Below are 72,089 nucleotides of genomic sequence, written 5' to 3' on the forward strand. Positions count from 1 at the left end.
GAAAATATATTTTTGAAAATGAGTGAATGCACATATTAAATAGGGAATTATTTTAAAAGAATTCAGAAAGTGGTTTCACTGGATTTGGATTGGGATGATTTTCCTATGATTTACCCAAGATGAGATAAATGGGAAATTGGGTATTGATCTAGCGAGAATATAGCATAGGAAAAATGTTCACCGTGGCTTGATAGATAGGTTGAGGTTTTATAGTCATATAGGAATTTGAATCACACCATTTGGAGTTAATTTAAACTTATAGGCATTTTGCAAGTTGGTCTTACATAGTTTAAATTTATATTTAAATTTGAACGATACAAAAACTTGTGATGGAAAAATATGAAAGTTGCACCAAATAATAGGTCGAATTTATGAGTTTGAATTATTGATATTGGGCAAGTATTTATTCGTGTGGAATTTTTGGAAGCTTTGTGGATAATGGAATAATAAAAATGACAGTCTTGCTTTGGGTTGGAACTGAGCACAATGCCTTGGCCTAGGAGCTTTTAAGCCCGGGCAGGCCGCCGACGCCGGAGGCATATTCCTCAAATACGCTTTCCTTTAATATTGTGAATCGATACACGTGGCGGCCCATTTTTGAACCTAACAGATGGGACCCACCCGTCAGTGGGACAAACAGAAGGGAGGCGATGATACATGGGGGCCATCTGTGATCACTAACCTCTGGCCAAAACACGAGGCGATAGGGGCACGGTCATGCTCGGGGAGAGATCGCCAGTAGGATGGTGCTCTAGTTCGACACCGAATGGGTCGGAGGTTACGTCGGCGTTGATTCCATGCGGTGGTGCTCGGGACCAGGGTTGCTCTGCTCAAATTTGACAGGGATCACACAAATCGGAAGGGGGAAATGGATCAGGGGCTTCCCAAAGTAACAACATACAAGGAAGGGGAGGCGGAGGTACTCCATACCTTGCACACGTCACGGATCCGAGGTTGTGGCACTTCTGGTCCAAAGCAAGCACACAAGAGAGAAAGTAAGCACAGATTGATACTGGGGTGGAAGAGGAGCTCGGGGTGGAATTGGAGCTCTGGATCGTTCTTTATAGTGGAGGTGTGATGCACCAGGGATAGCATCCTTGGCGAGCTCAGGCTGCTCGATTCAGCACGCGAGGGGAGTGGACCAGGGGAGTCCATAAACAAATAAAAAGGAAGAGAGCTATGGTTGGGTTGTCCAGAGAAGCAATTCTGGGGTATAACCCCTTCCAATAATTTTCTCGAGGCCTTGGGGGAATTACATGAGGTGGAAGATGGTCTAGGAATGCTCTGCTAAAAATTTGGGTCCAAGGGGAACTCATTTGATGCTCCATTCCTTGATCTTGGAGAAGGTGTTTGATGTAGGTTTGAGCAAGTAAAAATATTCTACAGGCCATGATATTTACCATGATTAAATGGTATATACAAATGAGGTCAATTACCAATTTCAAGCTTAGTTGATGAAAGTTGCCAATGCAGACTTTAGAAACCCTAGAAATGGTCATATATGGATTCCTTAGATCTAGTTATTAAGATTTATTCTCCTTAAGGCAACACTTGGGGTGGTGGCATCATTTGGGGATTTTAGCTTGCCCACAAAGTTTGGGATCAAATGGAGAAACTTTACAATGTAAAGTTGTTCAAATTTGGCTCTAGACAGTGAGGCTTTTGGGCATTTTGGTGAACTAAAACTATTTGTATTTGTATGAAACTTGATAAGATCACCACATATCTTATATATGACATCCTAGAATTTTCCTGTATTTATTTGAGAATATTTCTTATAGAAATACTTCAAATACTTGAAATACTTAGAAAGTATTTTTGAGGGTTTTGTCCAATATTTTGAACATGACCATGTGTTGAAACTCTAATATATGAAAAATACATGCCCATGGAGTTTGTCGGATTTCGTGCTCCGCAAAACCCTCAAGGTTCGAACACATGGGCTTGTAGGAAGTTCTCTCTCGGCTCTACCTCACTTAGCTCACTACTCGAAGAACAACACAGGAAACTCGCTCGATGGTGAGAAAGACACATAACACGGCAGTTTACCCAGGTTCGGGTCGCAGTGAAGCGTAAAACCCTACTCCTGCTTTGGTGGATTGCCTCTCGCACAGGTTTGTGAATGAACTAGTACAGTGCTTGGGCGCCTCCTGAGTCTGGGTCACCTTGCGTGGTGCTAGCAGGTGAATGAATGGTTCTGTCCCCCTCGGGTCCCCTTCTACGAAGCAACCTATTCTCTATCTATAGTGGTGGCACGGGTCCTCTTCACTTATCATTTTGGCGGGAAGGGATCTCATAGCGGCCAACTTCGAAGGAGGACAGGGGGACATGCTTCCCCTGTCCAAAAGTGGTCTTTGCCTGCAACGTAGCTGCCAACGATGCAGGGGCTGGCTCAGGGATGACGCACGTCCTGCCGGCGGGAGGTCGGGGTCTTGTTGCACGAGAATGGAAACCTTTTGGAGATGCTTTGGGAACCTACGTTCGTCCTTGCTCCCTTTGCACCAAAGGGGAAACTGTTCCGTCCTGCTGTTCACTGCTCGCTTGTCCTTCCCTTGCGTCGGCCTGGACTCCTAAGGCCGGGCCTTGCCTTGGAATATTCGTCGCTCCGGAGGGGTCCTGAGGAGGCCCCCCTGCAGGTCTCGATGTCGTTCCTCCTCGTGAGGCATGGCCCCTCACGAGGGCCTTGCCTCGAGCGATGTCGGGCCCGTCAGCTTGCTTGATGAGGTGGGCCAGCCCTGGGCCGCAGGCAGGCACGCTTGGGTACCCCCATTCCCAGAACATCGACAGGAGACCCCGGGCCCAAGGCGCGCTTGGGTTGCCTTCTCGGCGAATCCTAGCGGGTGGCCTGAAGCATCGCGGGCCCTATTTTCCTGCGGGCCAGGCGACACACATGTCTAGGAGCCATGTGGTGACACTCTCGCTCCTTGAGGCGTCCAGGGTGTGCCAGGACACGACGGCATGATCTCCAAGAACTGTGCAGGCCATCATTGCTCTCATTGAATGGCACAGGCGCGGCTTGACCACACCCAACAGCCCTCGCGAACGTGACCGCCTGATGGACAGGTGAGGCGACGTGGGCGGCAGAGCTCCCGTCAGCCCACCTCGCAACCCTCGTGCAGCGTGCGACGCTCGCGCTCCCACAATGATTGGTGGCCGCGGTGTTCCTATAAATATACCCCGCCCCCACCAGGGGAGAGGCACTTCAATGTTGAGCTTCCTCTCTGTTTCCTCTGCTCGCCACAAAAAAAACTCTTCTCCCCTTCGTTCCTTGTCTTCATGGCGTCTCCCAGAGACGGTCTCGGCCGGGGGAAGCGCGCGGCGCCTCCTGCACCTTCTTCCGCCCCAGGAGGCAGCGGCGGAGGGCCCTCAGGGCATTCACGTGTCCGTCATCGCTGGGCTATGGCCGGCGAGTAAGCCCCTCATTTGTATCTCTTTTACTTGTCGCCTCATCTGCTGCTCGGTGGTTGATTTCCGTTCTTCTCCAGTGCGCCCTCCTCCAAGAAGCCCAAGCTTGGCGAGCTTCAAGAGGAGGTGGAGGGGCTGCAGGCCCAGCTAGATAGCGCCGGGGCCACCCTCGAGGCTGCCCACGAGGGCGGGGCGGAGACCAAGTAGGAGCTGGCGTCGCTGAAGCAGCAAGTGAAGGAGGCGGCCAACGCTGTCCAGGCCACCCAGGACGAGGCGTCGTACGACCGACTGATGGCATCACAGTGCGCCAAGCAGTTCGCGGACATTGCTGGCCGGGCGGCCCCCGCGACACACCGATTTGCGAGAGAGGCCTCGACGCTGCCCAATGTGAGGAGCAACAGGGGTTACCTCACCTTCTTCGAGAAAGTGGTGGAGGCGCTGGAGGCTGGCGTCTCCCGGGTAGAGGAGAAGAGCGCGTCCAGCGCGCGCGAGCTTCTGGGCCTGGCCTTGACGCTTGTCTTCTCCAACCTGCGTCAGCTCACTCCTGAGCTCGATCTCTAGAGCATCGTCAAGCCAATGCCTGCTGCGTTCTGGCGTTCTCTCTGGGACGAAGTCCGCCCGCATGTGGATGCCCTGGTGGAGAGGTACGTCCATGTGCCCGCCTCGAGTGAGGAGGAAGGCCCTGACGCCGAGCCTGCAGGCGCCGTGGGTGACACCCGCAGCCCCTCCCCTTAGGCGTCCTCAGCTTCCATCTCCTTCTCCTATAACGTCAGACAGAGAACTCTGCCCTGCTCTGCGCTAAAATTTTGCGTTATTACCTTTGTCGTTCTCCTTTTCCCTCTTGCTCCTCGATTGATGGCTTGCTCATTGGTGGTCGTCGTGGCTTGGCTTCCAGGTTTAGGATCCGTCATTGCCCCAGCCATCGCTCGGGGATGACAAGGGTCGAGACCCTCAGGAGGTTTTGTCCTCCTCAGGCACCGCTTGTGTCACCGCATGCTCGGTCGATGGCCTCCTTACGTGTCGCAGCTGAACCCTTAGGCTCTGCATCCCTTCGTTAGTACGCACATTCTTAATTCATCATTAGTCCGATGTGAAATGAGATGGTCCCAGTCTGGGCATGCGGGGTACTTAGCTCGGGGGTTTGTGTCGGTCCCTTCCGTAGCTCCTCATGAGTGGCTCCTGCTCCGTAGGCGTGATGAGGTGGATAACCTTTCGGCCCTCCCTGTTTGTGGGTCTTGGCCCCGCTCCTTCGACCAACAAGGCTCCGGAGGCCCGATGCTCAGGAGCCCCCTTTGGTGCTTGAGCGATTCTTCTCCCCGTTCCTTTGGTCATCGCGTCACGACGCCCTGAGGCCTCCCGAGACTCTTCGTAGTGATACTATGCTTTGATCCGGACCCCCGAGAGGGGTCGATCGCAGAAAATGTCCGCCCCTAGGGCGGGAAGTCCTTGTTTTCGCTCCTTGGCCCCTAGGCGCGGTGCGGAGCATTTAGCTCCTCAAAGAGTGTTATCCAGAAAAGGGGCTTCGAAACCACTGAATACGAGAGAGTGCAAGAACAAGGTTCCCCCTTTTGTTTTCCAAATATCAACTTTTAAAATTGGCAGATGTAAGTCCGGTAGAAGATAGTTCGAAGCCCAGGAAAAACAAGCAAACGCCGCGTCCGGCACTTAGGCTGGCATAGTCATTGGTGGACTATATGGGTTTCTCTGCCAGCTGTGGGCATAGTCATTGGCGGACTATATTGATTGTCTCCGTCTGTACCTAGTGTGGAGCATAGGTCTTCGACTAGGCGTGTGGTGGACCCCTTCCGCGTCCTCGGGGGGGCCTGGGCGTATACAACCTCAGCTCGTTCTTACATGAGAGTGTCACTGTGAGGGTGTATATGGGAGGACGCGAGGATGTGTTGGCCTCGTGGGTGTCCCTACCCTGAGGCATAGGCGCATGATGCCGCTGCACTAAAGAATGGGGTCTCAAGTACCCCCGGACTAGTGCGCGGACACCGGCAGCCCCCTCCACGGCGGCAAGGCGCATGCTAGAGCATAGAGTGGAAGCAAGGCTCGTAAGCCCACCAAGCGCAGACTACAAGCCCCCGTCAAGCGCCCGCTTGCTTGGAATGAAGAAGAGGCCCCGGCAGGGAGCTCCTCGTCGGGAAGGTAGACACTGCCAAGGCGGGACCCTCTGGCCAAGGAACAAGGACTGAGCCCCGGCAAGCCATGCTTGCCGGGAAGATTGACAAGGCCTCGGCAGGCCATCACCTCCCCGACGAGAGGTACAAGAAGAGCCCCCGACAAGGTAACCCTGCCAGGGAGGAAAAGAAGGCTCGAAAAGAGGCGCGGGCCGAGGGCGCCTACGCATCCTATCATCGCCTCCACCGACGAACACGCCACCGCTGATGCATGGACCACGCATCCGCCCACATACCAGCACAACATGCCAACGTTGCCACGTGTGGGTACGTGTCCAACTCCCCCTGACAAGGACAGGAGCTTGTCAAAGCATTTAATGCACCAAAGTAACACAGTGGCAGGGAGTCACCGCTGTTCCACTCGTGAACCCACCTTTCACCCTCTGAGCCACTGTGGTGACCCCTTCGCCTATAAAAGGAGGCCCGAGGCTCAGTAGAAAGGACTTTTGGCTTTTTGACCAATCGAAAGGTCGTAAGAAGGACGGATCTACAGTAAACTATAACAAATAACAAAACATATGCAGGAGTATGGTTTTACGCACAACGCAGCCCGAACCTAGGTAAACACGATCTTCCCGGGGCCTGGCTGTTGGTTCTGCTCTTACCGCGACCCCTCTCCCCGCCAAACCAGAAAAAGGGGACCGTTGAGGGCCCCATAGGTGTCGATCCTTTCGCCGACATCTTTCGCGCGCGAGGTAGGGGAAGTCGCTGGAAGCAGGCCGGCGTCAGCGCCCTCCCAATCCGACGAGCCGTACGAAGCCTCCACAGATCTCAGTTCGCCGCAGCATCCCCCCGGAGCTGGAGGAGGCGGTGGTTTCTCTGTCCGCGCGTGAGAGCACATAACACCTACATAGGTGCTATGCGAGCGCAGGTGGAAGGAGCGGAAGCCCCAAGCTCTGCATCACCGAGCCGACACACCTCCTTGGAACGCCCGTGCTGCTGTCGAGGGCGTTATAGGGGGCTTCGGCCAGGCCTCTGACGCTTACTCTGGCAATCACACATCTCGGGAGTGTTGCATGGTCGTCGAGGATGCGTCCGAGGCACCGAACCGCAGCTTTACGCGCCCTCCGCCTTGCATTTCTCCTTGGAGCGTTGTGACGCCGGAAAGATGCTCTGGGGAGCTCCGCCAGCAAGCCTCTTGCAAAAGAGGTGAGAGAGTGTTGCGCCATGGCGTGCCTCTTTCCTTCAGTGTGGCCAAGAGCCACCGACGAAAACTTCATCGGCAAGGAGGCCGCTGGGGGCAACGTCAGCTTGCCGGGGGTGCAAGATATTCCTCCCCGACAGCACCTTCATATGTTGTGGCTAAGAATTCCGTGACGCGTAAGATATGTAGAGAGGCAAACCTCTTGCTAGACTCCGGGTAGACTAGTTGTATCCTTTTGAAGTTCCGACTTTTGTATGAAAATCTCGCTTGAAGATGGACCTCGCTAAGATCAATGCACTCCGACTTCATTTCGAGCCTGTTCAACGACTTGAGTGGCCACAGAATGCCCTCATCTTGTTTAGAACTCGTTCAACGTTTCAGACGGCTATGTAGCATCCTACTTCGCCTCGAGCCGCGCTCGACGATTTACATGGTTGCACTGAGTGCGGCAAGGAGTCTTGCCGGTGACGACCTCCTCTATTGAGTTTTCTGAGGATCCGCTCCTGGAAGTACTCGTGGCAGGATAAATCAAGCCGGCAAGCATCCGAAAAGCACAACCATACAAAATGAGAGTCGAATAAAGGATGCATCTATTCATTCATTCGTCTGGATACATTTGATTCCATTTACTATGCGTTGTTGTCCTAACCTAAAACTTTGTCTTTTAAAAACGAGGATCGACCTGCACGAAGGAGTGAAGTTCAAAAAGACAAAAAGGCGAAGCCCGCGGCACGGCCAGTGCTGGCTCCCCGAGACTAGCACTATGCCGACGAGGACGATATCGGCCCCGGCAAGCGGCACCTGGCCCCCCTCGGACCCAAGCAGAGGGCAGGGCACAGGAAGGGGCGAAGGATCCAGAGGCCGCGAGTGCGCCTCCTCCTCGAGCCGGGAGGCCAACACCCGCTCCGATGAGGTGGCCCAACCATAGGGCATGGAGAAGTCAGAGCTCGTGGAGGTGCCTCCTCCTCGAACACGAGGCACCGACACCAGGTCCGGTAAGGGGCCCCCGCTAGGCGGGGGCAGGGCGTGAGCGCATCCCGGCGGCAGGGCCAGCGGTCAATCGAAGCTCGGGAGTCGTACTCCGACTTCACCCCACGGGATCCCTACCTGCCGAGGGCACCACTGCCGCCGCTCTCCCCCTCATTGCTATCGCTAGAGGAGGGACACTCGGCGTCGCTCGAGCCCTCTTCACAGCAGCCGAGACGCACGCCTGTGCGCCCGTAAAACTTGACGGATAGCATATTAACCTCCGCTAGCTTAAAGCGTAGGATATGCCCATCCTCGAGGCTATGGGCGCAGGCGAAGGCTTTCCAGCCCCACCCAAGCAGCATGGAGTGGCGCTTTGGATACTCCACGCACGCCTGCATGGCGTCGTGGCAGCAGCCATGCACCCGCAACCACAAGACTGGGGGCTTGGCGGCCTCCATCGCCCTAGCGAAAGGGTGGGGGAGGTGCAGGTGACCCCGCAGAGCACCATGCAGCTCCACGACGAATTCCAGCGTCGTTCTGTCCGAGTGCCCGACAAGCCCAAGGGAAGGCTGAGACGCTGGAGTGGCAGGGCTCCGCCTCCCTCGACCACGTCCCCGGCGTCCTCGGCCCCTCGAGCCTCTCCCGCCACGGTTGACGGGGCTACCGCTGGCTGCGGCCTTAGAAGATGTGGCATGATCCGAGCGGGATCCCCTTGCCACCCTGGCGGCCAACAGAGGCCGGCCCGTCCCCTAACCATAGTTAGGGACGGGTGCCACCGTTAAAGTTGAGAAGAAGCAAAAGGGACAAGGCGACATGCGTTGAAGGTTTCGAGAGTGAGATGGATGGGAAAAACCTCCGCGCAAACACCCCAATTTATAGGGCAATGTTCGGAGGCCACCCTCCTCGCTCCAGAGGCCGCCGCCCCTCTCGCCCAATCGCCATCAAGTTACGAGCGGAACATGGAACCGCCCTGATGCACCAATGCTTGCAGGGGTGGGCCCGTCCATGCCCACAGCTTTTGAGGCCACGATCGCCACTTGCCCGACCGCCACTGCGCATGCTCTACGCATGGCACAAGCGTTTAAAGGGAATAAAGGGGTCATCACGCGCACGCCGTGCACCCTCCCACTTCGCGCGTTCAATGCGTGACGATTGGAAAGAAAACTTGCAACGGCTCGATTCCGATAAGCCCGGCGTCTGCGTGTCCGTGCACCGCTTTGGGCCTGGCCCAACAACGCCTCGCATGCGTGTATCGCCCAGGCCCGAGGGCTCCTGTCCGTGCACTAAAGACTGGGGTCTCCAGTACCCCGGACTAGTGCGCGGACACCGGCATCCCCCTCAATGGTGGCAAGGCGCATCGCTGGAGCATAGAGTGGAAGCAAGGCTCGGAAGCCCACCAATTGAAGACTACAAGCCCCCAGCAAGCGCCCGCTTGCTGGGATTGAAGAAGAGGCCCCGACAGGGAGCTACCCATCGGGAAGGAAGACACTACCAAGGCGAGACCCTCCCGCCAAGGAAGAAGGACTGAGTCCCGGCAAGCCATGCTTGCTGGGAAGATTGACAAGGCCTCGGCAGGCCATCACCTCCCTGCCGAGAGGTACAAGAAGAGCCCCCGGCAAGGTAACCCTGTCGGGGAGGAAAAGAAGGCCCAAAGAGAGGCGCGAGCCCAGGGTGCCTTTGCATCCTGTGATTGCCTCCAACGACAAACACGCCACCCCCGATTCATGGACCACATGTACGCCCACATGCCAGCACAACACCCCAACGTTGCCACATGTGGGTACGTGTCCAACTCCCCCTGACAAGGACAGGCAGCCTGTCAAAGCATTTAGTGCGCCACAGTAACACTATGGCACGCGGTCGCTGCTATTCCACTCGTGAACCCGCCGTTCACCCTCTGAGCCACTGTGGTGACCCCTTCACCTATAAAAGAAGGTCTGAGGCTCAGTAGAAAGGACTTTTGGCTTTTTGACCAATCGAAAGGCCGTAAGAAGGATAGATCTACAGTAAACTAAAATAAATAACAAAACACATGCATGAGTAGGTTTTACGCACAACGCGGCCCGAACCTGGGTAAAAATGATCTTGTCGGGCCCTCACTGTTGGTTCTGCTCTTGCCGCGACCCCTCTCCCCGCCAAACCAGCAAAAGGGCACCGTTGAGGCCCCCATAGCTGTCGATCCTTTCACCGACACCTGATTCCGGAATTCATTGGTGGACTATGTTGATCTCCTCCATCTGTACCCAGATTCCACTAGGCGTGGGGTGGACCCCTTCCGCGTCCTCGGGGGGGCCTAGGCGTATACAGCCTCGGCTCGTTATTACGTGAGAGTGTCATGGGGTGAAGTAGGTTCTGGAAGGATTGAAGGACGATGCAGAGGTGTGACTGGTTGATGCAGGTCTTGAGCGCTCCTTCTCATGAGGCCGGTTAAGGGCTTTTCTTTGGCTCTACGTCGACAGGTCCCAGTCCCGCACATTTCCCTGCTATCGTGAGGCGCCTCACGAGTCAAGGCCCCGACACCCCTGATACTGACCAAATCTGGACGGCACCAGGGTGGTCAAGTGGCTTTGTGACTGGTAAGGCTCCTGAGGGGCGATGCTCAGGAGCCCCCCTTAACGTTCGAGCGGCTCTATGTAGCTAGGATCCAGTCCCGCACATTTCTCAACCGCCATTGCGTGTGACCGAGTGAACGGATGTAGCTACGGTGTCAAGCCCTGCCACCCCTAATAACGACCGGATATCTAGGGACGATATCAAGGGCGGTAGGTGGCCTTGTGACCGGTAAGGCCCCTGAGGCGCGATGCTCAGGAGCTCACTTTGACGCTCAAGCGACTCTGCGTTGCCAGGACCTAGTACCGCACATTTCCCAACCGCCGATGCTTGCGACCAAATGGATGATCTCAGCTGCGGGGTCAAGCCCTGCCACCCCTGATAACGATCGGATATCCAGGAACGATATCAAGGGCGGCAGGTGGCCTTGTGACCAGTAAGGCCACTGAGGCGTGATGCTCAGGAGCCCCCATTTGACGCTCAAGTGTCTCTAATTTTATCCCGTTGGTTGTGGCCCTGTGGAGCCGCGGGGCTTTCCCAGCCCCCGCGTCGGGGCGGCGTGCACCGCCCGGATCCCCTGAGCGAGGGGAATAGATCGCCTCGAATGCCTTCTCGTGCCTGAAGAGCGCCTCGCGAGGCCTGGCCCTCGGCGCCCATGCTTGCGTTGTGGTTGTCGCGGGCTGCCCGCGCCACTTGTGTCTCATTGATGCATATGACTCATCCTCTTGAGGCCTGGGGTTCGGCCCTTTGCAGTTCATCCGCGGGAGAGGCGGCCGGCGCCACGCCCCATGGCCTACGGGCGCCTCCCTGCCCGCGCCTCCCGAGCCCGGCTCAAGGAAGGGCCCCGAAGCGCTCCTCATTCCTGAGGAAGGTAAGCGCCTGGGAGACGCTTGAGGCTCTTCCTCGTCGGGAAGGTCAGGTGACGCCACATACTCCAGCACATACGGCTCCATGTAGGCGTTCGATCGTCCCCCATGGACATTTAGCAGCGCGACGGTGGCGGTCCCTCTCGGTGGTGGAGGGGGATCCCCCCGGCCGTACTGCTCGGATATCTTTCTGTGATAAGCCACCGCACGAAGTCGCTTGTTCTTGTTGCTGCCGTTGGTTGGTCCTGACGCCGCTCAGTGTTGATTCCCCCCTTGGTGCCCCGGCATGTCACTATTGTCGTAGTTCGCCCACACCGACACATCCGCCCTCTACAGGCTGCGACATAGGGAGCGTTCCTGTCTGGCCACCCCGGCCTGTCGGGGGGTGACCTGGACTTTGTGATGCGCACCGTTGTGTGCATCGATCGTCCCGCCGTTCTCTTCGCGCCCCTGGTGGTTGTCAGCGTGATGTGCTTCGGGGCCGGTCACCGGAACTTGGAAGAAGAGGAGGGCTGCACGAGACGTGTCTCTCTCGGTTGCGCCCAGCGTGGGAGGGGCCCCGTTGCTCGCAGCCCCGGGGGCCGGCATGAGGTGCGAGCCCCCGGCGGCCGGCACTTGCGGCCTTGAAGAAGAGCGGGGTTGAATGGCCTTATGGGCGATGGCAATGAGCTCCATGATGTGGTCCACCCAGGCATCAAAGCCCCCTTGCGTCAGTCGTTGACGAAGCATCTCGCTCGCCATCTGCAACGCATTGTGCATGCTGAGGTCCCCCTTGCAGCGCGTCATGGGTGTCGCAGGCACCGCCCAACCGACGTATGCCTTGGTGGCGCGGCTGGTTGCGACGGTGGAGACAACGTTGATGATCTGGTACGAGCTGCTCGGTACCAACATACCGGCGTGCGGGCTACCGACCGCCGTGGTGTAGTGGTTGGAGGCCAGCTCGATGAGGCTCGAAAAAGCTGGTTGGGCGGTGATACGTTCATTTTGCATCATGTTTTCACGTTGATATTTATCGCTTCCTTGGTTGTTATTTCACTTCACGGTACTATTCTTATGCCTTTTCTCTCTTATTTTGCAAGGTTTACGTGAATAGGGAGAATACCGGCAAATGCAATTCTGGCCTGAAAGTGGAGCAAAGTTGAGATACCTATTCTACGCAACTCCAAACGCCATGAAAATCAAAGGAGATTTTTTTTCCCAATATATAAAAAATACTGGGCCGAAGAAGTACCGGAGGAGGGCCAGGGGTGGCCACAAGCGTGCACGACGCGGCCACCCCCCCCCCCCAGGCCGCGCCATGGGGGCTTGTGGGCACCCTATTGGACCACTTGCCCCCCTCTTTTGCTATATGGAGGGTTTCGTCCAGAAAAAAAATTAGAAGGGAGCTTTTTCGTGGTTTCGTCGCTGCCACGAGGCGGAACTTGAGCAGAACCAATCTAGAGCTCCGGCACAACGATCCTGCTGGGGAAACTTCCCTCCCGGAGGGGGAAATCATCGCCATCGTCATCACCAACACTCCTCTCGTTGGAGGGGACTCGTCACCATCAACATCTTCATCAGCACCATCTCATCTCCAAACCCTAGTTCATCTCTTGTAACCAATCTCCGTCTCGCGACTCCGATTGGTACTTGTAAGGTTGCTAGTAGTGTTGATTACTCTTTGTAGTTGATGCTAGTTGGATTACTTGGTGGAAGAGTTAAGGTTCAGATCCTTGATGCTACTCATTACACCTCTGATCATGATTATTATTATGCTTTGTGAGTAGTTACTTTTGTTCCTGAGGACATGGGATAAGTCATGCTAATAATAGTCATGTGAATTTGGTATTCGTTCGGTATTTTGATATGTTGTATGTTGTCTGTTGTTTTTCCTCTAGTGGTGTTATGTGAACGTCGACTACATAACACTTCACCATTATTTGGGCCTAGAGGAAGGAATTGGGAAGTAGTAAGTAGATGATGGGTTGCTAGAGTGACAGAAGCTTAAACCCTAGTTTATGCGTTACTTCGTAAGGGGCTGATTTGGATCCACTAGTTTAATGTTATGGTTAGACTTTGTCTTAATTCTTCTTTCGTAGTTGCGGATGCTTGCGAGAGGGGTTAATCATAAGTGGGATGCTTGTCCAAGGAAGGGCAGTACCCAAGCGCCGGTCCACCCACATATCAAACTATCAAAGTAACAAACGCGAATCATACGAACATGATGAAACTAGCATGACAGAAATTCCCGTGTGTCCTCGGGAGCGTTTTTCCTCTTGTAAGACTTTGTCCAGGATTGTCCCTTGCTACAAAAGGGATGGGGCCACTTTGCTGCACCGTTGCTACTTTTGTTACTTGTTGCTTGCTACGAATCATCTCACCAGACAATCACTTGTTACCGACAATTTCAGTGCTTGCATATTTTTCCTTGCTAAAAACCACTTGTCAGATCCTTCTGCTCCTCGTTGGGTTCGACACTCTTACTTATCGAAAGGACTACGATTGATCCCCTATACTTGTGGGTCATCAAGACTCTTTTCTGGCGCCGTTGCCGGGGAGTGAAGCGCCTTTGGTAAGTGGAACTTTGTAAGGAAACATTCATATAGTGTGCTCAAATTTCTTGTCACTTGTCACTATGGATACTAATCCTTTGAGGGGCTTGTTCGGGGTATCTTCACCTCGAACGGAAGCACAAACAGTTGGTCCTCAAGTTTCTGCACCTACTGAAAATATTTGCTTTGAATTTCCTTCGGGTATGCTTGAGAAACTGCTGGCTAATCCTTTTACAGGAGATGGAACATCACATCCAGACTTGCATCTGATCTATGTAGATGAAGTTTGTGCTTTATTTAAGCTTGCAGGTGTGCCCGAGGATGAGGTCAAGAATAAGGTCTTTCCTTTATCTTTTAAGGATAAGGCGTTGACATGGTATAGGCTATGTGATGATACTGGATCATGGGACTACAATCGGTTGAAATTTGAATTTCATCAAAAGTTTTATCCTATGCATTTAGTACATCGTGATTGAAATTATATTTACAATTTTTTGCCTCGTGACAGAGAAAGCATCTCTCAAGCTTGGGGGAGGTTTAAATCAATGTTATATTCATGCCCCAATCATGATCTCTCGAGAGAAATTATCATTCAGAACTTCTATGCTCGGCTTTCTCTTGATGATCGCACCATGCTTGAAACTTCTTGTACCGGTTCTTTTATGAATAGAGATATTGACTTCAAGTGGAATTTATTGGAGAGAATTAAACGCAACTCTGAAGATTGGGAGCTTGAAGAAGGTAAGGAGTCAGGTATGAATTTCACTTTTGATTGCGTTAAATCCTTTGTTGAGACAAATACTTTTTCTGACTTTAGCGCTAAGTATGGACTTGACTCTGAGATAGTAGCTTCATTGTGTGAATATTTTGCTTCTCATATTGATCTCCCCAAAGAGAAGTGGTTTAAATTTCATCCTCCTTTAGAAGTCAACGTAGTTAAACCCACTCCAGTTGAAGAGAGAGTCATTGCCTATAATGATCCTGTGGTACCCAGTGCTTACATTGAGAAACCACCTTTCCCTATTAGGATAAAGGATCATTCTAAAGCTTCAACTGTGATACATAGAGGCTATATTAGAACACCGACACCCCCTGAGCAAATTAGAGTTGAACCTAGCATTGCTATTATCAAAGATCTTCTGTCTGAAGAAGTTGAGGGACATAATATTCACTTTTGTGAAGATGCTGCTAGAATTGCTAAACCTCACGTCATGCCTGTGGTTTATGTTAAGATAGGAGATCATTGTTATCATGGTTTATGTGACCTGGGTGCTAGTGTTAGTGCAATACCTCAATCCTTATACGATGAAGTCAAAGATGATATTGCACCTGTTGATATAGAATCTATAGATGTCATTATTCAGCTTGCCAATAGAGATACTATCTGCCATGTGGGAATTGTTAGGGATGTTGAAGTCTTGTGTGGTAAAACGAAGTATCCTGCTAATTTCCTCGTTCTTGCTACCGCTCAAGATAGCTTTTGTCCCATTATATTTGGCAGACCCTTCCTCAATACCGTCAATGCTCATATTGACTGTGAGAAGCAAACTTTCACTGTTGGCTTTGAAGGTGTGTCACATGAGTTCAATTTCTCTAAGTTTGGTAGACAACCTCATGAAAAGGAGTTGCCTAGTAGGGATGAAACTATTGCCTTAGCTTCTATTGCCGTGCCTCCTACTGATCCCTTAGAGCAATACTTGCTTGAGCATGAAAATGATATGCATATGGATGAAAGGGATGAAATAGATAGAGTTGTCTTAGAACAATATCCTATCCTTAAGAATAATCTGCCTGTTGAACTGCTTGGGGATCCACCCCCACCAAAGGGTGATCCTGTGTTCGAGCTTAAACAGTTGCGCGATACTCTTAAGTATGCCTATCTTGATGAAAAAGAGATATATCATGTTATAATTAGTGCTAGCCTCTCAGAGCAGAGAGAAAAGAAGTTACTAAAAACTCTGAGGAAGCACCGTCCTGCTATAGGATATACTCTTGATGATCTTAAGGGCATTAGTCCCACTCTATGCCAGCACAAGATCAAAAATGATCCTGAATTCAAACCAGTTGCTGATCATCAAAGGAGATTGAATCCTAAGATGAAATAAGTAGTGAGAAAAGAAATACTAAAGCTCCTAGAAGCAGGTATTATATATCCTATTCCTCATAGCGATTGGGTGAGTCCGGTGCATTGCGTTCCTAAGAAAGGAGGCATTACCGTTGTCCCTAATGATAAGGATGAATTGATCCCACACAGGACTATTACTGGCTATAGGATGGTGATCGATCTTAGGAAATTGAATAAAGCCACTAGGAAAGATCATTACCCTTTGCCTTTTATCGACCAAATGCTAGAAAGGCTGTCCAAACACACACACTCTTGCTTTCTAGACGGATATTCTAGTTTCTCCCAGATACCAGTTGCACAATCTGATCAGGAAAAGACCACTTTCACCTGCCCTTTCGGTACCTTTGCTTATAGACATATGCCTTTTGGCTTATGTAATGCACTTGCCATCTTATAAAGACGTATGATGGCTATATTCTCTGACTTTTGTGAAAAGATTGTTGAGGTTTTCATGGATGACTTCTCCGTTTACGGGTCTTCCTTTGATGATTGCCTCAGCAACCTTGATCGAGTCTTACAGAGATGTAAAGACACCAATCTTGTCTTGAATTGGGAGAAGTGCCACTTTCTGGTTAATGAAGGCATTGTCTTAGGACATAAAATTTCTGAAAGAGGTATTGAAGTCGATAAGGCTAAGGTTGATGCGATCGAGAAAATGCCATACCCCACAGATATCAGAGGGATAAGAAGTTTCCTTGGTCATGCTGGTTTCTATAGAAGGTTCATCAAAGACTTCTCTAAGATTTCTAGGCCTCTTACCAATCTCTTGCAAAAGGATATTCCTTTTGTTTTTGACGATGATTGTGAGGAAGCCTTCGAAATACTTAAGAGGGCTTTGATAACTGCACCTATTGTTCAACCACCTGATTGGAACTTGTCTTTTGAGATCATGCGTGACGCTAGTGATTATGCTATTGGTGTTGTTCTAGGGCAAAGAGTTGATAAGAAGTTGAATGTTATTCACTATGCTAGTAAAACTCTAGACAGTGCCCAAAGAAACTATGCCACTATGGAGAAGGAATTTTTAGCAGTCGTGTTTACATGTGAAAATTTCAGGTCTTACATAGTTGATTCCAAAGTCACTATTCACACTGATCATGCTGCTATTAAGTACCTCATGGAGAAGAAGGACGCTAAACCTAGACTTATTAGATGGGTTCTCTTGCTAATAAAATTTGATTTGCACGTTGTCGACAGAAAGGGTGCTGATAACCCAGTAGCAGATAACTTATCTAGGTTGGAGAACGTTCTTGATGTCCCACAACCTATTGATGACAACTTTCCTGGTGAGCAATTGAATGCCATCAATGCTTCACGTAGTGCACCGTGGTATGCTGATTATGCAAACTATATCGTTGCCAAATACATACCACCTAGTTTCATGTACCAGCAAAAGAAGAAATTCTTCTTTGACTTGAGACATTACTTTTGGGATGATCCTCACCTTTATAAGGAAGGAGTATATGGTGTTATTATACGTTGTGTACCTGAACATGAACAGGGACAGATCCTACAGAAGTGTCACTCCGAGGCCTACGGAGGACACCATGCGGGAGATAGAACTGCACACAAGGTATTGCAATCAGGTTTCTATTGGCCCACTCTCTTCAAGGATGCCCGTAAGTTTGTCTTGTCTTGTGACGAATGTCAAAGAATAGTTAATATTAGCAAACGTCAGGAAATGCCTATGAACTATTTACTTGTCATTGAACCATTTGATGTCTGGGGCTTTGATTATATGGTACCTTTTCCAAAATCCAACGGGTATACTCACATCTTAGTTGTTGTTGATTACGTCACTAAGTGGGTAGAAGCTATCCCCACTAGTAGTGCTAATCACAACACTTCTATCAAGATGCTAAAAGAAGTTATCTTCCCCAGGTTTGGAGTCCCTAGATATCTGATGACCGACTGTGGTTCACACTTCATTCATGGCGCTTTCCATAAAACGCTTGCTAAGTACGATGTCAACCATAGAATTGCGTCTCCCTATCAACCTCAGTCCAGTGGTCAAGTAGAGCTAAGTAATAGAGAGATTAAGCTGATTCTGCAAAAGACTGTCAACAGGTCTAGAAAGAATTGGTCTAAGAAGCTCGATGATGCACTGTGGGCTTATAGAACTGCCTATAAGAATCCCATGGGCATGTCTCCGACAAAATGGTGTATGGGAAAGCATGTCACTTACCTCTTGAGCTAGAGCATAAAGCTTATTGGGCAATCAAAGAGCTCAACTTTGATTTCAATCCTGCCGGTGAGAAGAGGTTATTTGACATTAGCTCGCTTGATGAGTGGAGAACTCAGGCATATGAGAATGCCAAGCTCTTCAAAGAGAAGGTTAAGAGATGGCATGATAAGAGGATACAAAAGCATGAGTTCAGTGTAGGTGATTATGTCTTGCTATATAACTCTCGTTTAAGATTCTTTGCAGGCAAGCTTCTCTCTAAATGGGAAGGTCCCTATGTTGTTGACGAAGTATATTGTTCTGGTGCTATCAAGATCAACAACACGGAAGGTAATTGTCAGAGAGTGGTAAATGGGCACAGAATCAAGCATTATATCTCAGGTACTCCCATAAATGTTGAAAGCAATATTATCAATACCATAACTCCGGAAGAATACCTTAGGGACATTTATCAGCCTATTTCAGACTCTGAAAACGAAGAGGTATGAGATTCGGTAAGAAAACAGAGTCCAAAACTTTTCAAGTAGGAAATTTTCTCCGTTCTGGAATATTTGAAAAATACAAAAATTGGAAGTAGTCCGGAAAGTGCGCGAGGAGGCGACAAGCCTGCACGGCGCGGGCCCACCTCCTGGCCGCGCCGTGAGGGCTTGTGGCCACCTCGTGTGCCTCCCGGACTCCGTTTTCGTGTGGGGTGCTCCTTCTGGTCTGGAAAAAATCATTATTTATACTTACATTTGGTCTGACCCCGTATCACGCAGATTTCCTCTGTTTTTCGTTTCGAGCATGTTTCTGTTACAGATCTAGATTGCCATGACTTCCCCAAAAGCTTCTAAGGACAAGATCTTCGAGAAGGTCATCAATCCCTACCTCACGGAAGTGCTGCAATACCCTCAATCTATCGAGATGCGTGAGGGGATGTTGCACATCCGTGATGTTGATGGGCCTAAGAAGACCGGAAGCGTGGAGATGAGGCTCGAAGCAATGGAGCAACAAGTCTTCAAGTGCCAAGGGATGGTGGAGCGTGGACTCAACGCCAACCACATGATGATCACGGAGTTCACCAACAAGCACAAGATGGATGCCAATGACATTGGGAAGCACCTCTCCAGGATCTATGACAGGGTTGATCAACTCCAGGGCCAGATCTATGACCTGCAGAACCAAAATTGTGAGTATGAGTATAGATTTAAATCAATACGGTTGGCTGCAGATTTGAGGATTCCTACGACTCGTTCATCCTTCCATGATGGAGCACCTATGCCTTGCAAGACGGAGGATCAAACCCATGTTGCAACAACTCCACCACCATCAGCACCAAAGGAAAACAACTGAGCATTGGTATGGGCAATCCCCTTGGCTTGTGCCAAGCTTGGGGGAGTTGCCCCGGTATCGTATCACCATCACATCTTTTTCTTTTACCTTTGTTTTAGTTTTCTTTTTCAGTTTTCTCTTTTTCTCTAGTAGTCTAAAGTCTTAGTGTTTTAGTCTTGAGTTTTGCTTTGTGTCATCCCCGATGTATTCTTGCTCGTGAGCCATATAATAAAGAGTGTCTTAGTTGAAGGGCTTTGCCTCTTGCCATGATCAAAAGAGTGAGAATAGAACAAAAGCATGAAAGATCATGTAATGATATTATGGGAAGTGATGGCTTCACATATAAAAAGAATGAGGATTGAAACTTGTTGAGGGTAGGCAAACGTAGACCTTGGTCGTTGTTGCAATTAATAGGAAGTGATAAAGAAGGAGAGGTTCACATACAAATATATCATCTCTGACACCATCTATGATTGTGAACACTCACTAAACTATTGCATGCCTAGAAGTAGATGTTGGACAAGGAAGACAACATAATAAATTGTGTTTGCTTGGCTCTGAACAATGTTATATGATTAGAGATCCCTTAGAATGTGAGGATTGCTTCCACGTCACATTAGCCAAACCTCCCGCACTAAGTAGAGATACTACTTGTGCATCCATAAATCTTCAAACCAGTTTTGCCATGAGTGTCCACCATACCTACCTATGGTTTGAATAAGATCCCTCAAGTAAGTTGTCATCGGTGCAAGCAATAAAAATTGCTCTCTAATATGTATGATCTATTAGTGTGTGGAGAATAAGCTTTGTACGAACCTGTGGTGAGGAAGACATAAAAGCAACATACTGCATAATAAAGTTCTTTATCACAGGAGGTAATATAAAGTGACGTTCCTCCGCACTAAGAGGACACGCATCCAAACCTCAAAAGCGCAAGACAACCTCGGCTTCCCTCTGCGAAGGGCCTATCTTGTACCTTTACTTTTTGCCCTTGAAAGAGTCATGGTGATCTTCACCAATTCCCTATTTTGCCTTTGTATTGGCTACCGTCATATGCTTGGGAAAGATCTATATTCATATGTCAACTTGGAGGTAGGCATTCATGAATTATTATTGTTGACATTGCCCTTGAGGTAAGCAGTTGGGAGGCAATACTATAAGCCCCTATCTTTCTCTGTATTCAGCTGAAACTTTGATCTCATAAGTACCACGTGAGTTGTAGCAATTGTAGAGAAAGAAAGAATGATTGAGTATGTGGATTTTCTTTACAAGCTCTTACTTGACTCTTTCTGATGTTGTGATAAATTGCAATTGCTTCAATGACTAAAGGCTATCGGTTGTTACTTCTCGGTAAGGTTCTTGATCCATGCTTTACTTTGTGAAGGAATTATCACTTTAGCATGAGAGATTATATGTTGGTATGATGTTCTGATCATGATCATGATGCATGCATGTTCGTATCTTGTTTTGTCGACACCTCTCTCCCTAAACATGTGGACGTATTTATTGAGCTCGGCTTTCGCTTGAGTACAAGCCAGGTCTAAGCTTGGGGGAGTTCATACGTCCATTTTGCATCATGTTTTCACGTTGATATTTATCGCTTCCTTGGCTGTTATTTCACTTCACGGTACTATTTTTATGCCTATTCTCTCTTATGTTCCAAGGTTTACATGAAGAGGGGGAATACCCGCAACTGGAATTCTGGCCTGAAAGTGGAGCAAAGTTGAGATACCTATTCTGCGTAACTCCAAACGCCGTGAAAATCAACAGAGATTTTTTTCCCAATATATAAAAAATATATGGCCGAAGAAGTACCGGAGGAGGGCCAGGGGGTGGCCACAAGCCTGCACGGCGCGACCACCCCCCCCCCCCCAGGCTGCGCCATGGGGGCTTGTGGGCACCCTCTTGGCCCACTTGCCCCCCTCTTTTGCTATATGGAGGGTTTCGTCCAGAAAAAAATCAGAAGGGAGATTTTTCGTGGTTTTGCCGCCGCCACGAGGCGGAACTTGAGCAGAACCAATCTAGAGCTCCGGCAGGATGATCCTGCCGGGGAAACTTCCCTCCTGGAGGGGGAAATCGTCGCCATCGTCATCACCAACACTCCTCTCGTCGGAGGGGACTCATCATCATCAACATCTTCATCAACACCATCTCATCTCCAAACCCTAGTTCATCTCTTGTAACCAATCTCCGTCTCGCGACTTCGATTGGTACTTGTAAGGTTGCTAGTAGTGTTGATTACTCTTTGTAGTTGATGCTAGTTGGATTACTTGGTGGAAGAGTTAATGTTCAGATCCTTGATGCTACTCATTACACCTCTGATCATGATTATGATTATGCTTTGTGAGTAGTTACTTTTGTTCCTGAGGACATGGGATAAGTCATGCTAATAATAGTCATGTGAATTTGGTATTCGTTCGGTATTTTGATATGTTGTATGTTGTCTGTTGTTTTTCCTCTAGTGGTGTTATGTGAACATCGACTACATAACACTTCACCATTATTTGGGCCTAGAGGAAGGCATTGGGAAGTAGTAAGTAGATGATGGGTTGCTAGAGTGACAGAAGCTTAAACCCTAGTTTATGTGTTACTTCGTTGCTACTTTTGTTACTTGTTGCTTGCTACGAATCATCTCACCAGACAATCACTTGTTACCGACAATTTCAGTGCTTGCAAATTTTTCCTTGCTAAAAACCACTTGTCAGATCCTTCTGCTCCTCGTTGGGTTCGACACTCTTACTTATCGAAAGGACTACGATTGATCCCCTATACTTGTGGGTCATCAAGACTCTTTTCTGGCGCCGTTGCCGGGGAGTGAAGCGCCTTTGGTAAGTGGAACTTTGTAAGGAAACATTCATATACAGTGCGTGGGCGCTTCCTGAGGCCGGGTGACCTTGTGTGGTGCTAGCGGGTGAATGAATAGTTCTACCCCCCTTGGATCCCCCTCTACGAAGCAACCTATCCTCTATCTATAGTGGTGGCACGGGTCCTCTTCCCTTATAGTTTCGGCAGGAAGGGGTCCCGCAACGGCCAACTTCGAAGGGGGACAGGGGAACATGCTTCCCGTGTCGAAAAGTGGTCTTCGCGTGCAAAGTAGCTGCCAACGCTGCAGGGGATGGCTCAGGGATGACGCCCGTCCTGCCGACGGACGGCCGGGGTCTTATTGCACCAGAATGGAAACCTTTTGGAGATGCTTTGGGAACCTGCGTTTGTCCTTGCCCCTTTGCAGCAAAGGGGGAACTGCTCCGTCCTACTGTCCGCTGCTCGCCTGTCCTCCCCTTGTGTCAGCCTTGCCTCCTCAGGTCGGGCCTCGCCTCGGAATATCCGCCGCTCCCGAGGGGTCCTGAGGAGGGCCCCTGCGGGTCTCGATGTCATTCCTCCTCGTGAGGCTTGGCCCCTCACGAGGGCCTTGCCTCGAGCGATGTCGGGCCCGTCAGCTTGCTTGATGAAGTGGGCCAGCCCTGGCCCACATGCAGGCAGGTCTGGGTACCTCCATTCCGAGAACGCCGAGAGAGTTTCCCTAAACTTTCTAAAATATTTGTAAATAATAAAATAGACTTTACTTATGAAAGACCATTTCTAGCATAATAAAAAGGTATTTAAATAAAATACAAAATTAACTTCTAAAATAATAATTTTGTGGTTTTGGGAAATCCTTTTGATAATAGGATCCAAATAAAATATTTAGGGAAAAACATCCCACCTAATTTGAGGACTTGCAGTACAAACCTCAATTCAAGCGTTTTTGAAAAGCTTAATTAAATAAAAGAATTTTAGCCAAAATAATATTTTACCAAAATCTAGTTTTAGGTCCTATACACATGGCATGGTAATTGGAAAAGATTTGGATCAAGGAGATGAGTCTAGATAGAGAAAGGATTTTTGTGAATTTAAAACACAAAAAAGCACACAAGCAAATAACAATCAAGTCAAGCATCATAAGCACGCAAAAGTTTTAATTGGTCCTAATTGTTGAGCTATGTTAACTTAGTTCGGAGAGGAAAAACACAGGGTCTGACAGACCTACCCCAATTCAAGAATCTCGCCCACAAGATTCCTAGGCTAGGCGATTAAGAGATATAGAAATCCAGGCCTGAGGTAGCCTACACATTCCCGTGTGGCTTCTTCTTCAGTGTGTTTGCTCTATTGGATATTGAAGTGCTGGATGATGCAGCTTCGAGTGCTTCACTTGACTTCGCTTGAGGGTGTACGTGGTACTTGCAATATGCTAGGCTTGACTAAAGGTCAAGGGCTTGGTGGACGATGTTCGGGCAAGGGTCTCGCATGCGTGTGTATTCCAAAGTCGGAATACATGGCACGGTAGTGTGTTTGTGTGTTGGTTCTGGGATTATTCATGGTGGTTAGTGACATCTAGATGTCTTGTGCTAGAATACAAGGGTCAAGTCTTGGTGTAACTTCCGTCGATGGGGTTTGTGTTGGTTATCTTCATCCATGAGAGTGTTGAAGTGTGTCAATATAGGCTTCTCGTCGAGATCTTCTTTCTTGAGTAAGTTTTCCATGTATGTACTTCAGTCATCCTTGGTTTTTTGCATTCGTACTCACATACACACGTTACTGGCATGTCTTCGAGTGTTTGATCTACTTATATCTTCGTAGCCAGCTGTGGCAAGATTTGGGTTGAGTCTCGTCCCTTCGACTAAACTTAGAGACTTGGCGAAAAAACGGGTTCTACCATCCAGGAAAGTTTTTGAAGGGGTCCTAGATAAGTTGGATACCCAAAAGTATAGATCCGCGATCCAATTTCCAAGGTCTAAGGCTTGGCAAGTGGGGTGAACTACCTTTGACACATGGTTTACCATGATCCAATCAGGATTGTGTCCTTGATTGGACCAAAAAAGGGGATAGTAGCAAAGTCAAGACAATTATTCTACTCCATTCCAAGTATCTGAAGGGAGTAGGGACATCATGCATATCATACATTGTCTGTCGGGACCCCGATCCTAAGCCATAGGAATCCAGCTTGTAACACATCGCATCTCTTTGCGGTCTCACGCACGGTTAACCCCACGGCTACAGCCTTACCTTAGCCGGGACCATTTGCGTCTTTGACTCGCGTATGCAATTGTGTCGCTAGCAATCCAACGACAAAGAACCCGGATTGACATGTCTAGTCATAAACCAAAGTGGCAGTTCCGCACAGGGACATGCATACATGACCCAGCAAAGCAGGTGTCGGTCACCAGCGAATGTAGACGAGTCGTAGAAAGCTACAAGGACTCCATTACATCGCGTGACATTTCCCCAAAGGGGACAGACACAGCAGCTAAGAAGGACACACGCCGGTCAACCAATGTGTCCGGAGCAGTAGCGAGCTACCATGGCTCGTTGGATCACAAAGGGGCATTTCCCTGTAAGGAATGCTACTAAAGTCTACGGCTAGGTAATCGAATCCCATACATATCAAGTACGACACACGTACGCATGGCATACCGATATGTATAGATACATCGATGGCATCACAACATAACTATAAACATACAAGCTTTATTTAAGAGGCTCGGAAGAGCCGCACACATAATATTACACAGTAGGGGTCTCACGACCCATCATAACAGTCATTCAAGTTACAAGCCAGCGGAAGTAATTAAACTGTCTGAGTACAAAAAGATGAAACTAGAAGGCACATGGCCTGACTATACTACAGACCCACCCTCGGGCCAGATCGTAGCGGGGATACCAGCTACTCGTCGTCGTTGATGTCTAGGAAGAACCCTCCGTTAGGGTCATTAACAACCTCGCAACAATTATTAAGCAAACATGAGTACGGAGGTACTCAGCAAGACTTTAGGATAACTATCTACTCATGCAATGTATCAATAAGGAATTGTGGGGTTTCATGCGGAAAGCCAGCACTTGACTCGTGGCTAGACAACTTGCATTTTAAAACAATTTTTGACAACTTCATTTCTCGCACACGAGTCCACTAACACCACAACAATACTCCATCGTGGAATCATTCCGTCTCCATACGTAAATGTCGTCCACGACACTCACGCTTATCTTGACAATTTTATGGTAGCCATTGAAGTTATCTATGAACAACATATGTCTCCAAGTAGTCCATATCCGTGGACGCGGCTACTCGAATAGATCATAACCCTGCAGGGGTGTACTTCTTCACACATGCTCTCGCCACTTATCACCATGTGCACGTCATGCACCTCGGCAACCTTGAAGTGGAAGCCTAGCGAGGGAGTCGGCCACGACCGTTAACCACACTAATACTTAGTCCAGGTCTATCGCCTATCTCAGGGTAACCCGCACGGAAGTCCGGCCGAGGTTTCCGCCACGGCCCCAAACGATGTGCGCAAGGTTCCCAAGCCCACCATCCGGGTGCCACTTGGTACACCGTGCCACTGCCTACCGCATCACAGCCCACCTCTCAGGTCAGCACTATGCACGGCCTCCAGCATGACTATAAACACCAGAAACTACTTGCAACTCCTGGACCGAGTACTAAGCGATTAATAAGTCGAGAGGGTCAATTAAGTATCCCAACGTGTGGTAGTACCTAGTCTTGGATTACATACACGGAACACAGTTCCTAAGGACGATTCCAATGAAACAACCTGCCATGTACTCCTACATAGCCTTTCACTGGTACCTTTACCAAATCAGCTTCAACACACAACCTTTACCTACTGAACACATTCTCACAATTCTGTTCATCTCCCAGATGACAGACCATACACAACTCTAAGCATAGCATGCATAGCAGGATAAGGCACATCATGGCTCAAGCAACTACCAGGTATGCTAGGTTGCAAGGTTCGGCTATTTACTGTGACAAAGACAGGTCATGCAAAGGAAGTGGGTTCAACTAACGTGGCAAAAGCAGTTGAGCATTTGATCCTAATGCAATAAGTAAGTGCAGGAGCGAGAACATGGGATTTATCGGGATGATCAAAATGGATGCTTGCCTTGTTGCTCAGAGGAGGGACAATACCCGTCAGTCGGATATCCAATGGAATCCGGAGGAGCGGAGCCTACTGAAAGAAGTGACAACAATCAATAACAATCATATGCAACAAGATGATGCATGAGCATGGCATGATGGTGCAAGGTGTTATGCTAATATAGCTAACATTTATTAGGGTTGAAGTTGATTTGAATTAGATTCAAATATCACTTCAAACGAGGTATTCTCGAATACCATTTTTAACATGCATGGAAATGATATGTTAAGTTGCTGGTTGTGATTGAACAATGTTTGATCATATCATTTGAAGTGGAATTCAAATGATTTTCAAATTCCATCTCCATAGTATTTATAAAATTTGACCTTTTCATTATTCTACATGTTTGGTCCAGTAACATTTTCAAACATGTTCGAAAATGACATATTCAGATTCCTTGGATTTTTCAGATACTTTTTCATATATAAATTATTTTCATTGGAGTTACACATTAATTTCTAAGATTTTTAGAAGTTTTGGCATTTTTCTGGAATTCTTTTAAATCAGAAAACTCCTTATTGCGTCATAACCACGTCATCATTGCGTCAGCAGGTCAACTGACCTGGTCAGGTCAAACCTGACAGGTGGGGGCCACTGGTCAGCGTCCCAGGAGCTAATCCCGCGCTGACCAGCCCCTAAGTGGGTTTGACCCACTGCTAGGGGCCACAGTTAGTGGCTGCTTAGCGCTAATCCACCGGGATTAGGCCGGCCACGTCGTCCCCCGCCGGAGACTGACTGGCGGCGACCAGATCCGCGGCGGATCTTTGCCGGAGACGCACCAAGTCGCGCTGTGGTGCTCGGGATCGAGTGCCGAGAGCACTGGGATGATCCCCAGGCTCGGCCTCATCCTCTACGGGCATCAGTAGGGGCTATGGGTGGCCGGAGCATGCCGGCGACGAGCCGAGGCGGCTGCCGGAGCTCGGGTTCATGGGTCTCAGGGCTAGAGTGCCGCATAGAGAGGGGAAACAAGGGGGAAATGCTCGCAAGCTCACGGTGGGGGCGAAGCTGGGCTCAGACTGCTCGGGGAGGGGCTGTAGCCGGCGATCCACCGTCGATTTGTCGGCGGCCGGAGGTTGAAGACCACGGCACTGCGGGCGTTGCAGGGCTCGGGGAGGACGGTTGCATCGACGTGCATGTCGAGATCGACGTTTCGGAGGGGATGGAACACTCGGGGGGATTCCCTGTGGCCAGAGAGCTCGGGCTCCTCGAGCTCAAGCTCCTGACAATGGCGGCAGAAGGGGGAAGGAAAGAACCGAGAGGAGAGGGGGAATGGTGTTCGGGAACGGATAGGCCAGAGCTCGGGGAGGTTATCCCCGCGTGCGCCAGCGCGAAGCGGCGGCCAGGCAGGCAGGGAGCTGCGTGGAGGCGTGCGGCTTCGCGGCGGCCACCTCCTGCTCCCACTGGCGGAGGAGGAAGACGACAGGAAAGAGGCTGGGTCGGGCCAGGTAAGCGTGGAATAGAGTTTTTTCCATTTTCTGCTATTTCTGTTTGTGTTTTAATTACTAACATTGATTTCTATTTATTTTGGCTTCAAAATCAAACTAAAAAAATAGATGAAAGATGATGGGTGTTTGTTGGAATATTTCCAATCACCCATAAGGTTTTCAACATTTTTGAAAACTTAAAGTTTTTGAATTCAAATTTTAAACTTGAAACCAGTAGCCTTTTGCATTTATTTAAAATGCCAAATGTGTTAAGAAAATGGTTTTCTTCATTGCTTATTTTCTTTCAAGAATTATCAGAAAAGTTGAACTTTTCTTGAGGCCATTTTGGGTTCATTGATTTGAACAAGTTTTTAATTTCTTTGAATTTAAGAAGTGGCTAGGGTTTTTGAGTTTTTCTTCACCACTTGCTTTGTTCTTGTTGAAATTTTCTTGGATGCAATGCAAAGAAGATATGAGCACAATGCTAACTTGATTAGGGTTTCAGGGATGTGACATTGTCGAAGTGGTGGAGTGAGGGGTGTCATCAACTTCTTAGTTCCTTCTTAGACATGAACTAATAGGCGATCAGTAAAACAAGGGACTCTTTAGTTTCTCTTGATGTCCAAAGGCTTCAGCGTGCTTGAACGTCGGTGCTTCTTCACATAGTCTAGCTGATTTAGCCGGTAGAGGAGTGGTGGTTGGCTTCTCTTGCTTCTTCTTTTTCGTCGTGGTTTCCCAACCGTAGTGGTTCTTCGTCTTGCTTGGGTAAGATTGTCTCTTGCTACAGGGAGGGTGCTTCGAGGACTCCATCTTCTTCATGGTAAAACCTTACACTTTAGAAGCATGACTATAGGTATAGGTTACTCCTTTCTCTCATTGGGTAAATAAGCATGTCATCCACGGGGACAACAACATATTTCTCCAAGTATGACATAAACACTTTGTTCATGAAATAGGTGAGAGAAGCGGGCATCTGTTCTAGGGTTTACTAGTCCAGGGGTTTGTGGTGCATCCTGATCTAGCCTTTCATGTCCACCTTCCTCATGGACATGATTGGTGGTGGTCAAGGTGGAGTATTGGTCATAGTCTAATGACTTAGAGTCAAAGTCTATGTTCATAATCCGACCATGTTATGGCTTCGCAAAGCCTCATGGTTTCGAAGAGCTTAGGATGTGAGTGAATGTCTATTATTTTATCCTTGAGCACAGTTCTTAGATGCCAATAGTCCTACCTATTTCTCCAAAAAAATCATCCTATATCATCAAAGGTATCATCTCAAATAAGTCGACTCCAACATCACTCATGCTATTCATATCTCCATCATTTTGAGAGAAGGACTAAACCAAATCCTCATATGTCATCGATAACCACCACACATGTATCCCTCTATAAGTATCATTGGGTGGAGCATACAAGTTACGAATGCTCAAATAAAACACTACAAATCCAAGTGCTCAACTAACCTATCCAAGGTCTAAGGTACTGGACCTCTATACTAAGGAAACACGTAATATACCAATCCAAGATCTTATTTCCTTCATACGAATCCAATGAAGTGGTCCATAAATCCCATCAATCATTACAAGACCCATTACTCCTACAAATCCAATATCTACAGAGTTCTACATAATCTCCTAGAGTTCCTATAATCCACAAATCATTGAAAGGACTATTATCATGGTATATCCACCAATTCCCATCATGACCAAGTAAACTCCAAGGTCAAGCTCATATATATATATATATATATATATGTGTGTGTGTGTGTGTGTGTGTGTGTGTGTGTGTGTGTGTGTGTGTGGAGAGAGAGAGAGAGAGGTGACTATTCATCACCCTGGGTCAAGAATAACTATTCTTCACCCCCTCTATTTTTACATTAATGCACCGTAATTTTATGTTTTAATTTTTTTCTTATTTCATGCTTAAAAAGAGATCGTAAGAAAAATATATAGTCACCATAAAAAATATTCATGTCATGTAAAATTACAAACATAAAAACATAGTGTAAATTACACATGAAATGTGAATTTTCTGGTCTTATGACCTATATTTTAAATGTTTAACATCAAATTTTACGTAATGAATAAATATTAATGTAACTATTGGTATTCCAAATGTAATTTATTTATGAAACGATCGTAAGATTACCTGGGTGAGGAATAACTTATTTTGCACCCTAGGTGACGAATAGACTTTCTATAGATATATATATGCATGTATGTATGTATGTATGTATGTATGTATATGTGTGTGTATATATTTAAGATAGTAAAACTGAACCTAAACCGAGCTGTCTCACGCCATATTGACTTCTGGCCGTCCATTTTAGTAATCGGATAGTTTCTGGCCGTTAGATCTATGGACCTCTAGGGAAGTAAAAAACTATGGCCCATATATCATAATGGGGAACTGCTCCACGAGAAAAAACCGAGTCTTAGCTGGATCTGTGCTATGCTCCCGTCCCCGTCTCCGCAAAAAAATAGGGCTCCACGCGGCGGTCGATACAGAGGAGGGGATCGGTCATCGGTGATAGACGGATCGAGGCGTGCATGATGCAACGCGGTCCATCGATCCAGCCGACGCGCGCACACTACGGCCAATGCGGTCGATCGTCTGCGAGGGGATCGAGCTGTCGTGGGAGAGGGTATCCAGCCGATGCACGCGTTGCAGGCAGCTCAGTGGGCGCTCGATCCAGCTGACGCACACATTGCGGACGGCTTGGTGGGCGCTTGATCCAGTCGACGCCGTCAATTGGGCTTCTTGGGAGAAAGGGAAGGGACGTGAGTGACATCTTAGCTGATCAAAACTGTTCCGCGAGACTTGATAGACGCAATAGTACTTCAGTTTCAGAGCGCACATTCATGGTTGCTGATGTGCCGATCCTTCACGCTGCCGAGGGGTACAGAGGTACGTCTATATATGCTTCCTCCCCTATCACTCTTCGCTCACCCTCTCCACTCTCGGTAGCATAACATATTTGAGCATGATGCTCGGGTAGGTTTCCTTTTTTCAGTTCATGTAAGATTCATTTCCAAGCAATTACATTATTCTGGCATCCTCTCATACCAACAATTCTAATTATAGTTATAGGTGATGTTTAGGCTGCCTGTAATCGATTTATTTGGGTGAATCTTGGAGCTTGGTATTCGGATTTTTTTTTGTTCGGCAGTTCATAATAAATGGCTTTTGGATAGGTAATTACTCCACGCCTCATCCTTACACATTTTAACATCGATGTTTTTACGCTGCAAGGTTGCTTAGATTATATGTTCCTGTGATGTTCATTATTACCATTCTGCTATATGGAACAGGTTAATTAGAAAACCGATATTGGAATTTGTAAAAAACGCCCTTCATTTTTTGATGTTTAGAGGATGAATTACCGGTTTGATCTTTGATGTTGTATCACCGTCTGATCGTTGTTTAATCTTTACACTTTTGGTCCTCAAAGTGTTTGCAATGACAGAAAAGGCTATTACATTATGTATAAGAACACATATGGTCAATGAACTTCTCTCTAATAAACACGTCGAATAGGTAACCTTGACTTTTACTCCTACTAATTACTCCACAGTTGCATGGTACATTAGTACAAAATCTAAATAAGATGCTTCATGTTTTTCTTGGGTGTTGACTTCTAATCATCTTCTCCTGTAGTGTAATGAAAGATGGGTGATATGTATCATATGTTTGGGTCTCCATTGCTTTGTAATGGTAGCATGTGATTGTTGTTTATGTTCTTTTTCATGTACATGGGCACCCCATAATTTCTTATCTTTCTCTGGTGTTCAACATGCAAGAGAAAATCCCCTTTCCCCATGTTCTGCTCATATTTTGCTTATGTTAATCACCTCGCGAGGTGCGGAGTGAGCCGGAAGATTAGTTTGGTACTTGCGTATAAGTTACTTTAATTTCATTTGATTTAAGAAATTACAGAAATTAATGGTAATATACTACAACACTTCAATAAATATCGTAGATATTGATGTTTTGAACAATAACCTATTGCGGAGAAAGCTAAAAGGAGCATCTCATATGAAATTTATCACTAAGTGGCATGACACATTGATGATATTTACTCCTATGTTGGAGCTAACAACACAAAAGGAGCATCTCATATGAAACTTATCACCAAGCGGCATGACACATTGATGATATTTACTTCTATGTTGGAGCAAACAACACATTGTGGATTATGTGCTAAACTTCTGGGCCATTATATCGGAAGAAACTTTAAATGATTTATTTTTGGAGATCATAAACTCACCAATTTGGAACTGCAAATTTTTGCACTGAACTCTATTTATTTTTGCGGCTCAGTGGCTCGATAATAAAACCGGAATCCATGATGTCGAGTACATAAACCGAGCAACCTCCATTCTCTTAAGTCTTATTTTTATTTTTATTCATGTCTTGTTTGTAGACAGGCGTATGTTACACATATAGCCAGATGAAATTGCCATGCGTGATCTCCATATTTTCTTCTAATGCATTGATCCGTAGTTTATTTGCTGTATTCTATCTAGATTAACTCACTTGTAATCTGCAGGTTCTTCTTAATAGTCGAAAACAGAGATAAAAAACAATTGTGGGATTATCATCCATTTTGAACCAATGTTTGTACTACAATGCAAGTTTGAACTTGTACTTGAAAGATGAGAAGGTGCACGCAGTCGTCAAAGCGATCTCATTTTTTCAGTGTTGTACAATGTCCTTGAGTTTTGTAGTCAATGATCTCATTTTTTCAGTCTTCAGCTTTCATTGATTGATCAAGAAAGAATGTTCATTGTTAACTTGCAAATATATTGTAAGATGTTATGAAATCAACAAGTTGACAATCTTATGTATTAATGGAACTTTCCACCTTTAAGAAAACAAGAAACATAGACTTTGAGGTCAAAAGAAAAGTAGACATAACCTTTAAGGTAAAAAACATAGCATTTAGGTCAAAAGAAAAATAAAACATACATATCCTTCCTTTTTTCATGCTTCGATAAATGACATATGCTAATTAATACCGACATGCAAATTGCAATCAATGTTCTATACTTTCATCACAACAATCCAAATTTTCTTTTTTGAGCATCTAACATATTTCTATGCAATATTCACTATGTTGTCAGATAATGAATGTTGACATCCCTATTAGATGCATCCAATTACATTGTTTCATACTATGTCTAATATTTATGTATAACTTCTACCACTCTGCCGTCAAAATTGACGGGCATAGCAATGCGCGCCATTTATGATCTAGTATATCCTTAAATCAACTCTCACAACTTCGAATCTTCCTATCTTATCATCCACCGAGAAACATGGTATCATGATCAAGACCATCGCACTAAATCCAAATTACTCCAAACCATGTAGTCCATTTATCATCAACACCTTATTAGGATCACTTATTTAAATCCAAATCCCATGTCCAACGAGAATTCCTACTAGTTACTTCAGGTCATAATTGTAGCATCATCAACCCATCACCAGTATTACTTGGCAAGGTCAAGTTATCATTCCACCAAGAATTTTAGCTCGGGATCCTAATTGTCCTACTAAATCCAATTTACTCAAGGAGTAAGTAAGTTAGGTTGCTCCATTTTGTCAACCCACCAAGTCTACCGACCATCATGATAGTCTCATGATCCGCCAAACGGGGCTTAGCTATAACCTCAAGACATCTATTATGGCTGTAGAAAATCATTGTTTACTAATCATATATACTTAAAAAAATTCCCTATGGCATCATAGTTCTGGTGTTGGCTTAAGACTGTAATGTGTTCATTCACTATGATAATGAACATAGTGTTGAACAGTGGTGGTTGAGGCTCAATAGGCGTTCTAGCAAACCCGTGCATTAAACACGTGGTTAGAAGTTCAAAATGTAAACCCGTGCATTAAACCCGTGCATTAACTTGTGAGGTCTAGGTTGATTTAGGGAAGAGTTCCAATCTCGATGGGCAAGGATAACTCTACGGGGTTGCACATGGTTGAGTAGGTTGTCGCAAAAGTATTCTGTATTAGTTGTTGGTCGAGAAGGAATCCCTTGTTCATCTTGTCATGCTGGTCTTCAGTTGATGAGGGAGGTGAGAGGGAAAAGTAGTATAGAGTTGGGGGTGCCTAAAGGGGACGGCATAGTGCAAGTGCAATCAATCAAGTACCGAAAAGGCCTAACACAATCATTAAGATAAGGTAGGTGATTTTGGGGACCCCGACTTGTAAGTCGTGATCATTGAATGCACGTGTATAGTGATCCCAAAGATCAATACCCACTGAACACGCAGAAGCTGAATATAAAGAGTCTTACGTCCATTACGTATTGTTTATCTCGGACATGGCCCTTATGGCCAAGACATCATATATATTGCAACAGAAATCTCGAAAGGTAGTGTGAACCCATGCCGACTGCCTTAACCCTACAGTTATTCTGACTGAGAAGTGTCCTAGCTTGTAGGAACGTCATCAAGGTATTCTTCACCATCTCCTGTTCTCTATTACCTGGTCAATGAAATAACCAGTGGCAAGTCAGTGGGTACTTTGAATGTACTTGCAAGCAACCCATGTGTTAGAACAAGGAAATAATAAAGCATGATATAACACTAGTATGCTATTTTACGGAAAGCAGATTTTCCCTGATGCAATAACATGATCAACTTTTTATACGACATGCATCACGAGGTAAGTGGTAACCACGTGAACAGGTTATGGATATCGATGTCGTATGAGGACTGAACAACCCATGTTCACCCATCATGCCAAGTCATCTGACTTAGCTCAGCATTTGTACTAGCACCATCCCCCCCCCCCCCACACACATGCATGGTTTATGTGAAAACTCCTGGACGTAGTTTAAGCTGCACCACCCAACTGTCATTGACCATGGACACGACTAATCGAATAGTTATACACTCTGCAGAGGTTACGCACTTTACCCACAATATTTGGGAAACTTCCGAGGTAAGTACCCGAACATCACCTTTCCCACGATGATACTAGCAAAGAGTCCACTCATTGGTGATAATCCCTCGTGATGTACATCACGTGTATCATCCATGAGGGCACGCAATGGTGTGCCCGGTGTTTGTAATAATAGCCCATGGTTGCCCTTTCTTGGCACGGCCCCATCTCGAGAGTGACCACGTCACTCCCTCCACTAGTAATGCATGCTCTCTACTAGCACCGACCATAGTAATCAGCAAAGCCCCATCGCATAAGGGGTGGACGGTCGACAAATCTTAAATCTAATCTAGTTTTTAGAAAACCACTCGCACAACTGGCATCGATATACCACTCCCTCATCAATTGTTTACCTACCTCAACACATCACCCTCGGGCATTAGTGGCACTCGACGGGGTTTTCGTAAAACATTTGAAATCATCTTGTTTTACCAATTCCATGCATGTGCCAAATCCCATGCCTAGCACTACCAGCAACCTAACTACACCCCACCCACACAACCCTCATAGGTAGGTAGGGTTATTCCCAATTGCAAGTGTCATCGAGGAACTACCGGGAACACCTAACCGAGGTAGTTATCGATTGAACATGGCCTTATGCATAGGAGTAAGATGCTAAATATGACATACATGAAAGTTTTCCCTTAGATATGTTCAAGGGGCTGCTTGTCTGGTTCAGCAAAGTCTTCGAGGTCTTCTCACACTTCTCGTCTAACTCTGAGCACTTTGTCTACTTTGTCAACCATCGTCGCAAACAACCATGATAAGGCACACGACTAGCAGAAAAACAAAGTGCTCTAAAAATAGGAGTTTCATTTTTTCTAAACATCTCTGGTCATAATAAAAAAAATCCTAAAGCTTGTTCTAAGAGATTTGGATCACCAGAGATTTTTGAATGGTGGAGAAGGAGGCATCACTCGCCCTACAAGTCTACAAAAAATATTTTTATAAAAAGGAGTGGATGTGCCCACCAAATAGGGCATGATTTTAGAAACATTTAGGAGGTGGTTTCATTGGATTTGGAGTTGGTACGAATTTCCCATGGATCTTCTAATATGCAATATATGGTAAAAGGGGGGCTATTTATTTGGTGCAACAGAAATAATACAGAGAAAAATGTTGACTACGGCTGGAAAAATGGATCACGATATTTGGTTTCTCTGGAAATTTGAATCACTCCATTTGGAGTTGACTTGGACAATCTAGGGATTTTGCAAGGTAGTCCAAAAATATTCAAATTTGAGTTTGAATATCATCATTACAGAAAATATATATGGAATAATGTGCAAGGCATATATTTGGATAGCACATGATTTTGTAAATCTGTAGAAGTTTGAATCATTAGATTTTAAGCTAACATGATTTCTCTAGGATTTAATTACTCTCCCTGGAAAATAAAAAGGAAGAAAGAAATTACCCTAGCGGGCCTAAGCCACGCGATGAGCGCAACATAGCTCCGCAGCGCACTGGGCTGGCCCAGTTGCATGGGGTGAGGTCGATAGCGCTCTCCCTAGAGTACGACGTCCTTGCAGGAAGGCGGGAAAGCCGGCGAGGCGCTTCCACTTAAGCGCGGGGGCCTGGCTAGGTGCAGCTGATAGACGGGGCCCACCCATCAGGTTCACCCTTAACCTCTCGCTCGAGCAGACGATGACCACGGGCACGGCCGCATGCCCGCCGGTGTCGTTATGGCAGCTCCGACCACCTCCGACGACGCTCCAGCCACCGGAGTGCTCGGGGAGGATCCCTGCACCCAAACGGGGGATCAACCTTCACCGAGGAGCGCCGGGGAAGGGAGGCCCTTGGCCGCGGCAGAGACCAACAACGGCGGCCCTGGAAACGGTGCTCCGGCCACTGGAAGAAGGAAGAGAGGCGAGGGAGGAGGTGGCGGTGGTGCTGGGGTGCTCCGGTGGATCCTAGAAGGAGAGGAGGGCTCGGGGATGCTCGAATTCAAGCGAGGCCGAAGCGGTGACCCCGCGGCCATGGGAGGAGGAGGGGGCACGAGAAGTGCCCAGGGGTGGCTCGGAAGGCAATTAGGAGCAGTAGGGACTGCAGGGAGTACAATAGGGGCTCGGGGGCGAGGTAAATGGAGGGGGCGGCGAGGTGGACGCCGGGATGTGCTTCACATGCCTTGGGCACGGCGGCACATGCATGCCACGGCCGATTGGAGCCTAGCGATCATCGTGGAGGGGGTTGGGGATGGAGAGAGGAGGTGCATGGCGCGCTGGGGCATCCTGCCAGTGCCTCCAGCAAGTTAGAGAGTGAGTGGGCATTGCATAGCACCACTTTTGCACGTGAGTGGCATGGTCACCACGCCACTGTGTATCCAGGGCCACCCTTTGGTCAAGCCACGTTGTCTAGCATGCAAGGCATGCTTGCTGGAGAGTGATGGAGGAGTTTGGTCTCATATGGGACAGTGTAGGTGAGGTTTCATCTCTGTTTAAGTTTGCAGCAACAAACTTGGGGCTAGCATAAAGTGCTTTTACTGGGGGAAACATGGGATGAAACCATGTCTAGTACCTGTGGCTATGCAAGAACTTCAATATTACCAAGTTTCAGCTCAGGGAGAGTAGTGTAGCTAGCACTTGTAGTTCAAGGCTACATTTCTGTCAAAAATCAAGTTTTAGAAGGGATGCTTATATTTTCCACATGAGCATGCCATATCTTTGTTTGAAATGGTGCATTAGCACACCAGAGGTGTTGTGGTAAAACTTGGGGCCATTTGCATCAACAGAAATAATGGGAGAGGGTTAAAAGAGGTGTTGCCATGGTGAAAAAGACACGGAAAGAGAGGGAGTTAACTCCCAATAATTGATCAGGGGCCATGGAAAAGTTACTGGAGGTGCTAGAGGGATAGAAAAAGTTGTGGCAAAAATTTGAGCTCAAGGAGAATAGTGGAAGGGCCCAAAGCAACAAATTTGGTATGTGAGTAGATGGTGTTCGATGCGTCTTAGGGATAGCAAATGGAGTCCACTTGCTATGAAACTTAACAGGATCACATGTTAGGCGAAAGTGAGATTGTGTACCAAATTAAGGATTTCCTGGAGAAAGTTTCCAATGAATACTTGAAAACCCCTAGAAATGGGTAGAATTGGTTTTCTGTAGATAAATCCGTGCAAATTAAATCCCACTAATGCACCACTTGGTGTGGTGGAATTATTTGATACTAGAGCATTCCAAAAAGTTTGGGATCAATTGGAGAAACTTTATAATGTAAAGTTTCTCAATTCCAAAAATCAGCAAGAGTGGTTTTGAGGGGCTTCGGACAAGTTAATCTGGTCCCCTTGATGCACCACATGGTGTGGATGCATTATTAGAGTAAGAGAACATGTCCACAAAATTTAAGCACAATTGAAGACACTTGGCAATGTAGAGTTGCTCAAATTGGAGACACTTGGCAAGGTCATCACATATATCATGTGTGACTTTCTATAATTTTGTTTGAATTTATTGAGAATATTTCTTGTAGAAATATTTCAAAAGATTGAAATAGGCAAAAAAGGGTTTTTAATGGTTTTGTCCAACATTTTGAACATGACCATGTGTTGAAACTCAAAAATATGGGATTTATATGTCCACTCGGTTTCCCTAAATTTTCTGAAATATTTTAAAAGCAAGAAAAATAGTACTCCTTCATAAAGGACCATTTGTGGCTTCAGAAAAAGGTATTTAAATAAAATAGTACAATAACTTTTAAAATATATTTTTTGTTTTGGGAAGTCTTTTTGATAATGGGATTTAAATAAAATATTTGGGCGAACAACTTCCCTAATTTGACGACTTGTGGTACAAATCCCAACTCAGGGGGTTTTGAAAGCCTAAATTAAATAAAAGCTTCTTGGTCAAAATAATATTTGGTAACAAATATTTTTAGGTCCTATACACATGGTATGGTCATTGGGCAAAGATTTTGGTCAAAGAGGTGAGCCCAAAGAGTAGTAGGAACTTTTGTGATTTAAAACACAAGCAAACAACAATCACATAAAGCATCACAAGCACTCACAAAAAACGTAATTGGTCCTAATTTTTGAGATATGTTACTTTAGTCAGGAGAGTCAAAACACAGGGTGTGAGAGTGATATAGTCGCGTACTTGTTTCCTAGGGCAAGGTGCGACTTATACCAAAACACAAACAAGCAAAAATAAGCAAGGCACAAAATGGTCCATTTGAACCATCATGCGAAATCGTCTTCTCATAGGGGATACACGACGTGTCCTACCCTAGGGGTTCTTGGACTCAGTAGTCGTGCTTGCTTCGTATCTTGGAGAGAAATATTTCCAGTCTTCTGGATCTTCCTCAGGTGTTGCTATGTCCCTTGTGGTTATTCGTCGAAATGATTCGGTTGATCCTGAAGAATCTTCTACAACTTCTTATCTAGTGAGCTAATGGTGATTGTGGTTCCTCGTGGCTACCACTGACTTGGTCTTCTATTGTCTTCTTAAACATGACTATTCCTTTTGTCTTCGAATTCGTCGAGGGTTCCGGGTAGGCAATCCTTCATGCAATGACACAACAAGGAATTATAGAGTTCGAACATGTCGGTTATGTTGATGAGAATATCGACACCAAGAGCGGGGGATGAAGTGAACCATTTTTCCTGCTCACTATGGTGAGGCGGACCAAATGGTGAGGTTCTCATCCACCTATGGTTGTTGACACAACAACGGTAGGGACAGGATTGCTCTATTAGCGATGCATATCACGAGCTTGCATATCTTTTACCCTGATCATCGTAGGCCAAGGTTGCATCGTTCTAGGGTAGTAACGAGGGTGTCACCATTTTCCAAGTCTTGACGTCTTCATTCCTAGAGAAGGTAACTTCTGTTGGTATCGTATTGTCCCGGTGTAGCCAAGCTTGAGTTCAAGAGATGTGGGAAAACGTCTGGGAATGTGGCTTCCTTCCAAGTTACCCACGAGGATTACAAGGAATTCGGTGGTCAGGGGAATAAGGGTACTATCGACCATTTGCAAGGTTTTGAAAAAACAAATGAGGAGATCCTAGAGAATAAGGGTGCAAGTGCTAAGGCAAAAACCTTCGCTTCCTTTGAAAACTTAGAGGAGGTGAGAAATATAGAGTTTTTGTAAGTGGTTTGAAGGGTTGGAAAAATAGTTTATGCTAACTAACGTCCATGCTAACTAAGGGCTTCCTAGAGTCACGACTTGGCTCTAATACCACCTATGTGAGGACCCCGACTCATAAGTCATGATCACTGAATGTACATGCAAAGTGATCCCACAGATCAATGCTCACTGAACACATCAAAACTGAATAACAAGAGTCTTACATCCTTTATGTACCATTTTACTCAAACATGGCCTGTATGGCCAAGCCTTCGTAAACTCGCAACAGACTTCAACGATAGCGTGGACCCATGCCATCTGCCTTAGCCCTACATGCATTTTGACTAGGAAGCATCCTAGCTTGCATGTACGTCGCCAAGGTAATCTTCATTATATCATGTTCTTTCATGTCTGACAAATAAAATAACTAGTGGCAAGCCAATGAGTACTCTGAATGTACTCGCAAGCAACCCATAGGTAAACAATGCATCGTAAAGCACTAATTAGGTACTTTTGCGGAAAGCTAGTTTTAAATGCAATATCATGTACTACTATTTGTAAAGCATGCATCAACAGGTTGCAAATATCCATAAGAACAACTTGCACATATCAATATGGACAGAGTATCACAACTCTAGTTTCATCATCTCATCAATTCATCTGACTTAGCTCAAGTATGTCTTTTTTCTCTCTCTCTCACACACACCAAGTTTTGTGAAAACATCTGGATGTGGTCTAAGCAGGACCACCCAACTGTCTTTGACCATGGACATGGATATTCAAATATTTTTACACTCTGTAGATATTGCACACGTTACCCACAAAACTTGGGGAAATTTCGTATCATCCACGACTATCGGTACCTTTTGTACCCGAGGTAAGCACCCGAACAATGCCTTTCCTTGGACAAAACTAAGCAAAGAGTCGACTTGACGGTGCCATCTCTCATGATGTACATCACACATACCATCCGTAAGGGCATGCAACAGTATGCTTAGTGTTTGTGAAAATAGCCAATGGTTGTCCAATAAGGCACAACCCCGTATCGAGAGAGTGACTCGGCCCTCCCGCCACTAGTAATACGGGCTCTGTGCTAGCATCGACCAAAGTAATCAACAAATCCCCATCCCATATAGAGGTAGTGTGGTCGTACATTTAAGGTTGGGATGATCAACAAACCTTAAATCTAACCTGCTTTCAAGAAACACACGCAACTTGCCTCGGTGCACCACTTATTTCTCAAGCGGTTACCTAGCTCATCACCATGTCCCTTGGGCATTAGTGGCACACGACGGGGTTTTTGAAAATTCTTTCAAAACACTTTCAGTATCGTCACCATGCATATTCCCGTCCCACTTGTGTAGCATCTACTAGCATCCTATCTACTTCCCACCCGCATAACCCTCATAGGAAGGTAGGGCATGCTCAATGCAAGTATCAACGAGTAATGCATCTGTGGACAACCCAGCAAGGTTGTCACCATAGGATAGACATGCTCTTTCATGCAACAAGTAAGGTACTACAATGCCATGCATAAAAATAGTTTCATAACATGGTCAAAGGGCTACTTGCCTTGCTCTTCAAAGTCTTTGAGGTCTTGACAAGCTTTTGGCCAATTCCGAGCACTCCATCTACTTCGTTAACTACCATCGGAAACAAACATAATAAGCAACACAATCAAGAAGGAAATAAAAGTGTGCTAAAATAGGGAGTTCACTTTTATTGGACACCTTTGGCTATAAGAAAAATAACCGGAGAGGTTCTACTAGATTAGGATCAACGAGGATTTTTGAAAGCTGGAAATGGAGGGATTAATGATCCTATAAGGAGTTTATAGAAAATATTTTTACAAAAATGAGTGAATCCACCTATTAAATAGGTCATGATTTTTGAAGATTTTAGGAAGTGGTTTCACTATATTTGGAGTTGGGATGATTTTCCTATGATTTACCTAAGATGAGACAAATGGAAAATGGGGCTATTTATTTGATCTAGTGAGAATATAGCATAGGAAAAATGTTCACCATGGCTAGATAAATAGTTTAAGGTTTTATAGTCATCTTGGAATTTGGTCACTCCATTTGGAGTTCATTTGAACTCTCTAGGCATTTTTCAAGGTGGACTTAAATAGTTCAAATTTAAATTTATATTTGAACAGTACAAAAACTTGTGGCAGAAAAAATATGAAAGATGCAAAAAATGATAGGTGGAATTTTTAGGAGAATTTAGGAGTTTGAATTATTGAAATTTGGAACGTATTTATTTGTGTGGAATTTTTGGAAGCTCTCTAGAAAATGCAAAAAATGGCAATGTTGCTTTGGGCTAGAACTAAGTGCAACACCTCGGCCCAGAACCTTTTCAGCCTAGGCAAGTCGTCGACGTCGGAGGCGTACTCCTCAAATATGCTTTCCTTTAATACTCTAAATCAGTACGCGTGGCGGGCGTTTTTGAACATGGCGGGCGGGACCCACCCATTAGTGCGACAGAGGGGAAGGATGCGATGACAGGTGGGGGCCACTTGTCATCACTAACCTTCGACCAGAATGGAAGGAAGTTCACCGCTGATGTTGTGGTTGATGGCAAGGCGATAGGGGAGCACGATCATGATCGGGGAGGGATCGCTAGAAGGGTGGTGATAGAGTTTGACGCCGAAAGGGTCGGGGGTGACGCCGACATTGATTCCGTTCGACAAAGCTTGGGACCGGGGTCGCTCTGCTCAAATTTAACAAGGATCTCTGGCAAAGTTGTCAGGATTGAGATTCTGAATCAGACCGGAGCTCCATTGGTAGGATCGTGAATCGTAGAATCATAAATACCAGGATCGTAGAAACTTATATTCTATGAGCAAAATCATAGAATCGAAGGGGTTAGTTTGTATCATAAGGTCGTAAGATAGTCAGAATTGAGTCGTGATTCTGATAACTTTGATCCCTGGAATTAGAAGGGGAAACAGATCAGGGGCTTCCCACGATCACAACGGAGAAGGAAGAGGAGGCGGAGGTACTCCCTACGTTACAAATGTCGAGGACCCGAGGCGGTGACACTTCTGGTATGAAGCGAGTACATAGGAGTGGAGGCAAGCAAAGATTGATACTTGGGGTAGACTGAGGTGGAAGAGCAGCTGGGAGGGGTGGAATTGGAGATCAGGATTGCTCGTTATAGTGGAGCTATTTGTGAACCATGGACAACCTCCCTAGCGAGCTCGAGCTGCTCGATTCAGAGGGTGAGGGGAGTCGACCGGGGCTCTAATTAATGCATGTGACCATGGAGGGCCCGTGGGAGTCCGAAGCATGCAGGGACGGTGCTCGGGGTGAGGTAACGGAGGTGCGAAGCTCGGGTGCCCACCATGTTCTCGATTGTGGGCCGTTTGGTTCGGTTAGGGCCCCAAAAGTGGGATGCACATCGAAGGGGGAGGATCGGGGGACAGGAGGTTACGATCCACCCACTGGTGTGCCATGCACGACCAAGACGACCAGGGGGCTCGAGTGTCTGGCCTTGGCCATTAGCCATGGGAGCGGCCGAGAGCACGCTTGGTGCAGGCAGGAGAGGGAGAGATAAGAGGTGGATGACCCAGTGTCGTGTTGTGGACATCGAGGCGTGCCGGCAGGCGTGTTGGGGTGGTGTGAGGCATTCAACGGCTTCAGGGTGAGGGCGGCTACAATGCGGGAGCACATTGTAGCACGCTCTGTAGCACCCCTTTGACCAGCATGGCCTTGTTTTTGGGAACAGGCTTGTCCACATGCGTCCTGGAGGGTTCTGCACTGCTATTGGAGAGATAGGATTAAGGAGGCATTGCTAAAAAAGAATGAAAAGGGAGAGAGTTATAATTGGGATGACCAGAAAAGGAATCCTGAGGTTTTACCCCCCAATAATTATCCTGAGGCCATGGGGGGTTACATGAGGTAGAAGATGGCCTAGGAATGGCGTGGTAAAAATTTGGGTCCAAGAGGAACTCATTTGATGCTCCTTTCATTGATCACAAAGATATTGCGTAAGGGATTTGATGTAGGTTTGGGCAAGTAAAAAAGATTCTACATGCCACGAGATTCAACATGATCAAATGGTAGATGGAAATGAGCCTGATTACCAATTTTAATCTTAATTGGTGAAAGTCTCCAATGCAAACTTTATAAACCCTAGAAATGGATATATATGGATTTCCTTAGATCTAGTCATTCAAATATATTCTCCTTAATGCACCACTTGGTGTGGTGGCATCATTTGGGGATTAGAGCTTGCCCACAAAGTTTGGGATCAAATGGAGAGACTTTACAATGTAAAGTTGTTCAAATTTATCTTTGGACACAGAGGGTTTTGGGGAATTTTGGTGAACTAAAACTATTTGGTTTTTTATAAAACTTGGTAAGATCATCACATATGACATATGTGACATGCTAGAATTTTCCTGGATTTATTTGAGAATATGTTTATAGAAATATTTCAAATACTTGAAATACATAGAAAGGGTTTTTGAGGGTTTTGTTCAATATTTTGAACATCACCATGTGTTGAAACTCTTATATATGGAAAATATGTGCCTAGTTAGTTTCCCTAAATTTTCTCAAATATTTGTAAAGAGTAGAAATATTTTTCCTTATAAAAGACAATTTCTAGCCTCAAGGAAAGGTATTTAAATAAACTACAAAAATAAGTCTTAAAATTATAATTTTGTGTTTTTTAGAAGTCCTTTTGATAATAGGATCCAAAAAATAATATTTGGGGCAAAACATCCTTCCTAATTTAGGGACTTGTAGTATAAACCTCAATTGAGGTGGTTTTGGAATGCTAAATTGAATAAAAGCTTTTTGGCCAATAATATTAAAAAAAATAGTTTTAGATCCTATACACATGGCTTGGTCATTGGGCAACTTCAAGGAGATGAGTCTATAGAGAGAGTATTTTTGTGAATTTAAAACACAAACAAGCACACAAGAAAATAGCAATCAAGTCAAGCATCATAAGCACACAGAAGTTTTAATTGGTCCTAATTTTTGAGCTATGTTAAATTAGTCATGAGAGGCAAAACACATGGTGTGACAGACACCGCCCATTTAGAAAAGGAACCCTCGATCAAGTTCTTCATGTGGACTAAATTCTTCACATGGACCAAATTCCTCATATGGTCACAGATCTATATATGGTTGTGCTAACGCTTCTGTTTTGCATGGAAATGTTAGCGCTCATGAATATGTGCACTATTATTCAAACCATTATGTTCGCAAATCTTCAAAGAATTTCTTTTCTTATTCATTAGAGTACAGTAACCCCCTACTATGAAACGAATTGCATTAGCTTCAATGTGTCAATTCTCATATGCAGCTCATAGAATGATGAAATGTTTACCACCCTAGCAAATGTGGGTGATAAAGAAAAATAACTAATCAATTATGCAAGGCCGGGTCTCCAAACGAACTTGAACATTTGATGAATTTGTTGGAGACCCGAATAAATGCTTGAAAGGACTTAAGCTAATCATGATGAAATGAATCACTCATTTATATCGTCCTTGTGTTACTACATGTATTGCTTGATTGATACACTTTTGTCTGATGAATTTGATAAGTCATATTCTTCACTCTGAAGTATACGAGTTCATAAGTTGCACTAATTCATCTATAGTAAGAAACACCTAAAGCTACTTAGTGGGTCCTCGAGGGTGATGCACCAATCACATGACTAGTGACAAGAACCTGTTAATGGACTCAACACTTTCTCCATCTCACCTGAAGAATATAACCTATGTTGACAAAGAAAAGAGTCAAGTTATTGGGTCTAGGTAGGGTTACAGTCTCAAAGGATCGACACATGGATAAGGTGATGCTTGTCGAATACCTTGGATTCAACTTCATATCAGTCTCAATGCTCCGTGATGTTGATATGGTTGTCATCTTTGGCAAATTTTGTTGCATTATGCTTATGGAATCTGGAAATCCCAAAGTCTTTGAAGGCTTTAGGAGAGGAGACTTGTATATTTTTGACTTCTCTATAGGTCCACAACATGCCACATGCCTACTTGCAAAGGTTTTAAAAGGTTGTCTATGGCATGGACGACTTGGACATGCTGACATGAAGAACTTCCACAAACTCATGAAGAAGAAGCTCGTCATTGGGATCGAGGATGTCAAATTCATGAAAGATCACTTGTATGGGGCTTGTGAGTCTAGAAAGATGACCAAATCCAAGCATCCGTCCAAGACTATCATGACTACCCCTCGTCCCTTTGAATTGCTTCACATGGGCCTCTTTGTCCCTACTCATTATGCCACACTAACCAATGTTTCATCTCTATACGGCTTTGTCATTGTTGATGACTTCTCTCGTTACACTTGGGTGCATATTATCTCGTACAAAACTGAAGTGCATGAAGTATTCACATGATTTTCTTCAAGGGCCTTATAAGTGCATCTAGTGCCCCTTAGTGATTTTGGTGGATTGAAGACTTATAGGTTAAGAGACTGATAAGTTTGTAAGTGTACACATGCTCTATAATTTGCTCAGGAGTTTGAGTTATTCGATGAATATCGACCCCTAAAAATGTATGTCTTCGGGTGAAGACTTTGGTCATTCCTTGAAGACTTTGATCGCGAAGAAATTGCAAAGAAATTGATATTCCTCATGAAGATATTAAAGATGAGGATTTCGATGTGTCCCGAAGAGAATACTCTGAAGACTTTGAAGCTTGAAGATTTACTCTTTCTATTTCATTTTCTTCATTCTCGAGTCATAGGAACACCATACTGTTAAAGGGGTCGAGGTAAAATTATGGAAAGAATTTCCTCATGATGCTTAACTCAAACCTACACCTACCAGATCCTCAAAGTGAGGAACATGAAAGACAAGAGGACTTTCACAGTTGAAAGTTCCGACCGTTGCCGTGCCACGCGCCACCTGTCCCAAATCGTATGCACCCAACGATCATATCATTAAGGGCATTAATGTCGAATCATGTCAGGATGCTCCCAGGCTATAAATAGCCGCCCCACAACCACTAGCGGTCGGCTGCTCCGAGAGAAACTGCTACTTGTCATTTAGAGCAACCCAATTCCTCTAGGACTTTGAGAGAAAATCATCAAGTGAGGAAATACCCCAAACACCCAAACCAAAACCAAAACCCAAGTGATTGAGCATCACTCAAGAAGTTATTCCTGTGTGGAACCGACGCTTGTTACCTTTGAGGACTGTGCATCCTCCAGACGGCTAGGCGTCCTGGTCTAGAGCATCCATTAGTCAATTATGGATCATCGGGTGACCGAGTTGTGAGGGTTTGGAAGTCTGCCCTGAAGACTTACCACGAGTGTCGGGCGAGGATTGTGTGTCCTTAGCTCAAGGAGAATACGGTAGGGACTGTGTGTCCTTTGGTTTCAATACCAAGCCACTCCAAACCAGACGTACAACTGTCACAACAATTGGAACTGGGTCATCAACAACCGTCTTCATCAAGCTACTGGTTCTATTTATTCAACTCTTTTCATTTCCTCAGTTGCATGTTGAAGAATTTCACCGGTACTGTTTGAAGAATTTAACTGAAGACTTTCTCTAAATTCCTCACCTGAATATCTTCACGTGATTTATTCATCACCTTCTTATCCTGTATACGTGACCTGTGCAAACCGATTCTCTCAATTCATGTTGAGTACTTTGTTGTAGTCATTTTAGCACTTCTGTCTAAGTACTATTTCCGCTGCACTCACCTCATGACTCAGGACTTTCCTCACTAGGAATTTCCTCGGTGATGAATTTGTAAAAATCGCCTATTCACCCCCCTCTAGTCGATATAACGCACTTTCAATTGGTATTAGAGCAAGGTACTCCCTTGTTCTGTGTGATTTTGGTTTAACCGTCTGGAGTTTTAGTTATGTTGACCACAGGTATGATCAAGGTTACTGCAGGTTGTCCTACCTTTGAAGGAAAGGACTTCCCCTACTGGAAGACAAGGATGCAAATGCATCTTCAAGCAATTGACAACGATCTTTGGTACATTATGGAAAATGGTGTTCCCTCCATCATTGCAACTATCTCTATCGTTGATGTGAAGAAGTTGAAGCAACTTGACTCGGAAGCGAAGAATATTATATATGGCCATCTGAGCAAAGGTCAGTATGACAGAGTTAGTGCTTTGGGCTAAGTTAAGCTTATCTGGGATAGGTTGTCCAAAGTCAATGAGGGAGTCTCCACACAACGTGACTCTCGTGTTGATGTTCTTCGCAGTCTCTTCAACCATTTCAAGAGGCTTGATAATGAAAGTTACCAAGACACATTTGATCGCCTCACCAAAATCTCAATTGAATTGCAAGCTCTGGGAGCCAGAGATATCACTGACCATGAAGTTGGGAAGAAACTGCTACGATCTCTTGATCCATCGTTTGACACACTAGTTCTAATGATCCAAGAATGAAGAGACTAGAAGATGTTTGATCCTGCTCATATACTTGAGAGACTCAATACTCATGAATTCCAAAAAGAAGAAAAGAGAGATCTATATGGACCAAGCTATTCAAGTCCTCGTGCGCTGAAGGCAAAGGCTGTTTCCTTATATGAAGAAGAAGAATCTGACTGCAGTCTTGGTGATCCTGGAGAACTTGGGCAGGAACTTTCTATGCTCGTGAGGAAATTCTAGAAGTTCACTAAGCGTGGCTAGTTCAGAACCTCATCAAGAAAAGATATAAGGAAATCAGAATCTTCATCTGAGGACTGCAAGAAAAGAACCTGTCACAAATGCAAGAAATCTGGCCACTACATTGCTGACTGTCCTCGTTGGGTGAAAGAATCAAGGAAGAAGAAATACAAGGATGAAAGTTCCGACGACTCTAAGTAAAAGAAGAAATTTTCAAAGTCCTCATCGCACAAGAAGACGAGTTTCAGAAAGGCTCGGACACTCATTGGCAAGGAAATGGATTCTGAAGAAGAATCAGAGGAATGTGATGAAGAGGAAGGTTCTGAAGTGGAGTCAGAATCTGGTGTGGCAAGTCTTGCACTTGCTACCACATTCGTCAGCAAGTCGATCTTCAACCTTGAAGAAAATGACAACATCAACAACACTAATGAACGTGATGATTATTTCGCTCCCACCTATTCCTTCATGGCAAAAGGTTCAAAGGTACCAAGCCACAAATCCTCCTCTGTTTCTAGTGACTGTGAACCTGATGATTATCAAAAACCCAGTTACTATAAACTTGCCAACATTGACACTAAGCAACAAAGTGCTATTGAAAAGCTTCCGAAACTTCTAGACAAAAGCGATGATTTGTTGAATGATGAAATGAATCATACTCAAATCATCACCGAACATTTTCAAAGTCTTCAGTCTAGATTTGATAGACTTCAAGATCGTTATGGTACACTCTTGGCTGATCAAGAGGAGCTTTCCTATGAATTTCTTCAAAGGAAGCTTGATCTTGAGAAGTTGAAAATGTCCCATGATGATCTTCGAAAGGAAAATGATTCATTGCTTGCTCAACAGATTAGTACCGCTCAGGAAGAATTCTTTCCACCATGTCTAAAATGCATCGAACGTGAAACTGCTAATTCTTCACCGGAAACCTCAAATGCTTCTATCGCTACAAATTCTTCAACTATTCATGTGGTATCAAATTCTTCACTTGAGGAAACCACAAATGCTACTGACAAAAATGCATGAGAGAAAGAATTGTACGTGACGGCCATATACAAAAGTCTCAAAGGGCATCAAACCCTTTGCGATGTGCTCAAAAGGAAGATTCTGAATAGGAACCCGAGGAAAGAGGACATTGCCTTTGAAAGGAAATCGAATGTTGATGGGTCATAGTGAAAACCTAAGCAGTACCCCAAAACCTCATGGGTTGCTTGATACGTCTCCGTCGTATCTACTTTTCCGAACTCTTTTGCCCTTGTTTTGGACTCTAATTTGCATGATTTGAATGGAACTAACCCGGACTGACGCTGTTTTCAGCAGAATTGCCATGGTGTTGTTTTTGTGCAGAAATAAAAGTTCTCGGAATGACCTGAAAATTTACGGAGATTTTTTCTGGAATGAAAGAAAAATACCTCCGCAAAGATCCACCGGAGGAGGTGGACCAGTGGGCCACAAGCCCACAGGCCACGGCCACCCCCCCTGGCCGCACAGTGAGGGCTTGTGGGGCCCACGTGGCTCCACCGCCCCCAAACTCAGCTCTATATCTTCCGTCTCGCTCGAAAAAAAATCAGAGAGCAGGATTCATCGCGTTTTAAGATACGGAGGCGCCGCCACCTCCTGTTCTTCATCTGGAGGGCAGATCTGGAGTCTATTTTGGGCTCCGGAGAGGGGAAATCATCGCCATCATCATCAACCTTCCTCCATTGACAATTCCATGATGCTCTTCATCGTTCGTGAGTAATCTCATCGTAGGCTTGCTGGACGGTGATGAGTTGGATGAGATCTATCATGTAATCGAGTTAGTTTCGATGGGGATTGATCCCTAGTATCCACTATGTTCTAGATTGATGTTTCTACTACTTGGCTATGCTTAATGCTTGTCACTAGGGCCCGAGTGCCATGATTTCAGATCTGAACCTATTATGTTGTCGCCAATATATGTCTGTTTTAGATCCTATCTTGCAAGTTGTAGTCACCTACTATGTGTTATGACCCGGCAACCCCGGAGTGACAATAGTCAGAACCACTCCTGGAGAAGACCATAGTATGAGGAGTTCATGTATTCACCAAATGTTAATGCGTTGGTCCGGTTCTTTATTAAAAGGAGAACCTCAATATCCCGTAGTTTCCATTAGGACCCCGCTGCCACGGGAGGGATGGACAATAGATGCCATGCAAGTTCTTTTCCGTAAGCACGTATGACTTCATACGGAATACATGCCTACATTAGATTGACGAACGGGAGCTAGTTACTTATCTCTTTGTGTTATAGCTGTTACATGATGAATCAGATCCGTCATACTCATCCATCACCGATCCACTGCCTACGGGTCTTTTACTACTGGTCCTTGCTATGTTACTTTGTCTAGGCTTGTCCCTTGCTACAAAAGGGATTGGGCCACCTTGCTGCTGTCACTTTGCTACTACTGTTGCTACTGCTGTTACTCTATTGTTGTTGCTGCTGCTGTTCCTTGCTACTTCGCTGTTACTTGTCGCAAGATCCTTTTCTGACACTGTTGTCAGGGAAGAATAGTTACTCGCCCACGTGCAACTTACTGGCGCCATTGATACAACAGTTAGGAATAGTATGTCGTCAACAGATCATTTCTGGCACCGTTGCTATCATACCACTTTGCTACTGATATTTTGCTTGGAGACACTAATCTTTCAGGTGTGGTTGAATCTGACAAACTCAGCTGCTAATACTTGAGAATATTCTTTCGCTTCCCCTTTCGCGAACCAACAAATTTGGGTTGAATACTCTACCCTTGAAAACTGTTGCGATCCCCTATACTTGTGGATTATCAAGACCTTTTTCTGGTGCCGTTGCCGGGGAGGCACAGCTATATTCTCTAAGTCACTTGGGATGTTTGTCTGCTGATCACTATGAGGTATCTGAAATATCCAAGAACTAAAATCTTGCCTTCCACTACGAGGAGAGGTAAGGAATTGCCATCTAGCTCCGCACTTGATTCACCTTCATTTTTGAGTAAGTTTGCGACATCATCTCCTGCTAGAAATCTTGATATGTCGTTTGTTCATGATGATGCTACTTTTGCTGCCCATGATGCTATGCTTGATACTATGCCTGATAATGCTATGCTTGATACTATGTCTAATGATGCTATGCTTGATACTATGCCTGATGATGCTATGCGTGATACTGCTTTGCCACTAGGTGCCCTTGATGCACATATTGCTAGAGTTGCTGCTAGACGTGATGATACTTCTGAAACTGCTAATACTATTGAAGTAGAACCTGCTACTATTTATGAATAGCCTGTTATGCCTGTACGCGCTATGTTATGGAGGGAGAGATAGCTGAGGACTTTCTTGCGTGTAAGGATAGCTATGATGTTGAGAAATTACTGCGCAAGTGGAAAGAAAAATCTCTGAACGCTAGGATGAAATACGACCCGAAGTTTGTCACTTCGCCTATCTTTGTGACCGATAAGGATTATGAATTCTCTGTCGACCCTGAGTTAATCACTTTAGTCGAATCTGATCCTTTTCATGGTTATGAGTCTAAAACGGTTGTAGCCCATCTTACCAAACTGCACAATATAGCCACCCTATTCACTAGTGAGGAGAAGATCCGCCATTACTATATCCTCAAGCTGTTTCCTTTCTCGCTAAAGGATGATGCTAAGACCTGGTTCACTTCTCTTGCTCCTGGTTGTGTGCGTAGCCCCCAGGATATGGTCTACTACTTCTCTGAAAAATATTTCCCTGCCCATAAGAAGCAAGCTGCCTTGCAGGAAATATACAACTTTGCTCAAGCTGAAGAAGAGAGTCTCCCACAAGCTTGGGGGAGGCTCATCCAGCTACTGAATGCTTTGCTTGGTCACCCTCTTGAGAAGAATGAAATACTTGATATCTTCTATAATGTACTTACCGATGCCTCCAAAGACCACCTAGATAGTTGTGTCGGTAGTGTTTTTAGGGAACGAACCGTAGAGCAAGATGAGATTCTACTGAATAACATCTTGTGCAATGAGAATGCTTGGACTATTCCCGAACCACCTCCTAAGCCAACTCCGAAGAAAAGAGGTATTCTATTCCTCGGTCCTGAAGATATGCAAGAAGCCAAGAAATCTATGCGAGAGAAAGGCATTAAATCTGAAGATGTAAAAAATCTACCACCTGTCGAAGATATCCATTGTTCTAAAGGTGTTGTCTATGGAGGTATCTATGCTACCCGTCTTGCCAGACACTTTGAGATACCCATTAGACTCGAGGAGGAAGAAGAGGTTCTTCTTCCCAAGAGATATCTAGATTATGATAGCATGGTTTGCCATGACTTTCTTGATAGAGATATAAGTAGAAGGATGATTTATAACCTGGTATTTAGTCAGGGTACTCGTGAGACTATTACTTTGCCTGCTCCTTCTTTGTTCAATCTTCATGCATGCAGGTACATTATTATGCCCTCGGACATCTACGCATATTGGGGCTTAGCCCAACCACAGGTGCCCGTGCTCGAGCCACCAGTCGAGTACCAGATGCCGGTTTATCAGTGGGAGCCAGAGGAGCTCACACAGCAGTGCCATCGTCAGTCCAGTCCGGAGTATCCCGAAGCTGGTTATTTCCCTCCTTGGTAGTAGACCAAGTTAGGCCAAAAGCCTAAGCTTGGGGGAGTACGTGTTCTCACCGACCTTACATTCTTTCTTATGCTTTCACTTTGTTAGCCAGTGTTCACACTTTGCCACTGTATCATCCATGCTAGTTTATTTCCTTTTTCTCGTTTTCTTTTCGTGTGTCTGTCTAGTTTGAGAAAACCCCCAAAAGATTATCTTTTCCTCTTTTGCTTGTTGGGAGCTTTCCCGTGTAGATAGTTTTATTTTTCTTTGGGTCAAGGTAGAAAATTTTGGTTACAATGTTTAGTGGCTCTTGCATGCATACCTGTTTAGCTTTCAAAGAGCCATATAACTTTGTCTTCTCCTTTGTGTTTGCCTGCAGATTCCAGCTTTAGTCCAATGCACGAGCACGCTTATTATTGTTCACATCGTCCGGTCGTGCAAGTGAAAGGCAATAATGACGATATATGATGAAGTGACTGAGCCTGGAAAAGCTGGTATGAACTCGATCTATTTTGTTTTTGTAAATATGACTAGCTCATCATGCCTGATTCAACTTTGTTGTGAGAGAAACATGTTTGCATTGACAACTTAGAGATCATAGTTGATTATGCCATGCTTACTTAGCTAGGAGCTTATAATGGTTTGACTTGGATGCCCACATGAATGTTGAGATGACTATGATGTAGTATGATAGGATGGTATCCTCCTTTGAATGTTTCAAGTGGCTTGACTTGGTGCATGTTCACGCATGTAGTTGAAACAAAATCAACATAGCCTCTATGATATTCATGCTCATGGTGATTTATGTCCTACTCATGCTTGCACTCAATGTTAGTTAATCTCAATGCATTTTGATGACTGTTGTCGCTCTCTAGTTGGTCGCTTCCCAGTCTTTTGCTAGCCTTCACTTGTACTAAGCGGGAATACTGCTTGTGCATCCACTTCCATAAACCCAAAGTTGTTCCATATGAGTCTACCATACCTACCTATGTGCGGTATCTACCTGCCGTTCCAAGTAAATTTGCATCTGCCACTCTCTAAACCTTCAAGAAATAATCTGTTTTGCATGCCCGAACCGCTCATGTGATGACAGGGGGCTATTAGTATCTTCCATGCTAGGCGTGTTACCCTTGATATGTGTTTATTCACTATCATTCACGAGAAAGGGGCCGGTAATTGGAATTCCCAGTTCCATGCTCAAATCGAAAAGATAATTGCAAACAAAACTCCCCCAGGATTGATGTTGGTATGGACAGTACCCGAGGATTCGGCTAGCCGTGGAGTGTGATTGATTGGTGGTGGGGGAGTCAAAACTTTACTTTTCTGTTTGGGAACCGCCTATAGCATGTGTAGCGTGGAAGATGTTGAGAACTCTTAGTCATTGCGTTGACAACGAAAGCATGCCACCCAAAATTATTATCTCTGTTTTCAAAGCTTGAGCTCTGGCACCTCTGCAAATCAATGTTTCCCTCTCCGAAGGGCATGTCTATTTATGTTCTTGTTGAGTCATCCTCTTACAAAAGCACCAATTAGAGAGCACCTCTGTCATTTCTATGCTTTGCTTTTAACCGTGTTGAGTATGACTGTGACTGGATCTTCATTGCCTTGAATTACAATGTTTAGTCAGCCCTTGGTCTTTGAAGGTGCTCTGCATTTATGTTTTGCGGTCTCAGAAAGAGCTAGCGAGATACCATCTGTTCGTACTGCTTGATGTTGTTTTGATTGAAGTGTTGACATTTGAGACTTGTTATTATTTGCTTGCTAGTTGATTATGCCATTGATATGAGTTTGCCGTGAGACCTAGATGTCATTTGCTTATGTGGTTTGCTTGTGATCTTGCTGAAACTCTGGATATGAGTTAGACATAGTTGCAACAACAAGATCAAACAGAGTTCGTCAAAGTTTTTCTTTTGTCTCTTTCAGTTTGTCAACTGAATTGCTTGAGGACAAGCAAGGCTTTAATCTTGGGGGAGTTTATACGTCTCCGTCGTATCAACTTTTCTGAACTCTTTTGCCCTTGTTTTGGACTCTAATTTGCATGATTTGAATGGAACTAACCCGGACTGACGCTGTTTTCAGCAGAATTGCCATGGTGTTGTTTTTGTGCAGAAATAAAAGTTCTCGGAATGTTTGAAAATTTACGAAGAATTTTTCTGGAATAAAAGAAAAATACATGCGCAAAGATCCATCGGAGGAGGTGGACCAGTGGGCCACAAGCCCACAGGCCGCGACCACCCCCCTAGCCATGCCGTGAGGGCTTGTGGGGCCCACGTGGCTCCACCGCCCCCAAACTCAGCTCTATATCTTCCGTCTCGCCCGGAAAAAAATCAGAGAGAAGGATTCATCGTGTTTTACGATACGGAGGCGCCGCCACCTCCTGTTCTTCATCTGGAGGGCAGATCTGGAGTCCGTTTTGGGCTCCGCAGAGGGGAAATCGTCGCCATCGTCATCATCAACCTTCCTCATCGACAATTCCATGATGCTCTTCATCGTTCGTGAGTAATCTCATCGTAGGCTTGATGGACAGTGATGAGTTGGATGAGATCTATCATGTAATCGAGTTAGTTTTGACGAGGATTGATCCCTAGTATCCACTATGTTCTAGATTGATGTTGCTACTACTTGGCTATGCTTAATGCTTGTCACTAGGACCCGAGTGCCATGATTTCAGATCTGAACCTATTATGTTGCCGCCAATATATGTGTGTTTTAGATCCTATCTTGCAAGTTGTAGTGACCTACTATGTGTTATGACCCGGCAACCCAGGAGTGACAATAGCCGGAACCACTCCCAGAGATGACCATAGTATGAGGAGTTCATGTATTCACCAAGTGTTAATGCGTTGGTCCGGTTCTTTATTAAAAGGATAACCTCAATATCCCATAGTTTCCATTAGGACCCCGCTGCCACGGGAGGGATGGACAATAGATGCCATGCAAGTTCTTTTCCCTAAGCACGATGACTACATACGGAATACATGCCTACATTAGATTGACGAACGGGATTTAGTTACTTATCTCTCCGTGTTATACCTCTTACATGATGAATCTCATCTGTCATACTCATCCATCACCGATCCACTGCCTATGAGTATTTTACTACTGGTCCTTGCTATGTTAGTTTGTCTAGGCTTGTCCCTTGCTACAAAAGGGATTGTGCTACTTTGCTGCTGTCACTTTGCTACTACTGTTGCTACTGCTATTACTCTGCTGCTGCTGCTACTGCTATTCCTTGCTACTTCGCTGTTACTTGTCGCAAGATCCTTTTCTGACACTGTTGCCAGGGAAGAATATTTACTCACCCACGTGCAACTTACTGGCGCCATTGGTACAATAGTTAGGAATAGTCTGCCGTCAACAGATCGTTTCTGGCACCGTTGCTATCATACCTCTTTGCTACTGATACTTTGCTTGCAGAGACTAATCTTTCAGGTGTGGTTGAATCTGACAAACTCAGCTGCTAATACTTGAGAATATTCTTTCGCTTCCCCTTTGACGAACCAACAAATTTGGGTTGAATACTCTACCCTCAAAAACTGTTGCGATCCCCTATACTTGTGGGTTATCATTGCTGCAAAAGGACCTCCCATTGATCCATCCACTCTAACAGGATTTGCATGTGAAATGTCTTATTCCTCTGATTAGTCATTTGACTCCAACTATAAACCAAGGGTGTCAGAATCGCGATTTTGAATCGGATCGGAGCTCCTTTGGTAGGATCGTGAACCATAGAATCATAACTACTAGGATCATAGAAACTTAGATTCTATGCACAAAATCGTAGAATTGGAGGGGCTGGTTTGGATCGTAAAGTCGTAAGATTCTAAGACTTGAGTCACGATTCTCACAACTTTGCTATAAACTGTACAAAAATCAATCTGGTGAAGTATTTGCTCGATATGTTGGAACTAACTACAGGAATGCACCTCCTCTAAAGAAAATCGTGGTTCCCAAAAGTTGCATGGAAAATCTTCAAGTGAATGTCCTCATGACACCACCAGTGAAGAACCAGAACATCGGATCAAATTCCTCGCATGGAACAAAGTCTTCACGAGGATCAAATTCCTCAAATGGTCAAAATTATGCTCGCACTAATGCTTCTGATATGCAGGGAAACTACAAGGGACATGAATATGTGCACTATTGCTCAAGTCACTATGTTCATAAGTGCTTTAAGAATTTCTCTACCCATTCATTTGAGTACTCTAACCCCCTACTGTGAAAAGAAGTGCATTAGCTTCAATGCCTCCATTCTCATATGGTGCTCATAGGATGATGAACTATTTGCCTCCCCTTCAGATGTGGGTGGTGCAGAAGTCGAACTAATCACTTCTACACGTCAGGTCTCCAGATGAAAGTCATCATCTGAAGAATTTGCTGGAGACCTGAGGAAATTGTTGATAGGGCGCAAGCTAAAACATGATAAAATGATCGAGCATTTCACTGTCCTCAAATTTACTGTTTGTCATGAAATTCAAGTCTGATGAAATTGATATCATATTCTTCAAATTTGAAGCATGTGAGATGGTAAGCTTTACTAGTTCATCTGTAGAATGATCAACCCAAGAGTGGGTTCTTGACAGTGGGTGTACAAATCACATGAGTGGTGATAAAAGCTTATTGATGAATATCCCACTAACTCGATCACCAGTGAAGCATATCACCTACGCTGACAAAGGTAAAAGCAAGGTATTGGGACTTGGTAAAGTGGCTATCTCTAAGGATTGGCACATGGACAAAGTCATGCTTGTCAAATCCCTTGGGTTTAACCTCATGTCAGTCTCAGTGCTTTGTGATCTTGATATGATTGTCATCTTTGGAAAATATAGACGTGTAGTCATCATGGAGTCTGACAAATCCAAAGTCTTTGAAGGCTTTAGGAGAGGAGACTTGTACATTATTGACTTCTCTACAGGTCCACAACCAGACACGTGTCTACTAGCAAAAACATCAAAAGGCTAGCTATGGCATGGTCGACTTGGTCATGCAGGCATGAGGAATTTGCACACACTGGCGAAGAAGAAGCATGTCATTGGCATCGAAACCGTCAAATTCCTCAAGGACCGTCTTTGTGGTGCTTGTGAGTCTAGAAAAATGATTAGATCCAAACACCCCTCGAAGAGTATCATGACTACTACTCGTCCGTTTGAATTGCTTCATATGGATCTCTTTGGACCTACTCATTATGCTAATCTAACCAATGCAACATCTCCGTATGGCTTTGTCATTGTGGATGACTATTCTCATTATACTTGGGTACACATCATTGCTTACAAAACTGAAGTGCAGGATGTCTTCAAACGGTTTTCCTCAAGGACCTCAACAAACTTCGACGTCAAGATCAAACACATCAGGAGTGATAATGGGATAGAATTCAAGAATACTGGTATTGATGATTATCTTGATGAACTTGGTATTACTCATGAATTGTCTGCTCCTTATACTCCTTAACAGAATGGCATCATTGAGCGCAAGAACATGACTCTCGTTGAAATGGCATGGATTATGCTTGAAGAATATCAGACTCCTCGTTGCTTTTGGCCTGAGGCAATCAACATTCCTTGCCACATCATCAATAGGGTATATCTTCACAAATTCCTCAAGAAAACCTCATACGAACTCCTCACTAACAAGAAACCCAATGTAAGTTATTTCAATGTCTTCGGTGGAAGATGCTGGATTAGAGATCCTCACCATAGCTCAAAGTTTGCATCTAAAGCACATGAGGGTTTTATGCTTGGTTACGTAAAGGACTCACACACCTAAAGAGTCTTCAACACCTATCACAACAAGGTTGTTGAAACTCTAGATGTGCGGTTCGATGAAACTAACGGCTCGCAAAGAGAGCAACTGCCTTCTGTGCCAGATAAATTGATTCCTAAGGAAGCTATTAAGCACAAGGATACTGAAGATATCATTCCTACTGAGGAACAACCCCTTGTTGAAGAAGTCGTCCCCAACAATGATGAAATTCAAGCGGGTGCACCTGAGGAAAATGCTCTAGATCAAATTCCTCAGCCCAACCAAAGTCTTCAACCAACATATGCGTGGATTGCAAATGAACTGGAAATTGACAAGATCCTCGATGACATCAATGCGCCAGGTCCTCTTACTCGCTCAAAAGCTTCACATTTAGTTAACTTTTGTTGCCATTCCTCCTTTGTGTCTATCACAGAACCCTCAAAAGCTGTTGAAGCCTTCATGGAACCTGAGTGGATTCAAGCCATGCAAGATGAACTTCTTCAGTTCAAGCTAAATGATGTATGCGAACTCGTCAAAAGACCTGATCCTCGCAAGCACAATATCATCGGCACCAAGTGGATCTACCAAAACAAGCAAGATGAGGATGGTCAAGTTGTGAGAAACAAGGCATGGCTTGTAGCCCAAGGCTACACACAGGTTGAAGGAATTGTCTTGATGAAACTTTTCCACCTGTTGCTAGACTTGAAGCTATTCCTATATTGCTTGCTTATGCTAACCATCACAATATTACTCTCTATCAAATGAATGTGAAAAGTGCATTCCTCAATGGTAAGGTTGAGGAAGAAGTATATGTTGCTCAGTGATACGTCTCCAACGTATCTATAATTTTTTATTATTCCATGCTATTATATTATCAACTTGGGATGTCTTATATGCATTTATATGACATTTCATATCATTTTTGGGACTAATCTATTAACTCAGTGCCTAGTGCCAGTTTGTCGAGATCCGATGAATTGTGGATTTATGATCAGATTCCCTATGAATATTATTTGAGTCTCCTCTGATTTCTTATATGCATGATTTCGTATCCTTGTAATTCTCTTCTAGTTATGGGTTTCGTTTCGCCAACTTGATCTATAATTCTTGCAATGGGAGAAGTGATTGGTTTTGGGTTCATACCGTGCGGTGTCCTCACCTAGTGACAGAAAGGGTAGCGAGGCATGCATCGTGTTGTTGCCATCAAGGGTAAAAAGATGGGGTTTATATCATATTGCATGAATTTATCCCTCTACATCTTGTCATCTTGCTTAAGGAGTTACTCCGTTTGTTATGAACTTAATACACTAGATGCATGCTGGATAGCAGTCGATGTTTGGAGTAATAGTACTAGATGCAGATAGTATCGGTCTACTTGTCTCGGACGTGATGCCTATATGTATGATCATTGCCTTAGATATCGTCATGACTTTGCGCGATTCTATCAATTGCTCGACAGTAATTCATTCACCCACCATAGTACTTGCTATCATGAGAGAAGCCTCTAGTGAACACTATGGCCCCCGGTACTATTTTACACATCATATATTCAGATCTACATACAAAAGTACTTTGGTGCACCTTTACCTATTTACCTTTCATCACCATCAGATCTCACCTTGCAAGTAATCGTGAAGGGATTGACAACCCCTTTATCGCGTTGGGTGCAAGTTTGTTTGTTTTTGCGCAGGTTCATTGGTGCCTCATCTTGATACTCCTACTGGATTGGTACCTTGGTTCTCAAACTGAGGGAAATACTTATCGCTACTTTGCTGCATCACCCTTTCCTCTTCAAGGGAAAAACCAACGCAAGCTCGAGAAGTAGCACTCAACCCCCAGTTTTGAAGACCCGAAGCATCCTGACAAAGTATTCAGACTTAAAAAGGCACTCTATGGACTCAAGCAAGCCCCTCGGGCATGGTATGATACGCTAAAGGAATTCCTCATGAAGAAAGGCTTCAAACCCGGTTCACTCGATCCTACTCTTTTCACAAAATCCTATGACAATGAACTATTTGTGTGCCAAATATATGTCGATGACATTATCTTTGGTTGTACTGACGAACGTTGTAGTGACGAATTTGCATGATGGGTGAAGAATATCAAATGTCCATGATGGGGGAGCGGGAATTCTTCTTAAGTCTGCAAATTCGTCAACAACCCAATGGCATCTTCATCTCTCAAGAGAAATGCCTCAAGGATGTCCTAAACAAATTCGACATGAATGAATGCAAAGGCAACAAGATTCCTATGCCTACCAACGGTCACCTTTTCACTGACAAAAATGGTATAGAATTTGATCAACAGTTATATTTCTCTATGATTGGCTCTTTATTGTACCTATGTGGATCTAGGCCAGACATCATGCTTAGTTTTTGCATGTGTGCACGTTTCTAAGCAAAACCGAAGGAATCACACTGTAAGGTTGTGAAACATATTCTTCGATATCTAGCTCACACACCAACGCTTCGATTATGGTACCCCAAGGGCTCAAATCTTCACCTTATTGGATATTCTGATTTTGATTATGCTAGTGACCTGTGGATCGCAAGTCAACGTCAGACATGTCATTTCCTCGAACGATCCTTAGTCTACTGGTCCTCAAAGAAGCAGAACTGTGTATCACTCTCCACTACTGAAGCTGAATACATTGCTGCTGGATCTTGCTGTGCTCAACAACTATGGATGAAGCAAACCCTCAAGGAGTATGACATCAATATGAAGAATGTGCCCCTCTACTACGACAATGAGAGTGCAATCAAGATCGCCTACAACCCAGTACAACACTCGAAGACCAAGCACATACATATTCGTCATCATTTTCTCCGTGATCATGTACTCAAGGGAAATATTGTCATCGACCATGTGAAGACTGATGGCCAGTTAGCAGATATCTTCACTAAGCCCTTGGATGAGAAAAGGTTTTGCAAGTTGCGGTGTGAGCTAAATATCCTAGAATCTTCAAATGTTCTGTAAAAATGCACACATCCTAACACTTATGCAAAATTGATGACTTAGATGCGCAACACACGAAGTAACGTTTTTCTTCAATCAATTAAGGATAACACTCTAAGTGTGAAGAAATTAATTAAGAATTTGATTCTCAGGTCCCTACGACAATTGTACGCGGCGTCTAAGATCATCATTCTTATATGGTGGGTCACGCCACCACCAAACTTTGAAATTCTTCAAATTCAAAATTCTTCAAATCTAAGAATTTTCACAAATTCCTCAATGTTTTCAAAGTCTTCAAAAAAATTCAAATTCTTCAAAAATTTCTGTGATGATCTTCATTGACTATATATTATATAATGAGATTTCAATGTCCACAACAGCATTCACTTATTGCCAAGTCTTCAAGTTGGTATTTCTTCTAAGTGAATGTGATCGGACCCGTCTCCCCTATATGCTAAGCTCAAACGAGTCTATTCTGAATTCTTCATACGCGTTCTATTTGACACTTGTTCAAAGTCCTCACTGAGTCCTTGTCAGCTGATGACTTTGCTACAAAATACTCAAATCTTTAAAAAATAACCGTTACTACTTTAACTACACCCACTACTCACGATAGGATAACCACGATCTCCACTATCTCCACAGCTTCGTACGTGGGTAGCACGTGTCATGCAGAGACGAAAGGGCAAGGGCAGTTTCGTCTGAAGATTTCGCTTCGGACCGTTTTCACCTGAGCTATAAATAGCCCCTTCCCCCCCTCCAATGATAAACTATTCTCTCACTCTCATCTTTTCCACTCGAGCTCAAAACCTAGCGCCGCCGCTGGCAATCTTCGTCGTCAGTGAGGAACAACTTCACTACCTCGACCTCGCCGTCACCACATTCATGCTGACTGCAGAATATCTCCCTCCACCGCTGCCGTAGCTGTCTTCAGTCACCGATATAGGGCACTGAAGATGTGAACCGAAGAGCTTATGTTTTTACTTCCACAGTTCATCGTGTTCTTCATACAGGGTAATTAAAATCTTATTTTACTGCCTCTATTGATCCATTTCTTCTCTTTAGATCTGTGAAATCAGTTATTCCTCAGAATATCCTTCAGCTATGCACACCCATGTCTAGAACACTTGATCAATTTCACTAAGTTACAAAATTCTTAACGAGATTCCTCAATTGTGCAAATTTCCAAATCTGCACAACTCTAGAACCCAAGATCAGAATGCTTAGTCAAATTCCTTAACACTGTATTGGTCAAATTCCTCAACTTGAGTCATTTTTAAATTCCTCAAATCTGAGAACGCATATGACCTCTCCAAATTCTTGGCACCTATACTCTGTTCACAGGTATAAAATGTCAGTTGATGAATCACTAGGTTCTCATCAACTTAACTCATTTGTAGCATTTCTTGAAGAAACTATACCTGTGTCACCAGATTCCTCAAGAATACAAATTCCTCAGCAAAAACCTCAGCTGAAGAAAATGGAGGATGACAGAAAATAGAAGGGTGGCAAGAAGCTAGAAACCAACATTGCTTTCGAGGTACCTGAAGAAATATATGCTGGTTATTGCACGCCCGATGAAGAAACTCATGGGAAAGAAACCACTGCAAAACGCAAGATCAGGCTTCAAAGAATTGAAGACAGATAGGCAAAGGAGTGGAAAGAATACAAATACGTCACTCCTAAGTATGCCAAAAAGTTTGCCCTCATACCTCCGTGCAAAAGGCTACCTCTGGGAGACCAACAAAGTGCCCATCCCTCAAGCATGGCCACAGTTGAAGACTATCCTGAAGAAAAAGACAAGTATTTGTCTAAGCTCGGGAAAATGGAAAACGATGCTATAACAAAGTTCAATGAGGATTCTGTTGCTCCAGCTGCTGCTGCCTCCTCCTCTGTTGCTGAGGCTTCTGCCACAGAACAACCTCCTAAGAAGATACTGGTGAAGAAATCTGGTGTCAAGTCAAAACCCTCAACAATATTTTCCAAAGAGAAAATTCCTCAGAGAGAAACAACAACGGCTGCCAAGTCCTCAACTTTAGCACGGTCTTCACTACCTCTGCAGCCGCAACCCAGTCAGCATCAAACAGGGAATCCAAATTCCTCAATACCATCTGCCTCTGGCTCAGCTCACAAATCTTCAACTAGCATACTGAAGACGAATATGACTGCTTGGAGAGGAACAAGGCCGAGCCCAAGAAAAGGCGTCCTCAATATTCCTTCTGCATCAGAGAGAAGTGAGAAATATGATGATGAATCTCTCGAAGCAATAATCAGGAACAAACAAGAAAGGGTTGCTCAAGCTACCAACAACACTATTCCACTCGCACTCGATCCAAATGTGGTGTTGTACTTCATAGATCTTTGGTATGAAGATCCAAACACACCCATTGATGATTTGAAACTTCCACCTGGACTCAGCCACATGGTAACCTCATTCATAAATGAAGCAAAGTGGAAGGATTAGCAAGCCAAACAAGCTCGGATAGCAAAGGTTGAAAAGGAGAAGTACTTGAAACAAAACCTCCTTAACCTGACGCCAGAGAAACTTGTCTCGACTCAAGCTGAGCTGAAAACCCTCACTGACAAATACACAAGTCTTCATGCAGACCGAAAGGGTGTCACAGTGAGGTTTGTCAAGGTCGCAACTGAGGCCATTGATGAATACAACAACAGGGTTGCAACTCCAAAGCAACCAACTATTCCTCAAGCTAGCTACACTATACAGCTAGCTGATGAAAATGAAGAACCTGCTGCTAATGAGTCTTCTCAGAATGTAACTATTGAAGAATCTGCCAGGCCTGAAACTGCCTATGCAATGACTGAAGAAAATGCTCCTTCACCAATGTCTTCAAAAATGAAGAAAGTGACACTTCCATCTACCTCATGTCCCACCCTATTTTCACTTGGTTTCAAGTGCAGTATTTTCAAATTGCAGTTTATTAAAACTTTTTAAGCAAATGCCATGAGTGTCATGATTGTCATTCTTTGTGTGTGTGCTTGAGTGTGTGGAACTAAAAACAATATTTTTATTACATAATATTTCCAAAAATATCCTTTTTCTCACTATGACTAATTCAAAACCTTGCTTTGGGGTTTGCACTACAAGTCCCTGATTCCAAGGGGGTGCCTTCACCCTTTTATTGTATTTTCATTTTAGCACTATTATAACTCTCCAAAATCGTAAAATGATTATTTCATAAATTATTTTTATATTTTATTTGCATGTCCTTTTCTGAGGCCAGAAATGATATTTCTGAGAGGAAAATTATTTTTCTGGCCTTAGAAAAATCTAACGAAATTTGGGGACACTCACAGGACATATATTTTCCATACATAAGATTTTGAACCCCCAGTTATGTTCAACATATTTGAGAAAAACTTTGAAAACCTATTCTGTCTGTTTTGACCTTTTGAAATATTTCCAAAGGAAATATTCTCAATAAATTCTCAGAAAATTCTAGCATGCTTCCCAAGCTATATTTGGTGATCATGACAAGTGTCACCTCAATTCAAGGTGGTTTGGTTCACCAAATGGTTCTAAAACCATTCCTGTTCAGAAGCAAATTGTAGCAACTCTACATAGCAAAGTTTGTCCAAATGGCGCGAAACTTTGCAGGAGTGCTCAATACCCAAAATGAGGAGACCCTACCAAGAATTGGATTTGTGGGGATTAATTTACTCACATTCTCCTTTAATAAGACATGCCTTTCCATTTGGGGGTGTTTTCAAGTTTGCACAGTCAAACTTGTCCAATGGAGCTCAAATTTGGTAGAGTATCCTACTTTTTCCTCACACACAATCATGTTAACTTTTAGCGTCACTGCTGGAGGTTAGCTACCCCAAACCCAGATCAAACACCGTTAGCCAGATTGCCAAAACATCACCTAGCACTCTCTACACCCACACCCTTCTCCCCAAACTCCCAGCACATGTTGCCAGCACCACTCCTCAACTACAGACGAGTGATCCTCCTTAGTTTGATGTGAGTAAGCCAAAATCACCAATTTAGTTTCTGGTTCAAAGCTGATAGCATATCTTTAAGCCTCTCCCTTTGACCAGCCTTGCTCTTATAGGTTCCTAGTAACCGAGGGGGCATCTAAGACACCACTCAGACAAGCCAGACACGGACAAAGCACACCAAAGTGCGCCAGCATGCCGTGGCATGCAAAACCTGCGCTCTGGGCGCGCTACAGGGTGCACCCGAGGCAAGGGAGGCTAACCCCGGCCGGTTCTCCCCTCCCCTCGGTGTCTCTCCATGTCCACGACAACCATCCGACTAAGGGCAGTCTCAGGGCCCCCTTCTCCCCCTCTCTACTGACTCACGCAACGCGTGCTCGCACGTGCCCGATCTGGTTAGTAGGACGCGGCCCCACAGCACGCGCGTGTAGAGGTCCGCTCCCTCCCATTGAGTCTCTGCAGTCTCAAACCACGTCCATGAAACTGTGGTTTCGACCCCAGCTCTCTCTCTCCTATGCAGCCATGGTGAAACCACCGACGCTCCCCCGCTCGATGCATCGCTGCTGGCCTATAAATAAGCCCTCCCCCTTCACTCCAGCACCTCACCCGTCTCCTCCAAGCCCTCAATCGAGCCCCTAGCCACTCCACTCGAGCAAGAAGAGCTCCAGTACTCGAGATCGACCGAGGCCCCGCCACTTCGAAGCTCCGTCGATCTCGGGCTACAGGCCAGCTCTCGCGCTCCCCTCACCTCCTCCGTGACCGTAGTAAGCTCGGGAAGCTTCTCCGCCTCTTCCCCGACCTTTTCCCTGCTCGTAGCACCCATCTCCACCACCACCCGAATCATCTCCGCCGCGGCCACGTCGTCGCCGGTGACCAAGGACATCCCCGTCATTCATTCGACGACCAGTAGGTAGGTGACGATACCACGGTGCCATTCGTGCTATCTCCTGGCCACGAGGGCGTCGAAGCCACCATCAGCGTGCCTCCTCTGCCCTTTGTCCAGAGGAGGAAGCCGACCCCGATAGGCACGCCCCACCAGTCGGTGGCCAGCCTCTCCCCCTCTGTCCTCTCTTTGCCGCTGATCGCAGGGGCCCGCGCATCAGGTTTAAACCTGACGGCACGTGCGCACCTCGGCTAGCCGGCTGGTAACTAGCTCGTTGGCTAGTTGGGCCTGCCCAGCTACTCACCGAGCTAGGCCAGGTGTTGAGCCCCTTTTCCTTTTTCTTTTAAATCTGATTTTAAATGATTTTTGCAAGATTAAATATTTAATAAAATTTAAATATTTTCCACCACATTTCTTCTAAAAATGTGTAGAATTTATTAGTGTTGTTGTGCAAATTTTTGCAAAGACTTTTATACATAGCTTTAATTAAAAATTCCTAGCTTAAATATTTTAGCTCCTCTGAAATAGATTTAAAAAAATATTTTTACATCAAAACCAGAGACAAACATTTTTTAAACTAAAGTTAAGATTTTTCAGAATAGGTTACCATTTTTAAAGTGAGTTTGTGCTCTGTTTTTTAGTGTGCTTCTTATTAGTATTATATTTATTACGACGATAGATCACTCGTTTGACGAAGGAGTTGGACCTGAAGACCCCGAAGACCCCGATACCTAGCTGATCAAGGTAAGAAGCCCTTTGACCATGTCTGAGAAAATGTTTTATGCATGACATGTAGATTATTTTATTCTGATGCATATAATTAAGATTAATTGGTGCACCCCAGCATGGTGTTCCCGAGAGCTCCTCTGGAGCACTTGCATTGAGCACGACCCTATCATCTATGAGGGTCCCGCTGGTAAAATGTTGACAAATAGACAGTAGTGCTACACATAGTAAGAGAATGTGCATGATGATGGTAACACAAAGGTGATATCAAAGGTTTTATGAAAACCCCATCGGGTGCCATTAATGCCCGAGGGTGACGGTGTTGAGTTGGATGACCACTTGAGAAAGAAGTGGTGTACCGGAAAGGTTTTGTGTGAGTGGTTTCGAAAATGGGATTAGATTTGTGATGTGTCGACCGTCCCAACCTTACATGTGCGATCACGATACCCCTTTATGGGACGGGGCTTTGTTGATTACTTTGGTCGGTGCCAGCAAAGAGCCCGCATTACTAGTAGAGGGAGTGATATGTGGTCACTCTCGTGATGGGATCATACCAGGTAGGTCAACTATGTCGTTTTTACGTGTTCCGGGCACACCGTTGGTCCCCGCATGGATGATATGGGTCTAGAGTTGGTGCTTGTAAGACGCACATCATGTGGGCTTGGTACCAATCGAGTGGACTCTTTGTCTAGTGTCGTCAGGGAAAAGGCATTGATTGGGTACTTAACTCGGGTATGTTATATACCATGAGTCGTGGATGACACGGAAGTTTCCCGGATCTCGTGGGTACAACGTACAACCTCTGTAGAGTGTAAAACTATTCGAATAGTCGTGTCCACGGTGGTGCTGCTTAAACTACGTGCAATCGTTTTCGCATAAACCATGTGTGTGTGTGTGTTGAAAGATGCTATCTGAGAAAGACAATATGCCAAGTTTGGTGACTTGGCATATAGGGTGAACCTGAGGTGTTCAACCCTCAGCAGATATGTTGGTATCTGCAACCTATCCTTATGATTACCATCTAGTTTATGATGCATATCTATACAAGTGATTGACCATGCTTATTCTTAAGTAAAACTTGCTTTTTGCAAAGGCTACATATTATTTCATTATCATACCAACTGCATTATCCATATCATGGGCTGTTTGCGAGTACATTCAAAGTACTCATTGGCTTGCTACTGGTTATTTTATTGACCAGACATGGAGGAACCAGAGTATGGAGAGGAATTCGCCATCGGAGACGGACACGCGAACTAGGTCGCTTCCCGGTCAGCATGCCTGTTGGTTAAGGCTGATGGCATGGGTTCCCGTTTTCTACCAAGTATTCACTAGTAGTTAAGATGGTGTGTTGGCCTTTTAGGCCCTATCTATGTAAGACTTGACCTTGATGGTCCCATTATTGTATCAGACGTTAAATTCGGATGTAAGACTCTTGTTATTCGGTATACGTGTGTCCAGTGAGCATTAATCTCTGGGATCACTGTACATGTGCATTCGGCGATCTTGATGCATAAGTCGGGGTCCCCATAGAGCTGGTATCAGAGCCATCCTAACTGTAGAAAGCCTTAGGTAGCATGGACGATAGCCGAGACAACTAACACACTCAGCCCTTACCCTCAAGATTTTCTACACCCTACTACCATTTCCTACCATCCACAAATTTCTAACCCTCTCCTAAAAACCTTGTAGATGGACATTGTACCTGAGACTGGCTTTCCCCTACTCTTGGGAGACAGCTTGGAGAAGTGTCAAGTATGACGCATGCCCATTTTTATCTACCACGAGCACTGGGTCAACACCGACACAAAGGAATATCACATGGACGTGATAGTGAAGGCAAACGACTCCCCAACTAGTTGGTTCTTTGAAGGACCACAGATGGAGAATCAGGTGTTGGCCATGGAGACAGCAGCACGAGAGGCACTTGTGCATTTCCGCGACTTCCTTCCCGAGATGGCCAACAAGCCGGCTACTCGCCATCTGGTTTTTGTTAAGGACGGACTTGATGGGAGTTGGACACTCAACCCATCCGTGGAGGACGGAACGCCACTCAGGTTTCAGACCTACTACAGCCTCTCCGTCGACACCCTAACTCACCTTCTAATCAAGGAATCCGTGATGCTCCGCCAAGAACTTCACCAAGTCAAGGACCTACTTTTCTTGGAAAAGATGAAGACATGCAAGGTCAAGAAGGAAGGAGAACCCGGAGGGCAATCCGCCATCACCTTCCGAGGAGGAATACCACCGCTCCAGGCCATTCCTATACACAGTCGTCATCTGACCGCAGAAGAATACATTGAGCTCCTCACCGCTTTGCCGACAAAGCATCATCGTGATGGACCTCTTCCTTCCCCCACACCTTTGAAGGAAGAAGACACCCGTACCTACAAGGATGAAGAGGAAGACCCTGAAGAACCCGCGTACGAGACCGAGAAATCCGCCGCTTAGAGGGATGTCTTAGGACAAGTCAGGAGTCCCCATGCGAAGTCGAGTCCGTGTAATGGTTCATATGAAACCATGCATGTTTGTTGAATGTGTGCTTTCTGTTTGTGTCTTGATGCAAGCCACGCTTTTGCCTTAGGCAACATGTAAGTGACTCCATCGCCTATCTTAATTAATGTATTGCATAGGGTTCTTCGACTCTTCTTATTCGACACACTTGCACTATGCCAAAGCCCCCTTATATAGTCACATCATCCCTTTATGCATTCCTCTTGCCCACTTTGGAATATTGACCTGTGTGCTCCAAAACGGATGCTGATTTCTACTCGCACTAGCACCTTCGGCAACCCCAGCACTGACAGTTCTAGCCAGCAGCCAGCAGCTGGTGGGTCTGCCCAAGCTGGAGATAACCCCGAGCAGCAGCAAGGCGACATTCCCCCGCCACCGCCTCCCTCAGAGAGCATGACCGGGGCTCATTTCCTCCAAGCTCTCCGAGAGGAACGCGAAGACAACAACACCGCCATCTAGCAGTTGTCTCTAGTCCTAGTGCACAATCCGCCACACGGCGGAAACGACAATGGTCGCTCCACTCTGTCTGAGCTCATAAGGACTACGCCCCCAATATTCATTGAGACAACTGAGCCCCTGGATGTCGATGACTGGATCCGCACCATTGAAGACCTCCTCATGCTGGTTAAGTGCACCAACGATCGCTAGAAAATCCTTTATGCTTCTCACTATCTCGGAGGCACAACCATGGCTTGGTGGGACGGGTTCCAGATCATGCGAGACGCACAAGCTATCACTTGGGCTGTCTTCAAGGACGGGTTCCGCGCTGCTCACATTCCCCCTGGAATGACGACTATCAAGAAGCGGGAGTTCCATGCTCTGAAGCAAGGCAGTGGTACAGTCAAGGAATACCTGCACAAGTATAACCTTTGTTCGAGATATGCACCAGAGGACGTCAACACTGAAGTCGCGAAGGTGGAACGCTTCATGGAAGGGCTTTAGCAGTCGTTACAATACCAGCTTGTTGTCTGTGAATGTCGGGCCTTCTGTGATCTAGTGAACAAGGCCCTCATGCTGGAGGACAAGCGTGGTGCAATGGATGACACCCGCAAGCATAAGCTAATGGGCAATGGAGGTTCCAGTAGCCAGAAGGCACGTCCATGGAAATCCGCCCCGGCAAGGCCCAACTATCAGTAGGAGCAGTATAAGACGCCTGCTTTCCGCCCGAGCTATCAACCTCAGCAGCATGCCTATCCCAAGCCAATGATCACTCCGCCAAATAGTAGTGGGTTCAAGCCCAACATTCCAGGGCAGGTCACCTGCTTTGGATGTGGACAGACTCGACACTACTCCAGGCAATGCCCCAACAAGAAGCCCGATGCACCGTGCCCTAGTGCGCTAAATCAAGGCCATGGAGCACCAGGCAGAAACCAGGCTCCCCGCAACTAGCAGTACGACAGCAAGGGACGCGTGAATCACATCTCCGCAGAGGAAGCCCAGGAGGACCCAGACTGCATTCTAGGTACGTTCCTCGTCAACTCCACCCCAGCAAAAATATTGTTTGATTGTGGTGCTTCACATTCTTTTGTCACCCAAAAGTTTGTTGCAAAGTGTGGTTTGAAGCCTACCCTCCTTAATGGGAAAATGGCAGTACATACCTCGGGAGCAGTGCTAAAAACCAACCTAGGATGTAGAGGAGTTGGGATCAGCATTGATGGGATAAGCTTAGTAGTAGATCTCATCGTCCTTAAGTCACAAGGCTTGGACGTGATCCTTGGTATGGATTGGTTGGCCATGCACCAAAGCATACTGGACTGCACCAAGAGGGCTATTACCATGACAAGTGACCAAGGGGTCAAAGTTAAATATGTCCCTGAGCCTACCTCCGCTTTAGTCCCTTAGGTTAATTGCCTTTCAGAAAAAGAGTTGGACCGAGTACCGGTGTTATGCGAATACCCATACGTCTTTCCTGATGAACTGCCTGGAATGCCTCCTGACCGAGACATCGAGTTCATCATTGAGCTCATGCCTGGATCAAGGCCTATCTATAATAAGCCCTATAGGATGGGATCCGAAGAGTTGGCAGAGTTGAAGAAGCAGTTGGATGAGCAACTCGGGAAGGGATTCATCCGTCCGAGTGCATCACCTTGGGGGTCACCTGTTCTATTCGTGTCCAAGAAGGATGGGACTATCATGCTCTGCGTCGATCACCGTTCCCTCAATCAAGTCACGATAAATAACAAGTACCCACTCCACACGACTGAAGACCTATTTGACCAGTTAAATGGTGCCAAGGTATTTTCCAAGATCGATCTCAGATCTGGATATTACCAACTAAAGATTCTGCCCGAGAACATACCTAAGACGACATTCGTGACCATGCATGGTCTGTATGAGTGCACGGTCATGTCGTTTTGGTTGACCAATGCCCTAGCATACTTCATGTACCTCATGAACAAAGTCTTCATGGAATACCTAGATAAGTTTGTTGTCGTCTT

The 72,089-nt window shown here is 45.3% G+C and overlaps 1 long non-coding RNA gene across 1 annotated transcript; it reads left to right on the forward strand.

Annotated features, from left to right (window-relative positions):
* Positions 1 to 30,101: 30,101 nt before the first annotated feature.
* On the forward strand, positions 30,102 to 32,518 carry LOC123439918. The gene is made up of 2 exons (XR_006630216.1): positions 30,102 to 30,861; positions 32,217 to 32,518. It is a non-coding gene; the product is annotated as an uncharacterized LOC123439918 (long non-coding RNA).
* The last annotated feature ends 39,571 nt before the right edge of the window (positions 32,519 to 72,089 follow it).

The sequence above is a fragment of the Hordeum vulgare genome, chromosome 3H (assembly GCF_904849725.1).
Source record: "Hordeum vulgare subsp. vulgare chromosome 3H, MorexV3_pseudomolecules_assembly, whole genome shotgun sequence".
NCBI lineage: Eukaryota > Viridiplantae > Streptophyta > Magnoliopsida > Poales > Poaceae > Hordeum > Hordeum vulgare.